Source organism: Schistocerca gregaria, chromosome 1 (assembly GCF_023897955.1).
Source record: "Schistocerca gregaria isolate iqSchGreg1 chromosome 1, iqSchGreg1.2, whole genome shotgun sequence".
NCBI lineage: Eukaryota > Metazoa > Arthropoda > Insecta > Orthoptera > Acrididae > Schistocerca > Schistocerca gregaria.
In genome coordinates, this window is record NC_064920.1 from 111927067 (window position 1) to 111999155 (window position 72089).

At 40.9% G+C, this 72089-nt stretch overlaps 1 protein-coding gene and 1 long non-coding RNA gene across 2 annotated transcripts; one reads left to right on the plus strand and one right to left on the minus strand.

The window, feature by feature from the left end:
- The first annotated feature begins 15150 nt into the window (after positions 1-15150).
- Positions 15151-47189, plus strand: LOC126279107 (uncharacterized). The gene is made up of 3 exons (XM_049979689.1): positions 15151-15513; positions 45918-46482; positions 46726-47189. The coding sequence occupies exons 2-3, from the start codon at positions 46048-46050 to the stop codon at positions 47158-47160; spliced, it is 870 nt and encodes a 289-aa protein (XP_049835646.1). The 5' UTR covers positions 15151-15513; positions 45918-46047; the 3' UTR covers positions 47161-47189.
- A 3711-nt stretch (positions 47190-50900) lies between these two features.
- LOC126334707 (uncharacterized) lies at positions 50901-62906 on the minus strand. The gene is made up of 3 exons (XR_007564772.1): positions 62697-62906; positions 51535-51713; positions 50901-51408 (listed from the first exon to the last, which is right to left on the minus strand). It is a non-coding gene; the product is annotated as an uncharacterized LOC126334707 (long non-coding RNA).
- Positions 62907-72089: the final 9183 nt, after the last annotated feature.

Sequence of the window (72089 nt, forward strand, 5' to 3'; positions counted from 1 at the left end):
CACACTGCCCTCCAATGCTAAATTTGTGATCTCCTGATGCCTCAGGACATGTCCTACCAACCGATCCCTTCTTCTAGTCAAGTTGTGCCACAAACTTCTCTTCTCCCCAATCCTATTCAATACCTCCTCATTAGTTATGTGATCTACCCACCTTATATTCAGCATTCTTCTGTAGCACCACATTTCAAAAGCTTCTATTCTCTTCTTGTCCAAACTATTTATTGTTCATGTTTCACTTCCACTCCATACAAATACTTTCAGATACGACTTCCTGACACTTACATCTATACTCGATGTTAACAAATTTCTCTTCTTGAGAAACGCTTTCCTTGCCATTACCAGTCTACATTTTATATCCTCTCTACTTCAACCATCGTCTGGCTATTTGGGGAGAAAAATAACTAACTCCTTTACTACTTTAATTCCCTCAGCATCACCCGACTTAATTAGATTAGGAAATGAGACACTTAGACTACATTCCATTATCCTCATTTTGCTTTTGTTGATGTCCATCTTATACCCTCATTTCAAGACACTGTCCATTCCGTTCAACTGCTCTTCCAAGTCCTTTGCTGTCTCTGACAGAATTACAATGTCATCGGTGAACCTCAAAGTTTTTATTTCTTCTCCATGGATTTTAATACCTACTCCAAATTTTTCTTTTGTTTCCTTTACTGCTTGATCAATATACAGATTGAATAACATCGTGGAGAGGCTACAACCCTGTCTCACTCCATTACCAACCACTGCTTCCCTTTCATTTCCCCTCGACTCTTATAACTGCCATCTGGTTTCTGTACAAATTGTAAACAGCCTTTTGCTCCCAGTATTTTACTGCTGCCACCTTTAGAATTTGAAAGAGAGTATTCCAGTCAACATTGTCAAAAGCTTTCTCTGATAAGTCTACAAATGCTAGAAACGTAGGTTTGCCTTTCCCTAATCTACCTTCTAAGATACGTCGCAGGGTCAGTATTGCCTCCCGTGTTTCAACATTTGTACGGAATCCAATCTGATCTTCCCCGAGGTCGGCTTCTACTAGTTTTTCCATTCGTCTGTAAAGAATTAGCGTTAGTTTAATAAGCCACAGCTGCAAAATACTGATAGTTCGGTAATTTTCACAGTTGTCAACACCTGCTTTCTTTGGGATTGGAATTATTATATTCTTCTTGAAGTCTGAGGGTATTTCGCTTGTCTCGTACATCTTGCTCACCAGATGGTAGAGTTTTGTCAGGACTGGCTCTCCCAAGGCCGTCAGTAGTTCTAATGGAATGTTGTCTACTCCCAGGGCCGTTTCGACTGAGGTCTTTCGGTGCTCTGTCAGGCTCTTCACGCAGTATCGTATCTCTCATTTCATCTTCATCTTCATCTACATCCTCTTCCATTTCCATAATATTGTCGTCAAGTACATCGCCCTTGTATAGACCCTCTATATACTCCTTCCACCTTTCTGCTTTCCCCTCTTTGCTTAGAACCGGGTTTCCATCTGAGCTCTTGATGTTCATACAAGTGGTTCTCTTATCTCCAAAGGTCTCTTTAATTTTCCTGTAGGCAGTATCTATCTTACCCCTAGTGAGATAAGCCTCTACATCCTTACATTTGTCCTCTAGCCATCCCTGCTTAGCCATTTTGCACTTCCTGTCGATCTCATTTTTGAGACGTTTGTATTCCTTTTTGCCTGCTTCATTTACTGCATTTTTATATTATCTCCTTTCATCAATTAAATTCAATATGTCTTCTGTTACCCAAGGATTTCTACTGGCCCTTGTCTTTTTACCTACTTGATTCTCTGTTGCCCTCACTACTTCATCCCTCAGAGCTACCAATTCTTCTTCTACTGTATTTCTTTCCCCCATTCCTGTTAATTGCTTCCTTGTGCTCTCCTTGGGACCTGGATAAACTGACTAAACCGAAGGTTGTACAGAGTTTCATCTCCTTAAATTCCCACATTTTTGCAATTTCTTCAGTTTTAATCTACAGTTCATAACCAATAGATTGTGGTCAGGGTCCACATCTGCCCCTGGAAATGTCCTACAATTTAAAACCTGGTTCCTAAATCTCTGTCCTACCATTATATAATCCATCTGATACCCTTTAGTATCTGCAGGATTCTTCCATGTGTACAACCTTCTTTTATGATTCTTGAACCAAGTGTTAGCTATAATTAAGTTATGCTCTGTGCAAAATTCTACCAGACGGCTTCCTCTTTCATTTCTTAGCCCCAATCCTTATTCACCTAATATGTTTCCTTCTCTCCCTTTTTCTACTGTCGAATTCCAGTCACCCATGACTATCAAATTTTCGTCTCCCTTCACTACCTGAATAATTTCTTTTATCTCATCATACATTTCTTCAATTTCTTTGTCATCTGCAGAGCTAGTTGGCATATAAACCTGTACTTCATGTCTATCTTGGCCACAATAATGCGTTCACTATGCTGTTTGTAGTAGCTTACCCGCACTCGTATTTTTTTTATTCATTATTAAACCTACTCCTGCATTACCCCTATTTGATTTTGTATTTATAACCCTGTATTCACCTGACCATAAGTCTGGTTCCTCCTGCCACCGAACTTCACTAATTCCCACTATATCTAACTTTAACCTATCCATTTCCCTTTTTAAATTTTCTAACCTACCTGCCCGATTAAGGGATCTGACATTCTATCCTCCGATCCGTAGAATGCCAGTTATCTTTATCTTGATAACGACGTCCTCCTGAGTAGTCCCCGCCTGGATATCCGAATGGGGGACTATTTTACCTCCGGAATATTTTACGCAAGAGAACGCCATCATCATTTAACCATACAGTAAAGCTGCATGCCCTCGGGAAAAATTATGGCTGTAGTTTCCCCTTGCTTTCACCCGTTTGCAGTACCACAACAGCAAGGCCATTTTGGTTAATGTTACAAGGCCAGATCAGTCAATCATCCAGACTGTTGCCCTTGAAATTACTGAAAAGCCTGCTGCCCCTCTTCAGGAACCACACGTTTGTCTGGGCTCTCAACAGATACCCCTCCGTTGTGGTTGAACCTACGGTACGGCTATCTGTATCGTTGAGGCACGCAAGCCTCCCCACCAATGGTAAGGTCCATGGTTCATGGGGGGGGGGGGGGAGGGGGGGGAGATACATATACCAATTCAAAATCATTGATAATTGAGAAATTAAGTAAACAGATTTGTAGTCTGCTACACAGGAACACATAAATGTAACCATGTTATAAAACACAGAGGTAATTCAGTTTTAGTGCTCTGTTGTAAATGGGATATAGGAGTATGTGTTTATCCAGATTGTAGTTGTTTTATCACTCTTTGTAGATGAATATTCATCATTGCAACCAACTTAATTTGAACAGTGTTGGAAGCCATTGGCTGAGCAGTCAGTCAGATTTAGCACGTGAGCAAACTGTCGAGTGCAAGCAATATAGTTTCTTGTTGTGGAGTTCCCACCGACTCTCCCCCCCTCCCCTCTCCCTCCCTCCCACAGTGTTGAACACTGTGAGGGGAGATGCATAAAGTGCGGTGGTGATGAGAAAACATGGACACAGCTATCATGCCCACAAGGTGCTTTGTCTGCTGCAGAGTTGGCACTGGCATGCAGTGTTTGCCACATGATGTACATGTGCAAGTCGTGAACATGTGCTGGAGTGCAGTGAGGGTGGCTGAAGCATAAGTGCATGGTGGTGTTGGAGAGGTCACCAGGGCTGGATGGCGTCATTGAGGGTGTGTGATCCAGGAGTGTCAGTATCCTCACCATCACGGTTCCCCACCTATCAGTGGAAAAGTGGGAGGTGAGAGTGGTGGTATTGACATTGTGCAGTACCTTATCTGTTTTCTTCAAGTGACAGATGACAGAGCTGTCTGCAGTCTGGCAGTCTGGATGCTGTGCTGCCCACTGATGAGGGAGTTATTGTTAATCAACTTGATGTTAAGATCTTCAGGAAGAAAACTGTAGACATCAATGTACAACTGGAACATCGGGGGTATGTCACCAATAGTGGGTGGGAGTAGTTTCTAGCTGAGTTCACGCCAGTTTGAGATGACTTACACAAACTATCACAGGTTTCCAATGTAACAAAATTTCAAACTGTGGTCACCTGTCGAAGTACCTTATGGGGACCTGAGTGTGGAGATTGCAAGGATGGTTGGACTGTGGCATTGCATAATATATGAAACTTGCAGTGCTTTAGAAGTTTATGGAGGAATACTTTACACAGTGTGAGGAAGAGTAGGGAGGTATGCGGAACTGGACAGTGTGACATTTCACTCACAAAACCAAAATGGGCAGATCATTATGCATAGTCAATGATTGTTGGAACACAATGTCTGCAGGCAGGGAGAGTATTTCACCATAACAATTTTCACTGAGCAAAGCTCTGTGATTGCATTTGTGGGCTGTACAGTGGACAGCACAATAAGCATGCCACCCCTGAATTTCAACATGTAGGCCGCACCTGACTATATGCATTCCAACCTAGAAGAGTTGTGCTGCAGGTCCTCAAAAACCTCTGCACCACAGGCGTTTGGCTATACACAATGGGTACCACAATAGACTACTGTAGAACACTGCTCTTTATGGGAGTCTGTCATACAACAAATATTAGATAACACATTATTAGAGATGAGACAGTCCTTAATGCTTGTAAACTAAAGTTCATTACAATTAGTGACACTCATTAAATGACCTGATGAGTTGTTCTTTGTGATCTGAATTTGAGCCCACTGATAACCAAACAAAGCTTGCGTGTCTGAACTTGGCATAAAAAGACGTAAAATATCACTCTCAATCAAAGTTTTCACCAGTATCAGTTTACAAGATCAAATGACTGAACCTGGAAATAAATGACAATACATTTAGCACTTCACTGGGAACCTCATAAAGCTTATATTGTCCCTGAGAAGTACCAACAAAAAGTATGTAATGAAGTGCAATGCACAAATGTGAACTGCCATAAAGTAAAGTTGTGGTGATAGATGGGGAGTAGAACCCAGTACTGATATGAATTGTTAACTAATCACAGTCAGATGTCAGATATTAAATATGTTCACCAATAGCATAATATTGGAACCTGAAATGACAATACAAATGATTTTTCCATCGCAGGGTAAATCACAGTAGTAAATCGCAGAAATGTTCATCAACAACATCTCTTTGTCTTCCTGAATGTGGTGATTAAACTGTCTCAAAATGATCGTACTTCAAATGATGCAACTTGACTTACTCAACAGCACACACTCCATGCAGGGCATAGGTGTTTTGAACTGCCTCCACTGCTTTCACCCTTTCTTCAAATACAAACAGAACACAATTTCACAAATGTTAGACTTCTCTCTGTTTTAGACTCCATGTACTAATGCATAAACAGCACTCCTCATAATGTCAAAAATGAGAAATATTCAAGTTATCATGACACAAGCCATACTACAAACTCGAACAAAATAAGACTGTAGTTAAATACACTTATAATACTATGTTTCAGCATGCTCTGTGGTGATTCCATGTGGCATGTTGCTATATCATATACAACATTACATAATGTTATACTTGCTAATTTATGTGCAGAAAAGTCTGCTGGGGATCATAGACTCTATGCCCAATGCATTTCAATCACTTGGGCAGACAATTGTCTGTATGAAGCAGCTGCTAGTTGATGGTGCTGAAACTGATCTGACCATGACAGACACCCATGAGCCCTTTCACAGACATGTTTCCACAATTTTTTTTCATTATTGACTGGTTAGAAGGTCAGAGACAGTTCCATTCATTTTCTGTCAGGCTGATGCACTTAGCCTACAGATCAAGTATGGTTTAAAAAAGAAAGAAAAGGGATGGGTTTGATAGCACGGCTTTGTGTTTACGCTGCATAACATTGACTACTAGACCACCTAGAGGTTATTTACAACAGCAGCTTAAGTGGAAGACAACATTTCTCATACTGTGTGCTGCATACCCCATTATGACAAAAACATGATGCTAATACATGTTAAATTCGGTAGTTGGTTGGATTGAGGCTAGCTTGTAATGGCTAAGGTGTGGGTTCAATTCCCATTGGGGAAACCAGTTTTTAACAGCCACAAACAAGCCCTTTTCACCTACAGTAACGCCAAGTAAAGAACACAAGACTGTGCCATGCTTCCAATTCAACATTAAACATGTTCATTCACTACGGACTTGAACAGAGTTGAATTAGACTTGGCTGTCAAAGGCGGAAGTTGCTACTTTCAGAAACGCTGTCTCTAGTGACCTTTTTACACTAGTAATATTATTTTAGTTCATGAAACCATTTTCATGTATGGTCATAGGATGTTCTTTCTTATTTTAAATGACATTTGGCCTTGTAAACTGATACCATTACATATTTTTATGCCTAGTCGAATATTGATTAAACACACAAGCTTAGTTTGGTTAACAGTGGGTTCAAATTCAGATCATGAGAAAAATTCATCATGTCATTTAATGCGTGCAATAAGACTTGTGAAGTGTCACTTATTGTAATGAAGTTTCATTTATAAGTGTTAAGGACTCTCTCATCTCTAAAACGGGTTTTCTAATATTTGTTGTATTGTGGTATTACTTTACATGTGGACTGACTGCCATAAAGAGCAGTCAGTGTTCTCTAGTGGTTTCTTGTGGTAACGATCGTGTACAGTCAAATGAATGTACCCCACAGGGTTTCAGCACTTAATGTAGCTGTGTCAACTATGTGGTTACATTCAGCAGTGCCCACTTTTCTTGTTGTCAAGTGAACATACTGCCAGGGGTACCTGTGGTAGTGTTTCTGTTCAGAGTTTTCCATGGCACATGAGAACTGTCTTTAAGGTGCAGTATGACTTTATAATGACAGCATGCATCCCCCTAAGGGTAACTGGCTGGCCATAAATTGTCAGGTGCTAACCATGCTTGTAGAGTTCCAGGTAGAGGGCAGATCCAAACTGCTACCTTGGTTGGTTATTACAGACATGGGGCAAAAGAAGTGTAAAATCCATGTGTTAATAAAATGTTTTGGCATTGGACTCAGATCGGATAGAAGCAGAACCACTTAAGGATATTAAGACTGTTGAGTTACTTGGTCGATCATTGTCAGGGTGTACTGACATCTGGCAGAAGTGGGTAATGGCCCTGTGATTGAGGTGTAGATGCTGAAAATGTCCTTTTGGAACTTCAAAGCAACGTAGAGGTGGCTGAGCATGATGTGAAATCCAGCTCCTTTGACACAAAATGCACGTATGAGTCCAAAGCTTAGACTGCTTTGTACGGCTTAATGTGAAGAAGAATTGTCACACCAGACATGTAGTTGGACTTATGCTGGGGTGTACCATGTTATATAACTGGTCAGAGATGAGGGGTTGAAAAGATTGGAGAACAAGAGCGTATGTCCATTTTTGCAAGACACCACAGGGGATCAGACAGGTCATGCCCAGATTAGGTCGAAGTTCAATCTGTAGGTTCATGAGGGTATTGCAAAGAAGAGCCTTTTACTGCTGGTTGTGCTACTGCGCTTCTGCAAACTGTTCATATCAAAGTTGGATGACACAGTGCTGATGTGAGAGGAGTAATCTGCCACAGTGTTTTCTCCATCTTTCAGACATTGGATGTTGGTGATTAACTGTACAATGTAATCTAAGTGTTGAAACTGTCCAAAACTTGTCCAAGAACACTCACCCCTGACAGAGTCAGCAAGTGGATGGTGGTCCATGTAAATAACCAGATGGCATCTTTAATGTCTGTCCTGTGGTGGCAGCAGTTGTATCATCTCTATGTGCTGTGGTGTAGGGAAAATGCCTCAGACATTTACTATGTCATTGAGGAAAAATATTTTGTTTTGTTAGTATTGGCATTTTTCTTTGTTTATCACAACTGTATTGTCAGAGAGCATGTCAAAAACTTGTTTGACATGCGTATTGTGGGAGCCTTCATTTGGTGAGAAATTAGGATATTACTAAGATATGAATAACAGGATGGGAACGTGAACCACACACCGTCAATAAAGTACTGCCATGTTTGCATTTATGTTTATGTCTTATAGACTTACAAATGCTGCTCAAACAAACCAGAAGTGGTGGTAATAGCCATTTTGTGAACATTCCTGGCACATAGGAATTTGCGGAAATGCTTTCTTGCAGATCACAGATGCATCTGCCAGATACTGAGTGAAGGACTGTCCAATATACTATGAAGATTGAGAGGTATGTAATCGCCAAACAACCTGATAGAAGTGTCTTTTTTGGAAGCCAGTTTGATGAGTGAAGCCCAGGAAATGTTGGGGCCTGTGCAATGCCAGCTTGTTGGAGCTCAGACTACAGCTGGATTTACTCGGGGTCACTAAGGCAGCAGTAGCTATGTGGTCTGTGCACCAGAGGGCTGAGCATAATGATAATATTATGAACCATTCCATTTTTAATCGGACACTGTACAAACTGGTCTTGTGGGGAAAAGCATGACAACATATCTGAGGGAGAATGAGCAAACATTGCAGTATTGACCTTTGTGTCAGCAGATGATGGTGGGGGTGTAGGCCTATCTGTAGGTGACAGATGAGCTTCAGGGTCAGCTAGGTGTGGAGAGACAGAGGGTACATGAGGAAGAACTCCATGTGATCCTACCTGCTACATCAATGCCTCTGACCAATTCTCAACTTCATGAATTTTGTGTTGTATACCATTGTTTTCGAGTTGAAGATGGATGTTCATCATGAGAGTGTCAAAACAGAGCTACTGTACTTTCTGAATGTGGTCAATGGTGTGAAGGCAGTTCCGAAGATACGGGTGACCGTTCGGTGTCGCTGTAAGTGGCAGAAGCTGTTGTATGAAGTGAGTGGCTCCATTGTGCCAGACCACTGAGGAGGCATGGCCGACAACATGTGTGACACGGTGGCTGCTAGCAATGTGAGTCAAAATGCCACTGTATTGATTAGGAACCAAACTGAAGTGTCGAAGGAAGTCTCCACCAAGCACTGGCTCACCAGCATTTGCAACAATGAATGTGCAGGCCCAAACATTGCCAAAAAAAGAGGTCCAGTGTGCAGGTCTGAGATCCATAGACTCGGATTATCAAGTTGTTTGCTGCGTGAAGCTGGATAGCTGAGCAGGCAACTGTTGGGGATGAAGAAGAGGGTGGTAAAGTACTGACTTCTGAGCCAGAGTCGACAATGAAGCATTGGCCACTGTACTGTTAAGAATGAAGAGTCTGTTGATATGATGACAGCAAGGTGGGAGAGAACCAGCATCTTCGTTCCTTGGATCCGGATGGCTTAGATGGCCTGCAAAGTTTGCTCTCAACTGTTGTCTACCATGTGACTTTCTAAACCAGATGCACAGTTTACAGAAGGTGTTCCAGAGTAATTGGCACCAGCAGAAGTTCTGTGTGATGTGGGTGTGGTATGGTTAGTGGATGGGTAGCGGATTGTTGTCTTAGGTCATTGCTTTCATTGGGTCCAGTGTTGACAGGGTCAGCAGGAGTCAGCTGAGATCAGCTCAGCTTGTGGTAAGTGCAAGGTTGGTTGTAGTCCCGCTTTGGACACAAGTCACATCTGATGCCACTGTTGTCATTGTTATTCCTACATTGTCGATGCTGAATGATGCAAAATATTCTGTTTGCAAGTTCAAGTCAAACAATAATGGCTCTTGCTCGTGGGTGACCATGGCCAGTTGCACTTTTGTGGGTAGCATGACAGCCCATCATGTCCATAGATCGATTTACACCTGATGTCTGACTATATTCTGAGTGCATAACCTTTGATTCTTCATCATAAATGACATGGTGTATCACTTCCTCCAAAGGGTGGGTGAAGTAGCAGAGGAGAACTGTTTTAGCAGCCTGGTGAGGGTGCGGTGAGAATGATATCACTGATTGTATCCAAGTGTTCACCCAAGTGTCTAAGCAGTGTGATGAATTTCATGCTGTTACTGATGATGTCATTTGCAGTGGAAATGCTATCCACAATGGCAAAGCACTGGCTTATCGTAAGCTACCACCTTCTAAGCCGCATCAGCTGAGTCCCCTGTCCAGTAGATTTGGATCTGTATGTGGTATGAATTAATGCACAGTATTTAATTCGGAAGATAATGCAGCCATGAGATCCAGAGTGAATGATTTTGTGGGCAGCATGGATGATACCTGGGATAAAGCGAGCAAATGCAAATCAGACTGTTTGGATTGAACAGCTTGGAAGCAGCTCTATTTGTGAGTTGTATAGAATCCATTGCATTATCATGGAGTAGGCTGACCAATGCACTCCAGTGTTCAACAGTACTGTTCACTACTGGAGTATTATTGTGAAGAGTGTCATTACAACTTTTAATAGCTTGGGATGTGTGGAAGGTGTTATCTATGTAGTTTAAGGACTACTGCCTGAAATCATGTTCTCTTTTTGCTGTCCATTTCATGCAGATAGCATTGTAGTTGTGCAAGAACCATAGATGTCATACATCCTACATGCCATTTATTGCCCAATTCAGGACAACACAACTAGAATCTGTATAAGCACATGCTTTATTCTTACTAACTGTAACTCAACTTGATAGAATGGAGATACATACTGATACAACATTATATAGGCTCATTTGTAACACAATTTAGTCTACATCCTACTACAGTCATATTGAAGGAAATGTGTTTAGGTACTGTGATAGGAAAGTTCTATTCTCAGAAGTTGTGAAAATATGTGACTGCTCAATTTCAAACTACTCCCTAGATGAGGAAGTCCAAAGAGCAAATAAGTATGAGGAGATATACAATACAATACAATACATCAAGTGAGTGTATTATTCACAGGACCAATAAATAGACCACTGTACAGGGTTACATAATGATATAGGACAAGTCAAATAATTTGCAATAAAGTGTAACAGAAAAACTGTTGTATGGTTTTCAGTATATAGAAATATAACTCTAACATATGGGACTAACAATTCACAAATAAATTTTACACGCACACATTTCATACTTTCGGCCTTGATTATACAGACACAAACATATATGTGATAGATCACATATAATACACAGATAAATCTACATGTACACATTTCTTATTTTGGCCTTAATTGTATAAACTATTTAAATTTTTCTCATATTTACATTGTAGATAAAAATTCATCAACACTATAGTAGCAATTCTGTAGCAAGTAGTCACTCACTGCAGTTTTGAATTTATGCATGCCAGTTATTGCAAGCAGGAAAAACTGTAAAACAAAAAGGACCCTTGCCTTAATTTTTTTAGGTAGTTATAATGTTGTATGTGAAAACTGCGTATTTAAATCTTGGTTATTCCTTATGTTGTATGAATGGATATTTTGGTTTTTTGGAGCAATCTTGCTACTTTCATCTACGATTTTCCTTATAAACATTATTGTTTCTATGATATATAGGCATGGTAATGGAAGAATATGAAGCTTTTTAAATGACAGTTTGCATGAAGATTGAGGTGCTGAGCCTTCCATGGCTCTTGTAACCCTTTTTGGGCAATAAAACAGCTTTTGCTGGGTGGTGAATTTCCCCAGCAAATTAAACCATATCTTAGTAGTGATTCTGCTTGGGCATAGTACACATCTTTTATGGCTTGCATTGATGTGCATCCAGCAAGAATTTTTATACTGTAACAAATTATATTTAATTTACTATGTAGGTATTGTGTGTGTTTCTGCCATCTTAGGTCATCTTGAAATTGTAAATAGGCAAAAGACTTAGCACCAAATTTTTGGGAGTTTGGATCCAACAGTACTATGGTTGCCGTTAAAGGCTGTTTATTAACAAACACTATGCATCTACACACAGGTCAGAATAAACAAAAAATGTCCCTAGATATAACTGTCACCGTAATTAACATTACTAGACTCAATACCAAAGATTTAAAAAAAGAAACTGTAATGAATGTTTAAGACTGTCTACATATAAATACATATCTTTTACTAAACAGTTATTCACACAGAGAAAGATTTAACTTAGAGAAGAGATTAGCATACATTACAAAATATAAAATTAGTGACTGTATAGCTATGGGAATGACAGACTCCATTAATGGTTGTGATTATAATGGAAAGGAAGATTAAAGAATCTGACATTGAAGGAAGGAGGCCACAGGCCTACCAAAAACTTCAGATTTTATTTTGGTTCAGTTAGGGACAAATGATCTTTTTGAAGCCATGGGGGTACAAGGAAAATAGTAATTAAAGGGCCCACCCTAGTAGAATAAGTTATTATCCCCTAATTTTGATCAGTTATGAGGAGCAGAGAGCAGTTATTAGATGGAATTGATGTTTATTGATATGGCATAGGTTCCATAAGATTATGTAGTGACAAAAAGTAAGATGATGATTTATTCAAGAGAAAAATCACCAAGTTTTTCTGACATTGTAATAATTTATTTGTCTGCACACATACATCACATCTATATCTGTACAAACTTCATAAATTGAGCAAATCAATAATACATTGGTCGACCTCTGGCCTTTCTATGAGCAGTTTTTCATCAATGCCAAGCTGAATGAGTTGCTGGATGTCCTTCTGAGGAATCTCATGCCAAATCCTGTCCAGTTAGTGCATTAGAACATCAAAATCCTGAACTGGTTGACCTTGCTTGCCAATGTAGGCTTTACCAAGCACGAAGACAAATAGCAGAGGCTTCACCATGTGCCACTGGATATTATCTTGCTGAAATGTAAGTCCAGGAAGGCTTGCCACAAAGGGCAACAACACTGAGCATAGGATATTGTGGACGTGCTGTTGTGCTGTAAGGGTGTCATAGATGACAACCAGGGAGTCCCACTATGAAAAGAAATAGCACCCTAGACCATCTATTGTAGTTGTCATGCTGTATGGCAAATTTTCAGCCTGGAATCTCATTGACTGTAGTAGAATTATCACTGAAGACTGAATTGAGCCCCACTGACCAGCAAGTGGGATTAATCACTGAAGGTAAGTCCCACTTGCTGGTCAGTAGGGCTCAATTCAAAGCTGTATCTACAGACATCCGTGGTATACCAATCTGACTGTTGCCTGCCATATGGCTTAACAACCACGAGTTATCTGGAGTGCTATTTCTTTTCATAGCAGTATCCTCTGTTTGTCATCTGTGGCACAGTGGTATGTCAACAATATTCTATGAACCATTTTGTTGCCCTTCATTGCAAGCCATCCTGGACTTTCACCTTGGGCAGATATTATCTTGCTGAAATGTGAGTTTCTATTGCTTCTCTTTATGTTTACCAAAACCAACGTTGACCAGCAAGGCTGCTGGATCTCTCCCCAACAGAGAATATATGGATCATTTTGGTCAAGACCATTCAACCAGCTCATGATTTTGATGACCTAATGTTCCAATTGGAGAGATTTTGGCTTGATATCCCTCAGGATGATGTCTAACAACTCTACCAATCAGTATCAAGCTAAATAACTACTTGGATAAGGGCCAGAGGTGGACCAATGCATTATTGACTTGCTCCATTTGTGAAGCTCTCTCTGTCTCTGGAATTAATCATCCAATTTTTATTAAATTATGGTCACTTGTTTTTCTGTACATGTACACCAGATCTACTGATTTCCATTCCATTCGGATAATTAATTCATGATTCACTTTTTTTTGTCTTGAAGTCTATTTAGCCCTATCAGAATAGAAATTTTTCTGGAGGAAAGAAAGTTTTACTTTATGTGATAATGGTCTTTGTGTTTTTTTAATGTTTTGGATGCAAGGATTTATACAAAAATATGTAACCATTTTCAAAACATTACAAAATATTGTCTATTGTAATAAAGTATAAGTTATTTTAGTCCATAAAATGAAGTCAAGTGTACAAATAATAAAATGATCATTCAATAATTACCATGTAAAATAACAATAACAACATTCAGTTATACAGTGAAGTATAGCAAACGAGCCATATCTCTGTATTCTGATGGCCATGAGCTGCTGCATGTTGCTACATTGACTTGCTGATGTTTTCAGAGTGATACCGAACAGTTGGTAGCATTTGCATGAGATGATGGGAAAAAACACTGATGTTGCAGCTAAGACACAATAAAAGTTAATGTACACAGTTGTAGCCATAGGGTCTAAAAGATGTTTCAGTTTCCAAGAGACCAAAGGTTCAGATGTTGGGTAGTTGAGAGTTAGATCCAGTAAGAGTTGAATACCAGGCAAAGTACACAACTATATCCAAACAGTTGTGAGAGATCAGGGCTAATTTTTGGGCTCTCAGTGCTGTGAAGCTGGGGTAAACCATTTTGTAGGATTGACGACCACAACTATCCTCAGATTCCCAGTGAAGAACAGCCAGGAGTGGGCTTCCTTGTAGGTGGCAAGGGAATCTTTGGGATATTATTTTCTTTCTTTCTTTGGCACTGACCACCTCTTTTTCTGTAATCCCTCTAACTTTAGAGATATTGGTATTTATGACAGTTAATATAGTGGAGAGTGGGAGATAGAGATACCTTTTTAATCTCATTGGTACACATTAGATAATTTTTTGAAGATAAGAGACTGTTAACAGGTAAAGCGTATGTGAACAGAAGTAAATAAGAATGCATTTATAAATGTAATTAGATTACTGGCAGTTCTTTTTGATGATATGGTTGGGAATTACAGGAGGCTGAATTAAATTAAACTAAAATTAGAATTATTTAAGTTATTTATCCAAGGGTAATTTAGCACAATCAGAGCTTTAAAATAAGTTCATTAAGTCATGTGATCTGTTGTACGCTAATAGATAAAAGTAGTTTCATCTTCTCACAATACCATGTAGTGTTATAAATAAGGAAATTACAATGTTGTTTTGAATTATAATTGACAATTTACATTTGTTTAAAATTTAACAATATTTATCAAAGGTTAGTTAACAGCTACTTTTCAATAAATTAAGATGAGGAAGAGGCTTTGTAATGGGTTAAAGAAATATCTGATATCTTGTAGTTGTCAACACAATAGTTTTGTTGTCCTTACTTATTGGAACAGCTGCTGGATTTGTAATGATATGAGGTGAGTGTTCATCATTTACTGTTATAATTTTACCTATGTGTGAGTGTTTAAAATATGTTTTAGAGCACAAAAGCAGAAGTGATGAACTGTGTTAATGATTCGAGCGACACTATAAATAGTTGAGGGTGGCAATGAGAAAAATCTCTTTGCGTGACTGTATCAAAAATATGATACAACAGCTTGTGCCGAGGATGGGATAGCAGCTGTTTCTTTTTATATATCTAGTACTTTAGTGTGCGAACTTTTGATTCAGGATGGACACTACTGCTGAGATACGTGTGTCATTTTGTGTGTGGCATCTAAATTCCTCACAGGTATGGCTTCTTCATCACTAGATAGTTCTTTAACCTGTGTTATTCAGTTACAGAGTGAGCAGATCCAGCAGTTGCTGCAAGCCTTGATGCAGCAGAATCAACAAGTAGTACAGTAGCCTCAGCCATTGCCTCCATCAGCCGTTTCACCATTCCGAAGTTTCAACAAACAGCACGAGGACTGGTCAAAATAATTAGCTCAACTGATGAATCATACTGAGCCACACCAATTACAAGGTATGAAGGGTGAAGCATTTTTTTCTTTCCATAACGGGCACAGAAGTTTACAGGCAATAGTGAAATTATTCTGCTTGTTGTCAGGAAACAGATTTGAAACTTTAGTCAGAAAGTTAACCATTTACTCTGATGAACAAACATGCATGGCTGCTGCAACATTTAAATTTTTCTGGCTTCAGTGGGGACAGGTCAAACTCATAGACTATGGATCACTGAATTATAAGGTTTAATTAGGCACTGTATGACTGTCCACAATGAAACACAAATATTTCAAGTTATAGAGCCATGCAGCATGACATCATTGCAAATTTTTGACAATGGAATTTGCACTGCCATTCTGAAACAACCTAATCCTTACTTAGTTATGGTGATACAGTTATGTGAGGCTAAGGACAGTTATGATTTAGCTAAATGTGAGATGTAAATGTCAAATATTAATGAACTGCATAGCGACAGTGTTAGTAGTTCTGTAGAGCATTACCAGTCCCGTGACCGGCCAGCCCAAGTGACACAGTACCATGCTGCACTGTCAGAATGCAGGTAGACAGAAAAACATAGCAACTAAAGTACTTTGATATAAGTGGGCTTAGTGCCCAAGTCATAATGCTATTTTTTTTCAATACAAAAGGTCATGTTCAGTCAGTAGATAGCAAATTCCCAAGCAACATACCGTTGAACCAGTTCCAATCATTAATGTTGTCACAGCACAGCCATTCATGGAACTGTGTGACACTGTGGCTGTAGCAAATGTTGTGAAAGGTCACCCCCCTCCCCCCCCCCCCCCAAAAAAAAACCACTTGGCAAGCAACAGTTGGGTCATTTTCAAGAGCCAAACAAGTCATGCTGACACAAACGCAAGTCTACTACTATATATTTGCCCACTTCACCTATCATGTATTGTAGTGGCTCATAGCAACAGGCAGGAAGTGATAGATGTTAAGTCCAATAGCGCTCAGAGCCATTTTAACTGAGGTCATCAGTCCTCTAGACTTACTTAAACCTAACTAACCCAAGGACATCACACATATCCATGCCCAAGGCAAGACTCGAGCCTGCAACCTTAGCAGCAGTGTGGTTCTGGACTGAAGCACCTAGAACCGCTTGGCCACAGCGGACAACAATAGTTCTCTCTTAGAGGTGAAATGTAGTCAGGACAATGTGTTTGATAGTAGGTAAGAAAAATGTCAAAGTAAGAAATTGCAACTGGACACAAGTGTTTCAGTTATGCTCCTGAAAAAACTTGCATATAAACAGTTAGGTTCATCAATACTGAGTCCAGCTATGCATGTTCTGTCAGCTTGTAACAGACAGGAAATTCCATTTACAGGAACTTTCAGTATGCCAGCTACTTTTCAAAGTGTTACAGAGACAGTTATATTCACTGTGCTTTCCAGCAAATCTTCGCAGAATATTTTTGGCTTAGAGCTTGCAGCTTGTCACAAACTTGTGGATTGACAATCCAAAAATGTCAGATCGTCTCTGAGTGACAAATTTATTGTACTTTTTAGATTCTTCTAAGTTGTGCAAACAATTTTTTAGCTCATGTGTCACTCAGAGACAATGCACAATCAAAGTTTTGTTCAATAGGCAAGTGCTCATTGCCATTAGGGGACAGGGCACTGAACATTTATGGCAGTGGCAAGCTGATGGGGTCATCAAGCCAATCTGTGCTAGGCAGTGCTCTTCATCATTAGTCATCCTTTGCAAACCTTCAGGACATTTTTGGCTGTGTGTTGTTTTTAAGTTGGCTGTGAACTCTCAGATAATGACTGCCCCATTCAGAGGAACTGATGAACCAATTAGGCAAGGGTCGTTATTTTTCTAAGACAACCTTGGTGGACGCTTACATCCAATCTTGGATGACTACTCAAAGAAATCTTTAGTGTCAATAACCAATCTCAATTTATTTGAATTTCAATGCCTGCCCTTCGGTTGTGCCTCAGCACTGGCAATTTTTCAAGGCTTTTTAGAACAAATGACTGCCAAGTTGCCTTCTTGCTCAAATTACCTGGATGACTTTATTGTGTTTGGCTAAAGGTTCCGCTACAGAATGTCCAATCTCAAGGACTTTTTTCAGGTACTGTTATTGGCAGCTCTCAAGTTTCGCAAAGACAAGTGCTCTTTTTTCCAAACAGAAATGAGATACACACATACAAGAGTTCCAGAACCTGTACAGAAAATTGGAAATGAGATCAACATAAACATCATTTCTGCCCTTTTTATTGCTCATGAAAACCACCATACAGTGAGATCTTCAGAGCTGGTGGTCCAGATTGCTGAACACACTGGTTCCTCTAATACCCAGTAGCACATGATCTCGCATTGATGCATGCCTGCATTCATCATGGCATACTATCCCACAAGTTCAACAAGGGACTGTTGGTCCAGATTGTCCCATTCCTCAATGGCTATTTGGCGTAGATCCCTCAAAGCGGTTGGTGTGTCACGTCATCCATAAACAGCCCTATTCAATCTATCCCAGACATATTTGATAGGGTTCACGTCTAGAGAACATGCTGGCCACTCTAGTCGAGTGATGTCATTATCGTGAAGGAAGTCATTCACAAGATGTGCATGATGGGGGCACGAATTGCCATCCATGAAGATGAATGACCAATAGTGCAACCATATCAACAGCATATCGGCAAGGCAGAGGATGGCATTCACGTAACATACAGCCATTACGGCTCCTTCCATGACCAGCAGCGGTACGCCAATCCCACATAATGCCACCCCAAAACAGCAGGGAACTTCCACCTTTCTGCACTCACTGGACTGTGGGGGCAACCCAGTCAGGCTGAATGCCTTACACACAAATACATCCCTTCAACCAGACAATCGTCGGAGACATGTGACGCTCATGGGAGAAGAGAGGGTGATGCCATTCCTGAGTGGTCCATTTGGGTGTTGTTGGGCACATCTGTGCCATGCTGCATGGTGTCATTGTTGCAAAGATAGACTGCACCATGGACATTGGGAGTTAAGTTGTACATAATGCAGCCTATTGTGCACAGTTTGAGTCCCCCGCCTGTCCCCCCCCCCCCCCCCCCCCATTTTTTACCAACTCAACCTCTTCTGTCTTGACAATGGTGCACCTGCTTTCCTTTCCGACTCCTCGCACACCTATTCCCATTTGGACCTATCATTTTGCACTGCCCAGCTTGCCCATCGTCTTGAGTGGTCCGTTCATTCTGACGCCTACTCGAGCAACCATTTCCCATATGCTCTCCATCTGCTGACTCCTACCCCATCCACATGCATGCTCGAATGGCATCTTACTAAGGCTGACTGGCAGCTTTTCTCCTCCCTGGCAACCTTCACAGAACAAGATTTCCTCAGTTGTGATGACCTGGTGCCGCTGTTATCGTGGATCCTGTTGCTATCTCCAACACCTTGGGCCGCCATTTTGTGGAAGTTTTGAGCTCTTCCCACTATCACCCTGCCTTTATTCATAGGAAATGAGTGGAGGAGGCTAGGGCAGTACCCTTCTCTTCTCCAAATCGTGAGTGCTACAATGCTGCCTTCACTATGAGTGAGTTAGATCATGCTCTCAGTTCATCCCGGTCCTCCACCCCAGGGCCAGACACTATCCACATTCAGATGTTGCAGCACTTCTCTCTTGCAGGTAAGCACTTTCTGCTTAACACATACAACCACAACTAGGCTGAGGTCACATTTCCTGGACGCTGGCGTGAAGTCACCGGGCTTAGGTATGGGTATGACTGTAAGGACAGAAACTTTCCTTCTAGCTACTGCCCCAGCTCTCTTACCAGTTGCATTCGCAAGGTGATGGAAAGTGTGCATTCAAGATTCAAGCCATGATACCAGCTGCGCATGAATCACAGTGTGGATTTCAAGCATCGCGTTCTGCACTTGACGATCTCGTTACTTTGTCCATTCATGTCATGAATGGTTTTCTGCAGAAATCCCAGACCGTGGCCATGTTTTTTTATTTGGAGAAGGCCTATGACACCTGCTGGAGAACTGGTTTCCTCCATACTCTTTACACGTGGGGCTTCCATGGGCGCCTGCCCTGTTTTCTTCAGGCATTTTTTTCAAGACCGAGTTTTCAAGGTGCGTGTGGGTTCTGCTTTGTCACACACCTTTATTCAGGCAAATGGTGTGCCTCAGGTTCTGTCCTGAGCATCTTCCTCATTGCTATCGACACTAACCCTATCATGGTCGGTCTCCCACTGGGTGTCTCTGGCTCCATTTTTGTCGATGATTTTGCCATCTATTGCAGTTCTCCATGGACCTGTTTCACTGAGTGGCGTCTTCAGCACTATCTTGATCACCTTCACTCCTGGAGCATCGCCAATAGCTTTTGCTTTTCCACTGACAAAACCATCTGTGTGAATTTCTAGCAGTGCAAATGGTTCTCCCACCATCTCTACATCTTGGGCCTGTTACCCTTCTGTTCATTGACACTACGAATTTCCTGGGGCTCATGCTTGATAGGAAACTCTCTTGGTCCTCCCATGTCTCTTGCCTGCAGTACACAGTCCCTCAATGTCCTACATGTCCTCAATGGTACTTCTTGGGGTGCTGATCAAACCACCCTTCTCTGTTTGTACTGGTCCCTTGTCCGTTCGAAACTCGGCTACGGGTGCTTGGTGTTCAGACGGTGTAAATGGGATGGACATGCAGATGCAGAAACAGTTTGGCCATGGGTGCCTTTTACACCAGCCCGGTTGAGAGTCTGTATGCTGAAGCTGCTGAACTACCAATGTCCTACAGCCGTGACTTTCTTTCTCCTCAACGGGTATGCATGGCGTTTGTCTGCCTTGCCTGGCCACCCTTCATCAATAGTACCTTTGTATACACTGATGGCTCTCAGACTGACCATGGGGTTTGGCATGCATTCATCATTGGCACCCGTGTCTTTCAATACTGGCTTCCGGCCCATTCCTCAGTATTTACAGCTGAGCTTTTTGCCTTGTATCAGGCCACGGAGTACATCCAGTGACACAGTCTTTCCAATTGTGTCCTCTGCTCTGACTCACACAGCACCCTCCAAAGTCTCTGTGTGCTGTACACTGCTCGTCCCTTAGTGCAGCGGGTCCAGGAAAACTGTCATCTGCTCACTCTTGGTGGAGCCAGTGTCATGTTTCTGTGGGTCCCTGGTCATGTCGGTCTGTGAAGAAATGAGGCTGCTGATGCTGCTACCAAGGCTGCAGTCCTTTTACCTCAGCCCGCGAATACCTCTATTCCAAATAGATTTCGGGCTTGCAGCCGGTCGTCGTAAACTTCTTCGCACGATATTTCGGCTGGACAACTGCCAGCCATCTTCAGTTGAGCCGAACAAGGACTGACGAAGACGTTCTCCATTCCGTCTTATATAGTGCGCTGATAATACTGCCGCGCATGCGTTGCAGTTGCGGAGACAGAAGAACCACACCGCCCAGCAACAGCGCCCTCGCTGGTGGAACTGCGAAACTCAGGTGCCGTCGGTATTATCGCTGGCCGCAGGTATCGATGTCTTCTGGCGTCTTCGTCTCGAGATAATTTCTGTGATGACGGGATTCCATGCATTATTCAGTTGGTAACCACTGTCCCGGTTCAATAAATTTTCAGCACTGCGTATTTCAGTGGATTCTTTAATAATGGAGTCCCAAAAAGTTGTTGCTGTGGCCAAAATCGAAGTTTTGTCGTACTCCATTGAATGTCCGTTAGAAATACAATGTTCCGCAACTGCAGATTTACTGGGTTGCAGTAGACGGGTGCAACGTTGATGTTCTGTACAACGCTCTTCCACAGTACGTGTTGTCTGTCCTATATAGGCCATACCACATTGGCACGGTATTTTGTAAATTCCCGCCTTCCGCAACAACAGATCATCCTTCACCGAACCCAGCAAATCTGAAATCTTAGAAGGCGGAGGAAAAACAACTTTCACATGAAAAGTATTTAGAATCCTTGCTATTTTAAAAGAGATATTACCAACGAAGGGAAGAAACGCTAGAGACTTGGCTGGCGCACTCTCTTCTTTATCCACTTCTCGGTTCCTGGCTCTAGTTGCGAAGGCCCTGTTAATTTGCTGGGTCGAGTAACCATTGTCCCTGAACACCGTTCTTAAATGTGCAAGTTCCTTAGGCAAATTTTCTGTATCTGACACCGTGTGTGCCCTGTGCACAAGGGTTTTAAGTACACTCATGGTTTGGGATGGGTGATGGCAACTGGAAGAATGCAGGTACAAATCAGTATGAGTCGGCTTACGGTAAACAGAGTGTCCCAACGAGCCGTCACTCTTCCGTTTAACCAGAACATCCAGGAATGGAAGGACACCATCTTTCTCTAGTTCCATGGTAAATCGAATTTTCTGATGGATGGAGTTAAGATGATGAAAAAACTCCATTAACTTTTCTTCTCCGTGGGGCCAGACTATGTTTTCTGGAGGTACGTCAATGATACTTTCAGTTGGTTTACAAACCGCTGATTCAAGTGCTCTCTCTTCAAAATCCTCCATGAAAAGGTTAGCCACCAGAGGGGACAGAGGGCTGCCCATGGTGACATCGTCAGACTGTTCAAAAAATTCCTGGTTAAACATAAAATAAGTTGAGGAAAGAGCATGTCGAAACAAAGCAGTGATGTCCCATTCAAACTGTTGACCAATTAGAAACAAGGAATCCCCAATAGGTACTTTTGTGAAAAGGGAAACTACATCAAAACTCACTAGAAGATCCGAACTACTTAAGTGGAGAGACCCCACTCTATCGATAAAATCAACAGAGTTCCGTATATGATGTGAACATTTGCCCACAAATGGTCTCAGCAAGGAAGCTAGATGTTTGGCTAAATCATACGTGGGTGCATCAATATTACTCACTATAGGTCGTAAAGGCAGACCTTCTTTATGCACTTTAGGAAGACATAAAGTCTCGGTGGTACGCTGCCACGTACTGTGGAAGAGTGTTGTACAGAACATCAACGTTGCACCCGTCTACTGCAACCCAGTAAATCTGCAGTTGCGGAACATTGTATTTCTAACGGACATTCAATGGAGTACGACAAAACTTCGATTTTGGCCACAGCAACAACTTTTTGGGACTCCATTATTAAAGAATCCACTGAAATACGCAGTGCTGAAAATTTATTGAACCGGGACAGTGGTTACCAACTGAATAATGCATGGAATCCCGTCATCACAGAAATTATCTCGAGACGAAGACGCCAGAAGACATCGATACCTGTGGCCAGCGACAATACCGACGGCACCTGAGTTTCGCAGTTCCACCAGCGAGGGCGCTGTTGCTGGGCGGTGTGGTTCTTCTGTCTCCGCGACTGCAATGCATGCGCGGCAGTACTATCAGCGCACTATATAAGACGGAACGGAGAACGTCTTCGTCAGTCCTCGTTCGGCTCACCTGAAGATGGCTGGCAGTTGTCCAGCCGAAATATCGTGCGAAGAAGTTTATGACGACCGGCTGCAAGCCCGAAATCTATTTGAACAATTGATTCGCCGGGAAAATTTCAAATTTTACACCTCTATTCCCTCTGATGATCTCTGCATTGCTGTCTGTCAGGAGGCAGTGTCCCTTTGGCATCGTCAATGGTTCTCCCTTCACGGAAATAAGCTTCAGCATATTAAGCCTCTCCCAGCACCTTGGACAACCTCCTCTCTGCCCTCCAGCTGGGAAGAGATTATTTTAACTTGGCTAAAACGGCAGTGCCCAATACGCACCCACCATCATTTGCTCAGTGGTGCTGCCCCATCACTTTGTACGCATTGAGCCCAAATTTTAACTGTCCACCACTACCTGCTGGAATGCTCTTTGTTTACTAATTTACATTCCATCTTGGGTTTGCCATCTGATTTATCAGCTGTTTTAGCAAATGACGCATGGGCTGTCGCCCGAGTTTTACTTCTTATCTGCTGAAGCAATACGGTAAAGGCCATTTAATTTTTAATTTTGGATATCCATTTTTGTATGGTGTTCTTTTTTAGTCCTTTTCCCACATGCCTTGTTTAGATGTCTCCTATTCTTTCCATTGGGACTGACACATAGTCATTTCCATTGTCACTGTGTTTGCGTTCTATAGTTTTGACTTGGGCGCATATGAGAGCAGTTGTTTTTTGCGCCCTAAAACATAACAAAACAAAACAAAGTTTGAGTTGCTGCATGAAAAGCATTATTCAAAATGATGGCATTGCTCTCAGGGTTCCTCCGAACCATAATCTGTGGGTAGTGGTCATCCACTGCAGTAGTAGCAGCCAGAGCAAGGCATGTCATCAACAGTTCCTGTCTCCCTGTATCTCTTCAATGTCCAAACAACATTGCTTTGTACCAGGAAGGGCTCTCAATGAGGGAAGTGTCCAGGCGTCTTGGAGTGAACCAAAGCAACAATTCAGAGGTGATTGAACCGCAGTATTGACCATCGAGGTGTGGATGAACTACAGACAACATGAGCCGTGTGCCTCATTCCTGGTGGAATGACTGGAACTGATCAGCTGTCAGTCACCCTCTGTCTAATAGGCACTGCTCATGCATGGTTGTTTACATCTTTGGTCCTATTTAGTGACATCTCTGAACAGTCAATGGGACTGTGTTTTTGATATAATATCCACAGTCAATGTCTGTCCTCAGGAGTTCTGGGAACCAGGGTGATACAAACCTTTTTTTAATTTGTGTATTTGGGAGAAGTCATTTATGTGCAGGAATGCACCCCACCCCCACTCATTTGTGGCCCATCAAAGATTTGCCAGCTCCCAAAAATCTAAATGAACTGCAAGCAGTGTTACACAAACTAAGCTACTGCTTCAAATTTATTCCTCACACCTCTCAGATTGCAGCTTGCTTCAGAGGTTACCATGTAAGGATGTTACATTTGCATGAACCAAGGAATGTCAGTTGGCTTTTGATCAACTGAAACTGATGCTACTTAACAACGCATGCCTCATACATTTTGATCTGGTTAAACCAGTGGTCTTAGAATGATGCCTAGGTCAATAAAAGAAGCATCACCCACTGTCACATAATGTCTGATTGCCAATGCTTCTTTTTCAATATGAGCATAATTTGCCTGAGCCTTAGAAGTTTGGAGGCAAATGTTACTGGATCATTTATCGTATAGCCAACTTTCGTCATTACCTCTGTGGAAGGAAGTTCTACTTGGTCATGGATCATAAGCCATTCACTTCACTCTTCCACCCAACCAAACCTGTTCCACTGCACATGGTTCAGAAATTGCAGCGATGGGCTTTACTGCTGTTGAACTGCAACTATGAAATCTTGCATCACCCTACAGCTCAGCATTCCAGTGCTGATGTGTTGTCTAGGACAAGTATGACCAGTTCAACTCCTCTGAAGCATTGTTTTAGCAGACAGATGCTCTGGATGCTTCTGCAGTTCACAATTTTCCCATGGACTTTCGTCTCGGAGCACAGGTGCCAGATGTGTGCGTGTAATTCAGCACAATGCTTAAATTTGCATTCACAAGGTGGCCAAGGGGAGTGAAAGGCATTGTTCAGCAAGAAGTATGTTGATACTTTACTCACCGCCAAGCCTTGTAAGCACAACATGGTGTTTTACTGTTACACACTGAGAATGATCAGACCCGGGTCATCATTCCGTGCACCTATCAGTGGGATGTTTTAAGGTTGTTGCATTAGGAACACTGGGGTATTGTGAGGACAAAGCAACTTGCTTTACACCACATTCTTGATCAGGTATGGTCACCCAGATTGAAGACATGACGTCATGCTGCGCCGCTTGCATAGAGTGACTGGCAGCTCCACCTCATCGCTTTTCTGTCTGCCTGTGCCACAGAAATTCATTGAATTGCATCCACATTGAAGGCACCAACTACAGTAAGCTATCATGTGCTCCAGAAAGGTCCAGCAAAATCAGTCATTTCCCTTTGTGGTTCTGATGAGCTCTACATCTTCGGCCAGTACTATCAGAACACTTACTTCAATTTTTTGCATCAAGGGCTTGCCAGGAATGTTAGTGTCTGATAATGGACCACAGTTCATCTCACAGGAATTTGAACAATACTGCATGGCGAATGGTATTGAACATGTGATCACAGCATTGTCCCAACTACAATCAAATGGTGAAGCTGAAAGTTTCATGTGAACATTCAAGACACAGATGAATAAGTTCTGTGGAACTCACTCATGGGAGCAGGCTTTGGAGCTGTTCCTGTCCAGCTACAAACATGATGCCTCATGATAAACTTTTCCTGGCTGAACTTCTGCACAGCTGCTGGTATCATACCATGCTTCATATATTGCACCCATCAGTGATGAGTAACATTTGATACATGGATTCCCATTTTCAGATCCAGGATGCAGTAATCTTCAGGACCTTCTGGGCTGGGCAGCAATGGAAGCAGGGGAGTGTTTCACATGTCCTTGATCACAACATGTTCTTGTTTCCTTCCCCTTCCCCATGTGTCATTCCTGCGGTTTGCCAGTCGTTCCCATGATGGTTCAGGGCAAATGCTGGGTTGTGGATGGAAGTCTGTCACTGGCTTCAGACCTGGTTCCCATCCCATCTGCTGTGACTGCACCCAGTAGCCCCCTAGCTCTTGGTTCACACCACATCCCTATGTGACCATGGCCAGGAGATTTAGAGGAAGGGGGGGAGGGGGGGGAGGGGGGGAAGGAATGTGGCATCACAAGCACAAGCACCAGGGCAGCACTAAAGGGGTTGATAGTTGACAATCCACTCCAGAGATGGCATGTAGTGCAGCAATTGTCACGCCAAGAAGTTGCAGCAGTGGCACTGCCTGAGATTTGAAACTGCCCCCTCTGCTGTGGCACCAGTGCATACCACGTCAGTTTGACTAATGAGAAGACTACCTTCTACTAGAATATTCGATGAAGATGGACTGGTGTATTTCAGACTGCATTGTCTGCTTCTAGTGAGTTGACACAAGTAGAACAAGAACAGTTTATTAACCAACCTCAGCTTCTGAAATAGTAGTTGAACTTCAGTATCTGCTGCCTGAGACGATTTGTACAAAGTTGAGCATTCATCAATAAGTATGAGACACTGATAATGATTAGCGACCAGAACACAGTTTTCTCCTAATTCTCCTCTGATAGTGTTTCCCTCAGTGCACTATAAATAGTTGAGGGTGGCAATAAGTCAAATCTCTTTGTGTGACTGTATCAAAAGTATGATAGTACAGCACAACAGCTAGTACACTCTGATGGAAGTGAGTGTTTGAGTATGTGCAAATCTTCCAAATAAACACAGCAGAGGATAGTGCAGTGCACTGGTGGTGTAGACAGTCGGTTTGTGGTTGTATTGAGTGTTAATGATTCAGTTTTCAATGTTTTTGATTGGAAATGAACTAGAGAATTTCAGAACAAAACTATATTTTGATTGTGCAGTGTGGATCATCCATGAATGGTCAAGATCATTCCCGTGCTGTAACCATCGATGTAGGCATGTCATAACATTATCATTACTTTCTATATCTAAAAACAAAGATGATGTAACTTACCAAACGAAAGCATTGGTATGTTGATAGAGACACTAACAAACACAAACACTAACACACACACAAAATTCAAGCTTTTGCAACCCACAGTTGCTTCATCAGGAAAGAGGGAAGGAGAGGGAAAGATGAAAGGATGTGGGTTTTAAGGGAGAGGGTAAGGAGTCATTCCAATCCTGGAAGCGGAAAGACTTACCTTGGGGGAAAAAGGGACAGGTATACACTCTGGCGCGCGCACGCACACACACACACACACACACACACACACACACACACACACACACACACAAACACACAAACACACACACACACACGTACAGACACAAGCAGATATATGTAAAGGCAAACAGTTTGGGCGGAGATGTCAGTCGAGGCAGAAGTACAGAGGCAAAGATGTTGTTGAATGACAAGTGAGGTATGAGCGATGGCAACTTGAAATTAGCGGAGGTTGAGGCCTGGTGGCTAACAGGAAGAGGGGATATATTGAAGGGCAAGTTCCCATCTCTGGAGTTCTGATAGGTTGGTGTTAGTGGAAAGTATCCAGATAACCCGGACGGTGTAACACTGTTGGTAATGAGTATCTCCCTGTGGCTAAACATGCCTTGGTGCACGGCCAGCACATCTTGGCACAAACACTGTTTGCCTGTGTCCATTCATGCAAATGGACAGTTTGTTGCTGGTCATTCCCACATAGAAAAATTCACAGTGTAGGCAGGTCAGTTGATCAAAGGCAGAGCCACGTGTGAAAGCACCTACGAGATTTACCATATACACATTCCAGGTTACAGGACTGGAGTAGGTGGTGGTGGTGGTGGAAGGGTACATGGGACAGGTTTTACACCGGGGGCAGTTACAAGGGTAGGAGCCAGAGGGTAGGGAAGGTGGTTTGGGGATTTCATAGGGATGACCCAAGAGGTTACGAAGATTGGGTGGATGGCGGAGTCGGGAGGATTTCACGAAGGATGGATCTCATTTCAGGGCAGGATTTGAGGAAGTCATATCCCTGCTGGAGAGCCACATTCAGAGTCTGATCCAGTCCCGGGAAGTATCCTGTCACAAGTGGGGCACTTTTGGGGTTCTTCTGTGGGAGGTTCTGGATTTGAGGGGATGAGAAAGTGGCTCTGGTTATTAGCTTTTGCATCCCACAACTACCCTCCCGACCTGGTACAGAAGCAGTTTTCAGGTTGTTGGTGTAATGGTTCAGGGATTCAGGACTGGAGCAGATTCGTTTGCCACGAAGACCTAGGCTGTAGGGAAGGTACCGTTTGATATGGAATGAGTGTCAGCTGTCATAATGGAGGTACTGTTGCTTGTTGGTAGGTTTGATGTGGGCGGATGTGTGAAGCTGGCCATTGGACAGATGGAGGTCAATGTCAAGGAAAGTGGCATGGGATTTGGAGTAGGACCAGTTGAATCTGATGGAACCAAAGGAGTTGAGGTTGGAGAGGAAATTCTGGAGTTCTTCTTCACTGTGAGTTCAGATCATGAAGATGTCATCAATAAATCTGTACCAAACTTTGGGTTGGCAGGCCTGGGTAACCAAGAAGGCTTCTTCTAAGCCAGGGCTTCCCAACGTGTGGTCCACAGACCCCTTGGAGGTCCGCCGGCTCTTTCTATGGGGTCTGCGGCCACCTTTCACCAAATTATGTAAAATAATGAGTAACTTTGATTTTCACATTTTTATTCAATAATTTCAGTTAATGTGTTCTTGACTCATTAGGAGTCTGCCATGGATTTTCGACTGAAGAAGGGGTCCGCCAGCTGAAAAGGTTGGGAAGCCCTGCTCTAAGTGGCCCATAATAGGCTGCCGTGTGAGGGGTCCATCCTGGTACCCATCACTGTTCCCTTTAATTGTTGGTATGTCTGGCCTTCGAAAGTGAAGAAGTTGTGAGTCAGGATTTGTTGAAGGATGGGAGACTGCATGTAATGGGTTGAAGGTGTTGATCTAAGACACCAACCACTTTCTCAAACATCTAGAATCCTTAATCGATCGGTTTCTGGAGGTAACAATCATTGTAACCATTGATGCCACTTCACTATAGACAAATATTCTGCACATCCAGGGCCTTGCTGCAATGGAGCACTTCCTTTCACGCTGATCACCAGCCACCCTACCTAAAACCTCTTTCCTCATTACCTAAGCCAGCTTCATCCTGACACAATTTCTTCACTTTTCGAAGGCCAAACATAACAACAATTAAAGGAAACAGCCATGGGTACCAGGATTACCCCCACGTACTCCAACCTATTTATGGGTTGCTTAGATTGCTGCAGATTGTGCACTTGTGAACATGGGAGCAGCCAGACATAGGTGTACAGTGTGCTTAAAAAAAAAATGTATTTTTATTTATTTATTTATTTAAGAATGTTTGGATTTGGGAGAGAGGAAGCTGTCAAGAAATGCAAACTGCATGGAAATGAAAGAATTGTGACTCATATTTTTGCATAGAGTGTTTTTTCATAAAGCACAGTGCATGCAGGTGTTACAGAAACAAAGCACAATGACCCAAATTTTTCAATTTCATTGTTCTTGCAATTAGAGTTGAGGAATGTAAATAAAACTGTATGTGATTTGCAATCTACTGTGTAAGTAATATGTCAAACTAAACAATAAATAAATAATAAATCGAATAGGACTGAGCCATGTGAGTTGTATATTTTTTCTTTTTAACTCACAAAATCACATGTCAATAACTACTCGTGAGCTCTTGAATACCATAGGCCATCAACATGATTTGTTACTGGGGCCATACCCTACTGTAACACCGAGTCACAGCACACTCCTGTGAGTTACAACTACACCACGAAGCTTTAAATGGAAAAATGTCCATGAGTTGTATTTACTTCATGTGGCTCTAAGAGAACACTTCCTGTGAGTTATATTTAACTCACATGGCAGTCAGTGTGTTAAATAACTTAATATATTACAGTTTTATATAGAAAATATATTTAATATATTCACTACATAGTTAACCCAAGCATTAGATATGGTCTCCAGCCCCAAAGGCAAAATTATCATTTGTGGAGATCTAAACATTAACATGATGAACCCAGATATGTTGTACAATAATTTTCTGAACATTATGTATGCCTATGGTGTATCACCATTAATTATCACTGCCACTAGGATAACCAGACATTCAGCTTCAAGTATTGACCATATGCTAACAGACATAGAGAAAGATAGATGTGACGTTGTCGTAGATGACCTTGGCATCGCAGACCATTCCAGTCAGTTATTAAAATTGGGTATAGAATTAGAGAAAACCCTACTGTACTTGTGTATTTTAGTGTTATTATCTAAGTCAAAAAGAGCTCTATTTGCTGCACTACTTAACAGTGAAACATGGGAGGAAGTGTACAGAGAACCTACTATAAATGGAAAGTTTTCAAAGTTTCTGTCAGTATTTAAATTCAGGTTTGAAGAAGTGTTCCCTAAAGTTCTAAGAATCACTAAATCATGCAACAACAACAGCTGGGTAACCAATGGGATAAGGAAATCTGCTGAAATGCTCAAGCACCTCAGCTCAATGAAAAACTACCGTAATGATTCAGCATTTCATAACTATTATCATAGATACAGAAAGATCCATAGAAAAGTATTGTTAGTGGCTAAAAGGTACCAAAATGACAAATTTATAGAAAAAGCCAGTAATAAAATCAAAGCAGCATGGAAAATCACCAAACAAGAAACTAATAGGAAAAAATTAAAGCCAGTAAACATACAGTTTCAGCACAATGATACCAAAATAAATGATCCCAAAAAACTAGCAAACTTTGCCAATCAATATTTCAGTAACATAGCTACCAGACTGCTTTGTTTTGTTGAACTTCTGTTGCAATCACAAACTCTTAACAAAATAGCACACACAATGATGCTACGACCAACAACAACAGAAGAAGTATCCAATGTTGTGAGTAACCTAAAATGTAAAAATTCAGCAGGCATAGATGAAATACCTGTGTGATGTAGTCTATGCAGTCCTTCAGTAAGCAAAGACCCATTAGTGCACATCATCAATGAATCCTTCTCCATGGGTTGCTTCCCAGAAATACTAAAGCATGCAAAAATCCTACCTATATATAAGAAAGGTGACCCAGAAATCATAGAAAACTACAGACCAATCTCATTACTGTCATCCTTTTCAAAAGTCATAGAGACCATAATGAAAAACAGGCTCATGGGGTACTTAACAAAGTTCAATCTTCTGAGTAAAGAGCAATTTGGTTTCCGGGCTGGCAAAAGCACAAATTCAGCTGTAGCTCACTTCTCAAATGTTATCCTCGAAGCACTAGACAAAGGAGACCACATAACAGGGATCTTCCTTGATTTGACCAAAGCATTTGACACGGTAGACCACACAATTTTGCTAAACAAACTAAATGCACTAGGAGTAAGAGGAGTAACAAACATGTGGTTTCATTCATACCTGCAAAACAGGGTCCAACAGGTGGAGATCACTCAAACCAACTCCAATCACACCTTTTCACACCTTTCAAACCCAGAATACATCAACATAGGAGTCCCCCAAGGAAGTGTGCTGGGCCCAATCCTCTTTTTAATATACATAAACGATTTTCCACAAAGTGTCAAACATGGTGAATCAGTACTGTTTGCTGATGACAGTAACATCCTAATCAAAGCTGAGTCGCCAAGTGCACTCAATGAAAAAGCTGAGGAAACACTTAAGCATGTATGCCAATGGATAGAGACTAATAAATTAACCCTAAATGTAAAAAAAACCAACAGTATTAGCTTCCACTTAAACAGAAAACCGAACAGTAGCAAGCTAAAAGTTAATAACGAGCATATAGAATGTGTACCATCAACAAAATTTTTAGGCATGCATGTCGACTCTCAACTAAATTGGACCAAGCACACTGCGGTACTTGGAAAGCAAATAGCTTCCTAAGTGCATAGCATGCTGATTATAAATTCAGTGTGTAGTAGCCGGTGTACTAGAACTGCATATTTTGCGTATGTCCACTCTATAATTAGTTATGGCATAACCTTCTGGGGATCAACAGAGCAGAACAGACAAACAATATTTAAGTTGCAAAAACGGGCCGTACGAATCTTAACAAAAAGTAGCAGTAGATCCCATTGTACAGAGTTATTTAAATCTTTGCAAAATGTATTCACACGGAACTGTCAATATACCCAGACAGTAATATACATAAAAATACACATTGACCAGTTCCCGATAAACAGTTCCATACATGCACATGACACCAGACACAGACAACACTTACACCTCTATAGGAAAAACAAATCAAAAACTCAAAATAGCATGTTATATAATGGAATTAAATTATACAATAAACTTCCACAAGGGATCAAAGACATAAGCAAAATAGATAACCTGAGGAAATCGCTAAAAAAATATCTCTCGGAAAAGTGCTTTTATACTGTCAATGATTACTTGAGATGATGTGAATGCATAGAAATATGTAAAAATTAGCAACTGTGTCATTAAGTGGTTTAAAAATGCATCTTGTTATAATATTCATGAATTCCGATTGTGACAATTATAAATTTGTGTACCTATTGTATATACTCAATGATGATGTAAATAAAATAGAAAGAAACTTCCACATGGGAAAAATATATTAAAAACAAAGATTCCAAGACTTACCAAGCGGGAAAGCGCCGGCAGACAGGCACAATGAACAAAACACACAAACACACACACACAGAATTACTAGCTTTCGCAACCGATGGTTGCTTCTTCAGGAAGGAGAGGGAAAGACGAAAGGATGTGGGTTTAAAGGGAGAGGGTAAGGAGTCATTCCAATCCCGGGAGCGGAAAGACTTCCCTTAGGGGGAAAAAAAGACAGGTGTACACTCGCCCGCACACACACACACACGCACAGATATCCATCCGCACATACACTTGCTGCTTGTGGCTGTGTATGTGCGGATGGATATCTGTGCGCGCGCGTGTGTGTGTGTGTGTGTGTGTGTGTGTGTGTGTGTGTGTGTGTGTGTGTGTGTGTGTGTGTGTGTGTGCGCGCGAGTGTACACCTGTCCTTTTTTTCCCCCTAAGGGAAGTCTTTCCGCTCCCGGGATTGGAATGACTCCTTACCCTCTCCCTTAAAACCCACATCCTTTCGTCTTTCCCTCTCCTTCCTGAAGAAGCAACCATCGGTTGCGAAAGCTAGTAATTCTGTGTGTGTGTGTGTGTTTGTGTGTTTTGTTCATTGTGCCTGTCTGCCCTCGCTTTCCCGCTTGGTAAGTCTTGGAATCTTTGTTTTTAATATATTGTATATACTCATGTTGACAACATCCATACAATCCTGATTGTCTACGGATGGATAAATAAATAAATAAAATAAATAAATAAAAATAAATAAAAATACAGTTTTATATAGAAAATATATTTGATATATAAAATACATCAATTTTACCTTTACATAAAGAAGCTGTCTACATATAATAAGGCAAATAGTATAGTGTTTAAAGTATCCTGTACACAAGCATTAATGTACTATTTGTTGTTGGGGAGGAGGAGCCTCAGAATAAAAGTTCTTTGAGCTTTCTCCTCCCAAGTGACACCTTATGGGGATCGAGATATTACGTACAGTAATATTGAACCCAACATTAAGTGTTCACTCATTTATAATGAATTAACTTTATTTTGATCAAGTCAGTGCAAACACATCCGCTCGAATACAGAGTTTGGAATACACTGAGAACGAACTTCTTTGAAAACTGTTGAACGCAAAGATGAGGTGGTCAACTCTTGCAGTTGATAACAGCCACAACCTTATTACTAGAGTCTTAGTATGTGGTGTCACTGCTTGTGATTGTGTTTGTTTGTTGTATTATTGTTAATGCCTGGTGTGTTGTTGTGACTGTGTTATGACATGCAGTGCCAAGTGTTGTTGGCTTGAGTCCCTTATGTGTTGATCCCTTCTGAGTCATGTTCAGTTAGTGTGCCGGTTCCTTCTGTGGTTTCAGACACTGTAGTCATGCTTGTGGCCTCCCATGTGGTTTGTTGTTGTGTTTGTGCTTGTCTATGCATGAAGAATGGAAGCACCAAATCCCATACAGAACAAGGCAGTGTGTTTTATACAATATCAGCTATATTATTTATTGTGTTTTGGTCATCAAGATTATGTACTATTCTGGTGATGTAATTGTTATTCTGTATAGGTCTCACATGTGCTAGTGTGTTGCATAGCAGTGTGACATGTTCTGGTATACCAGTTTCTTCGCAAATGCATATTTGATTGTTTGTTGGGCCATTTCCTACCAGCCATGGGCCATACCCAGTACACTTAAACCACATGGAACTGTCTCCCAGCTTAGAGTGATATGTTTTAGTTGTAATCTTTCCATACATCAGGAAAGAAAGAGTGTACTCAGTGACCCATGTTGGTTGCCTCCCACTCTCTCTCTCTGCCATATTTGAATCTGCCATTGTTTAATTTGTGTTTTGTTAATAATATTGGTTCCTGTAATCTCAGTGACTTTATCGAGCTTGTCTCTTTTAAGCCAGTAAAGTGCAGCTCTATAATGTGTTATTATGTCTATGGGACAGGTCCCCATCATAACACAAAGTGCCTCTAGTGATGTGGTGTTGAAGGTTCCACTCATTCTCATGAGTACACTACGTTGACCCTTGCAGTTGTCTTGTTAGGCTGTTTGTTCAATCTTTGAGTCCAAGCACTTGTGGCAAAGCAAGTGATGTGTTCAGACATCACAATGTATTAGCTCCTTATCATCTTGATAGGTAATTTTTAGTGAGTTGTGTTGAAAACTATGCACAGACTAACAAGACTCGAGGCTTTGTCAATTGTCAATTTGATATGAACTTTGAAAGTCTGTTTTTAATCAAAATGCAGTCCTAGATAATATAGGGCTTGCTTCCTCTGTATACAGAGGAACCCAATTTCAAAATTAGACAATACTAGCAGTGTCCCCCTGAGCATCCCCCTGAGCAGCACTAGTTTTAGTTAGTTTTTTTTTCTTTGCAGAAATTATTCATTTTCTGAAGCAGTTGCATGCCTTTTGTCTCTAGTGCTGCCCTTGAGGTGGCTGACACAATTATGAGCAGGTCATCTGTGTTCGCTACCACACCTTTCCCCCCCTGTTGTCACCACCCAAGATGTTCAGCAAGGGCTCAATTGCGATATCCTAAAATATTGGTCTGCACATTGAGCCCTGTGGACATTCCTTTGTCATTCTCTTGACAACCTTGCATGTACCAGCCCTCTAAAATAGCCTCCTCAGCTACTGCAGAGAGGTGTAGAGGGAGGCTGATAGCTGTATTTCCCTTAAGTTGGCAAAGAGGTATGGCTAGCAGCAGGTTGTCAAAAGCCCAAACTATGCTGATTAGTATAGTGGCCATGTATGTGTTACTGTCTGTGCTTGTTTGATGGTCCTTCTATTGACCTAGTTTCCCTGGAGCTAAATTGGTGGGGCATTAGGTTGAGGAGTCATCTGTGCTACTTTCCTGTACCTTGGCGAGAGTTGTCAAGAGGCAGATCAGTCAGTGTGTTTTGGGATCTTGATTTTACTATATTACCACTTTAGTAGTTTTCCAGAGGTTTGAAATTCTGCCTGTCAGTAGTGCCTCGTTGAACATGTTCATAACAAAAGGTGTAATATTTGATTACTATTTGTATTAATGTTTCCGAAAGTACTTTGAAAAGTACTGGCCCAGACAGAGGACAATTAGTGCTTGAACCATATCATTGTCACAAGAAGAAGTCATGACAGCAATCAGAAGGCTTAAAAACTGTCATCAATGCAAAATCCCCCTTGTGGACATCAGGTAGAACTGATATCAGTTAGACAAAATAAAGGACATTGCACAATATGTAGAAAGAAAAAGACTGTTCATTCTAAGAAAGGGTATATACCACATGAGTATTGAGTATATAGGTGACAATGAGCCATAAGCCCTGTCTGAACACATTATCACAGCAGAAATAATAGACACAGCATACCTGGGTGATCTGCATTACTTTGAGGTTTTTATTAACCACTATTATTGCGACTTTTGCGTTTGGTGTTCCTGCTATTGTGATGTAATGTAAAGAGAGCCATGGAATCTTTCCACCTTGCAGAGAGGGTTCCTGAATGCAGGCGATGTCTGCTATTGTTTCATCTAAGAGCCTACCTAGTTCATGTTTACTAAGGTGTTACTATGGCAATTTAGTTGTATTACCTTCAGAAGGGGAATCTAGTGAATGAAAAACACTTCGGTGTGGTTTCCCTAAAATCCAGAAGCACATGCCACTGTGTCCTCACAGAGTCCTTGCAAGTCCTTGTATGGTTTCCCTAGGTTTAGGCCCTCTCCCCTTCGTGCACATGTCTCACCGAAAACCTTACATAATTCTTTGGGGTTTTGTTAGGATGAACCTAAGGGTTGAAAATCTCCCGTCAGTTTGTTCAGTAGTTGGAAGGAGATTTTATCGCTATTTTCATGCTTAGTTCATATTATGCAGGGAAGAACTGTTTGAAACATATCCTTGTTTTCTAAACTGCTAAGCTGTAGATTTGCTTCTAAAGTTTTCATAGATTATTTGATGAATGGTATTGAGCTTTGGGTTCTTGGTTGTATCTGGTTGGTGTTCTTGACTGTTCATTTGTTGTTTCAATTTCTACTAATTTGGTAGTGTAGCATGTTTTCCCTGCAATATGGCTTCTGGTAGTGTGGAGTTGTGTGTGTTTTTGCTGAGCATTTCCCCTGACAGTGAATTCTTGTTGTTGATCTCTGCTGGGGGCTTGTTCATGAAAGCTGACTGTTGTGTGTCTGTTTCTGGGTCGTTGTGTCTGGTTTTGTGCCAGTGCAGGATATGTCTTTCAGTTCAGCTACCTTACTGTTTTGTTTTTCACAGGTACTGTGTGTGCTATCCCTGTAAGCAAAATTAACTGGAGTGATATAGGGTCTACATTTGGTTGTATCATTTGCCACTTGTTGTGCAGGTAGTGTGCAATTGTCTTTCTTTGTGTTTGCCTGTGGTGTTGCATTTCTTGTGAACTCTGTGATATCTTCATTCTCAGGATTTTCAAGGATGTTGTTACATTTCTCTGTACTGTCTTATGAGTTGATGAACTGGAAGATGAAATACTACAAAAGGAGTCCAACCTAGAAGATGGCCCAATTAAACATGTGATGTTTTAGGTGGCTGACCACTTCATATTTGATTTCATCCTGCATGCACATTTCATCTATATAGTCAGTAACACTGAAGTACTTAAACTGTATTGTCCCCCAGGACTGAGCCACTACATTGGTATTAATATCTGCATTTGGGGGTTTAATAAACCCATGTGTTGCAACCAGGCAACAGACAACAGGCAACGGCTTGCTGCCAGCCTCTTTTTACCTTTGCCTGTCTGTTATTAGTTACATCTGTTCCTGTGGTTGTTAGGAGGGTGGATTTCCACCAGTTTTGGTGGCACTCATTAATGGACATTGTCCAGTACCTCATACTCAGTGCACACTATTTGTCTTTTGTAGATCTGCTTAGAAGTATGACAGGAAATGTGGTAAGGCAGGTAGGTCACACTGTTTCTGTGTTTGCATGGGATACAGCCTACAGGATTCTCCTCCCTGCTTTCTGACTTTTTGTGTCACAGTTTCATACATTCACATATACTGGGTCCTTGTCACAGTGGTTCGATGGGTGACTGAAGCTCCAACAGGTAACACATTTTTGTACAGTAATGAAGTCATTGATATACAAAGATTCAAACTAAATAAAAAACCCTTTCTTTTTGGAGCACTTCTAAAATATTGTTTACTGTCCTATCACCTGTCGGCCTTGTTTTAAATTTTATTTTAATCTCACTATTGAACTAGTCTTTAGTAATGTGTTCACTCAGATTTATTTCATATATCTCTTCTAAGAATTCCTGGTCAGTTAAATATGTTGAGACATGGTGCACTGCCAGCAGGGATATAAACTTCTTGGGTCCTTCACACATAATGCCCGTAAGCTGTGCTTTTTTTTCTATTATCTTTTTCTTGTCCACTCACAGTTCTGTTTCAGTTATTACAGTGTTTGCTGCTGACTTTATTGATTTTATTTTTAATTTATCTTTCTTGGGGTTAATTGTTTTAGTGATGGTTTCTCTAATGGGTGTGGCGTCTTGGTTGGTTTCTAATTTAAAGAAAAGTATGCTGGACTACTTAGCTTTTGTTTGTTGAATACATTCTTGCACTTTGTGGCTACCGGTTCAACTGCAAAACCTAAAAGCAACCACTGAATGGGGTTTGTGAATAGATGCACTTCAGCACCAGTTCTGTGAGACAATAAAAGATGTGATGATGGAATCAGAGTTAGCGGGCAGTCTTGCGTTAGTGTTCAAATTAGGTCATGCAGTATTCATACAAGGCTTGTATGACACCAATTTCAAGACAATAGTAAGGGCTAGAGGTGAGTCAATAACTCTCTCCGAAGCAGTAGATATTGCATCAACAGAAGAAAGCGCGATTGAGTCTGCACGAGAGAAACCAATGGAAAGGAGAGCTCAGAAAATAGATCATCATCATCATGACTGATTATGCCTTTCAGCGTTCAGTCTGGAGCATAGCCACCTTATAAAATTCCTCCATGATCCCCTATTCAGTGCTAACATTGGTGCCTCTTCTGATGTTAAACCTATTACTTCAAAATCATTCTTAACCAAATCCAGGTACCTTCTCCTTGGTCTGCCCCGACTCCTCCTACCCTCTACTGCTGCACCCATGAGTCTCTTGGGTAATCTTGCTTCTCCCATGCATGTAACATGACCCCACCATCTAAGCCTGTTCTCCCTGACTGCTACATCTATAGAGTTCATTCCCAGTTTTTCTTTGATTTCCTCATTGTGGACACCCTCCTGCCATTGTTCCCATCTACTAGTACCTGCAGTCATCCTAACTACTTTCATATCCGTAACCTCAACCTTGTCGATAAGGTAACCTGAATCCACCCAGCGTTCACTCCCATACAACAAAGTTGGTCGAAAGTTCGAACGGTGCACAGATAACTTAGTCTTGGTACTGACTTCCTTCTTGCAGAAGAGAGTAGATCGTAGCTGAGCCCTCACTGCATTAGCTTTGCTACACCTCGCTTCCAGTTCTTTCACTATGTTGCCATCCTATGAGAATATGCATCCTGAGTACTTGAAACTGTCCACCTGTTCTAACTTGTTCCTCCTATTTGGCACTCAATCCGTTTATATCTCTTTCCCACTGACATCACTTTTGTTTTGGAGATGCTAATCTCCATACCATAGTCCTTACATTTCTGATCTAGCTCTGAAATATTACTTTGCAAACTTTCAATCGAATCTGCCATCACAACTAAGTCATCCGCGTATGCAAGACTGCTTATTTTGTGTTTACATATCTTAATCTCACCCAGCCAGTCTATTGTTTTCAACATATGATCCATAAATAATATGAACAACAGTGGAGACAGGTTGCAGCCTTGTCTTACCCCTGAAACTACTCTGAACCATGAACTCAATTTACCGTCAACTCTAACTGCTGCCTGACTATCCATGTAAAGACCTTTAATTGCTTGCAAAAGTTTATGCTTTATAGATCTAGAAAAGGCATATGACTGGGTTCCTGGGAGGAAGTTATTGTCTGCCTTCTATTCCAAAATCCCGTAGAACAGATACAAAACCCTGTTCCACTCATATCACTTCTCCATTGTTTGCCACAAGCTAAAGATCTGGTCCTGACAACCTCTAAGAGGCCTAAACCCACACTGACTTTCATCCAATTGGTCCTCAACTAATACTCGCACTTTCCTTTCAACAATACCTGAGAAGATTTTACCCACAACACTGATTAAAGAGATACCTCGGTAGTTGTTCAATCTTTAAGCATGGAAACAGAAAAGATTGTGTGTGATTACTGCTTTTGTCCAGTTTTATCAAATACAGTGGAACGTCGGGTCTTAAATGGCTACACAGGATAATTGAAATGGCCTGGGAGTCGGGACAGGTTCCACGAGTTCCGACTTAATTTCGTCCACCCCAGCTACTTTATTGCACTGCAATCTATTGACCATTTTCTCCACTTCCTCAAATGTGATCCTATTTCCATCATCATTCCTCTCCCATTCTACCTCGAAATCTGAAACATCGCTGATCATATTTCCACCTACATTGAGCAACTCTTCAAAATATTCCCTCCATCTGCCCAAGGCATCCACAGGATTCACCAGCAGTTTTCCTGACCTGTCCAAAATACTTGTCATTCCCTTCTTACCTCCCTTTCGAAGATTGCTAATTACACTCCAGAATGATTTTCCAGCAGCCTGACCCATAGTCTCCAACCTGTTTCCAAAGTCTTCCCAAGATTTGTTCTTGGATGCTGCAATTATCTGTTTGGCTTTGTTTCTTTCTTCAACATAACTTTCTCTGTCTACCTGAGATCTAGTATGTAGCCATTTTTGATACTCCTTCTTTTTCCTTTTACAGACTGCCTTGACTGTGTCATTCCACCAAGCTGTTTGTCTTGGAACAGTAGTGTGCTTCATCCTACTTTTACATTCTTTAGCCACTTCTAGTACTGTGTCCCTGTACCTTGTCCATTCCTTTTCCAGTGACTGTAACTGACTACATTCAACTAACTGGTACCTTTCTGAGATTGCTGTTATGTACTTGTGCCTGATTTCCTTATCCTGAATTTTCTCCACTCTTATCCTCCTACATATGGACCTGACCTCCTGCACTTTTGGCCTCACAATCCCAATTTCACTGCAGATTAAATAATGATCAGTGTCATCAAAGAATCCCCTGAATACACGTGTGTCCCTCACAGCCTTCCTGAATTCCTGATCTGTTATTACATAGTCAATGACAGATCTGGTTCCCCTGCCTTCCCAAGTATACCGGTGAATGTTCTTATGTTTAAAAAAGGAGTTTGTGATTACTAAGCCCGTACTGGCACAGAAATCCAAGAGTTGTTTCCCGTTCCTGTTGGCCTTCATATCCTCTTCAAATTTACCCATAACCTTTTCATACCCTTCTGTTCGATTTCCAATCCTGGCATTAAAATCACCCATGAGCAGAACACTGTCCTTGTCCTTTACTCTAACAACTACATCACTGAGTGCCTCATAAAAACTATCCATCTTATCTTGATCTGTCCCTTCACAATGTGAATATACTGACGCAATAAGGTATGCAAACGAACGACTGATGTGGATAGATTTGACAGTGTCTAGCAAGAAAATTAGGATTGTAACTACGCTGGGTTCCATTTCTTTCCTGATGTAAAGCCCTACTCCCCATTGTGATATTCCTGCTTGGACTCCTGACAGGTAGACCTTGTATTCTCCTACTTCCTCTTCTTTCTCACCCCTTACCCGAATGTCACTAACAGCTAAAACGTCCAGCCCCATCTTACTTGCAGCTTCCGCCAGCTCTACCTTCTTCCCAGAGTAGCCCCCATTGATATTAATAGCTCCCCATTTTATTACCATTTGTTTGCCAAGTCGTATCTTAGGAGTCCCTGGTTTGTCAGTTAGAGGTGGGACTCCATCACCTCCAAAGGTCCGAGAAATTTTGCTCTGATTGTTGCCAGCATCATATTTAAAGTACCAGGGAAGCAGGTTGCTTGCCTTACTTGCCCCGAGTCCCATTGGGTTTTACCTCTACCAAATCCACAGGTTAGTCCCTCAACTGTTAGTCTTTGCTGTATGAGCACGGTAGTCTTTGCTGTATGAGCACAAAGGTGACCACGATTCAGAATATGTCCGAGATGCCCAGCCTTATTCCTAAGTAACTGGTATCCCGACTATCGAGACCACTTACTTGGCCAATCATACGTTGCCTGTGGTTCATGAACTAGGACATGACTATAGGAACCCACACCATGTCATAAAATTCAAAAGTGTTTTAATTGTGGAAAACTGGGGCACATAGCAAAGAAGTGTTCTGATAATAAGAGGCTATGCAGTGTAGGCATGGTACCAGTACAGATGAAACCGTGAAAAGAACAAAAGGGCGACAAAGAAAGATTTGCAGAAAAGCAGGAAGAAGGTAAGGTTTATGGGGACCATTATGACCCAATGACAAATATTGTGTGTTTTAAGTGTAATAAAAAAGGTCATTACACTTGAAACTGTAGGAATTGGCCCGTAATATGAAAGAAATATTGCGCACAGGGAAACTAAGAGGAGATGCAATGAGGCAGTCGCATTGCGACCTTTCTGGCAAGGTATAGAAGGTAGACTGCACTAACAGAAATGAGTATATTACAGTAAGATGTGAAAAGGTCGTACGGAATCCAATGAGGCTTTTGATAGATAGTGGGGCACAAATAAGTCCGTTGGAAAAGAACAGTGTACGGGCATCAGAAAAGTGTGATCCTACTCAGAGTATTAGAATTAAAGGTATTAGTAAAGATGTTGTTATACCAGAAGGTGCCCTAGAAATTGAGTTACAGATTGAAGACAGAATTGTACAATACCAATTCCAAGTAATAGGAGCAGAAGTGGATCTGCCATTAGATGGATCTTTAGGTAGAGATTTTTTTTTTTTTGCAAAGCATAAGGCAATTAAATCGTTTCCCACAAATCATAACATATCTTGTATCATAATCTATAAGTTGCAAATGGCACAAGAGTTGCATCGAGTAGTAGTTGTTAAGAGAGTGTTAGGAGGCCCCACTAGAAACGTGAAGAGTATCATGGGTGCTAACGGGATAGAGACACCGTGAGATGTTTATCCGTTTATTGTTGGAACCATGAAACGAGGTCAAGATGTGTCGAAGGAAGGAGTAAGTACTTTAACATTTTCCTCATACGCGGCTCCTACCACTGTCAGACATAAGCCTATCGCGGTAAGAAAAGCAACATATGGGAAAAATGTTAGAAAGAAGTCTATGGCAGTAAGAGCCGGACATAAGAAAAATGTCAGTAAGAGGTTGATGAGTCCCACAAAGGAAAGGTGCAATCATAGCTGCCTAGAAGGAGAAGATTTTGTAAAGGCAAGAAATGAAAATTGTAATGGTTCAGTTTTGGTAAAAGCTGAGTTAGTAAAGGTAGAGCCTGACAAAAGGTCTAGCCGCAGTTATGCAGAGGTGTTGCAGAACACAGATTTGAAGGTCGATTTAGCTGCAGTTGAAGCTGCAGAATTTAAAAAAAAACTGTTATGATAGTAGGCTTACCATGAGACATGGAGGATGTACAATGATACAAAAGTGTACATTAATTGTAGGCCCTAGACAAGAAAAGATAATAAAAGTACGAAAAAGTTTATTGGATGCATTGGAAGTGATCATTCCAAGACAAGAATTACAGGCAGGTTTAATTGTTCCAAATGCATTAGTTGCTGTAAGGGAAGGGAAGTGTATAAGAAGTGTCTTAAACACTAATGAAAAGGAAGCTGAGTTAGCTCCTCAGCTAACAATACAGGATCATCTACCTCTGGTGGAAGAAGCGACAGTAAGACAAGTACAAAAAGTACTTCAGATAGGAAATCCAGAGTGAGTAAATTAAAAGTAGTACTGCGTGTAAATCACTTAAATAGTGAAGAGGAGAAAGCTATAATAGAGATATGTTTAGCTTACAATGATGTGTTCCAATTGCTAGGAGATAAGTTATACAGAAGCTGTTAAGCATGAAATTCCGCTAAGTTAATTCCAGAAGCCAAGGGAAAGTATTGCAGGCCGAAATTGATAAGATGTTACAAGATGACATTGTAGTACCCAGTAAAAGTGCCTGGTGTTCAGTGCCCAAAAAGATGGACGCCAGTGGAAAGCAAAAATGGCATGTAGTAGCAGACTACAGACGATTAAATGAATTAACAGTTAATAATGTATTTCCCTTACCAAGGATAGATGAAATTTTAGGCGGATTGGGTAAAGCAAAGTATTTTTCCACTCTGGATCTAGCCAAAGGCTATTATCAAGTGGTATTAGATGAACAAGACCAAGGAAAGACTGCTTTTAGCACTCCCTATGGCCATTATGAGCATAAAAGGATGGCTCATGGGATTGAAAACGGCTCCAAATACTTTTCAAAAGTTAATGAATATGGTCTTAATGGGATCTCAAGGTGAGAAGGTATTCATTTATTTGGACAATGTGATAATTTTTGGTTCGTCATTAGAAGAACATAATCACAGGCTAGAAGAGGTTTTTGAGAGACTCAGATGGTATAATTAAAATGTGTGAAAAGAAGTTACATTTCTGGGACATGCACTTGCAGCTGGTGGACTGAAGCCAGACCCTTGGATACTGTTGCACAGCTTCAGCCTTACAAGGCCAGCAAACACAACTCAGTTGAAAGCATTTCTTGGATTAAGTGGCTATTATCAGCAATTTTTGGACAATTACAGATAGTTTCCTTTTTCAGCAATTCGTACAATGGCTTTGCTGTCTTACTATAAGTGGGGAAATGAGCAAGAAGAGGCATTTCAACAGCTGAAAAAAAAACTGTTGAAGCCTCCTATTTTACAATACCCTGATTTTAGTAGCGACTTTATTGCCACCACAGACACGAGTCAGACCTCGCTTGGAGCAGTGTTATCATAAGGTAAGTTAGGAAGTGATTTACCTGTTGCATATGCATCGAGAACTTTGAATAAAGTGGAGAAAAATTATAGTACAATCGAAAGGGAAATGTTAGCCATATGTTGGGCAGTGAAACATTTTCGTCCATACCTGTTTGGACGTAAGTTTACTGTCTGTACGGATCATAAACCACTGTTGTGGATAAGTTGTGTATCAGATCCTTCATCCCAATTGTTAAAATTTAGGCTCAAACTCGAAGAGTATGACTATCAGATTGTATAGAAAAGTGGCAAAAGAAATCTGGTAGCAGACGCGCTATCACAAATACGAAACATTGAGACAACAAACCAGAATGTAGAGATGAATGTAATTGAACAAGTAGTAAATGATAGGAGAAGCCATAGATGAAAGTAAAGCCCATGAACAATCAAAAAGTCTGACTTGATACTAACTCCAGAAGAGAAATTGAAAATTCTTAAACAGTACCATCCCTCACCAATTGGGGGACATCAAGGAATTGGTAGGACATATGAAAGAATTAAACCATATTGTACATGGGATGGTATGAAAGCAGATATTGAGCAGTACATTTGCAAGTGCAAAAGCTGCCAAAGAAATAAGTTAACACAAAGTAAAACTAAGATGCCTATGGAAATAACATGTAATTGAGTGTTGTGATGTTGACATAGCTGGTCCACTCACACTAACAGATCAAGGCCATAAGCACATACTTACATTCCAAGATGCATTAACAAAATTTCTAGTAGCGGAACCAATTCAGCAACAAGACACAAAATAATTTTCTCTAGCAACTGTTTCTAAGATATGGTATACCATCAACATTACCAAGTGATATGGGAAGCAATTTTATGAGTGAAACAATGCGAAGAGTGTGCAGATTATTACATATAGAATATATCCACACTACCAGTTACCATCTGCAAGCCAATGGAGCATTAGAGAGAACACATTGGACTTTGCATATGGAACCCAAGTGTCCCAATTCGTTTGATTTCTATTTACATAGTGTCTCAATGTCTCTGTCAGTGTTTGTATTTAACACTACTCCACATAGTGCCACAGGTTATACCCCGCATGAGCTGTTCTTTGGAAGAGTATGCAACATTCCAGGTGTATTACAAAAAATGCCCACAGATGTAATTTACAATTATGATGATTATGTTATTGAACTGAAAGAAAGATTATGAAATATGCATCAGAGCGCACGAGAATTAATGACACAAACGAAGGTTAAAAATAAGGGGTACTATGACAAAACAGAAATTCCATGGAAGTTTGAGATAGGAGACAAGGTGCTTCTATTTGATGAAAGTGTACGAAGAGGCTGCTCGAAGAAGTTAGATAGTCAATGGCAAGGCCCATATCTTGTAACTGATCCTAATGTAGTAATTCGGTTAAGAGAGAACAAGTACCTAAAAGTGCACACAAATAGATTAAAAGAGTTCTTTTAAATTGCAGGAAAATGGCAACGTTCATGAAGATAGGATGACCAATCCTAATTACGGGATTTGCATTGGTAAGGACACAACCGGATCTACAGGTTACCAAATTCCAGTCATCCCCAGGTTTATATTATGATAAGAAAGGTATGGTCAGTTTAGCTTACAATTCTCCAGGTAACACTATATACTTAAATTTTGGTTTTAGATCTTCTAGATTAGAGTCCACTGAATCCTTTACAGCTCTTGCTGATGAGTTTTGCCAGCAAAAACTCTTGCATTTTATCATGCTTATATTCAATTGTAATACTGCAAAACAGGTGCTACAATGGCATGTACGTAAGATAACAAACTCACGAGGTCTAATTGAGCAATTAGCACATCACAGGCACAGGATTAGAAAATGTGGAATATTAAACTTTGTTGGTGAAATAAGTAAAGTGCTTTTTGGAACACTAGATGAAGATGACACATCTTATTTTAAAAGCGATATCAACCTGCTTGAAGGAGAACAGAAGGAATTACTTAGGTTGTCAAAAGAACAGGCAATATTACATAGTTTCAACCATATGGTAAACTCAATAGCAAGAAATGAATTCTCATACTGCAACACCCGCTGATTCAATTTCAATATCCAGTGTGTAATTATCTTTTCAACAGATCGACAATCAAGAAAAATTGCTATTTCGGTGACACTAAATGAGCAACTTATACAGTTAATATCAATATTCAATTAACTAGAGCAAGAGTATGATTTATTGATAAAAGCTATTGTCAATGTTCAGAAGGGAATATTAGTTCAAGATATTTTACAACTTGTATAGGATTTATTAAGTGTGATTCTAATTAAAGATGAGATTAAAGATAAGCAATTCCCAGTAGCTCTAATTGAAGACATGGGGCACCAGTTAATGAAGGTGATTGTTTTAGATGTATTAGTTGCTGGTAATATATTAAGTTATGTACTAAACATTCCATTAGTCGATAAAAGTGTGTTTCACATGTACAAGCTCTGGCCATTACCAGTCGAGGTTGATAGAAATACACGGTTGTTTACGTATATAGCACCAGAGAAGGAATTTTTATTAATGGACGATGCTAAAAGACAGTATGTAAAATTAAGCAATGAACAGTTGGTTTGTAAAAAGATTGAACCTGATCATAGTATATGTAAAGAGACCTTTGTCTTACTTTCCACCTATGATCATGAAGTTTGTGAAGCTAGAATGCTGCAACCAATAATTAAAATTCCTGCTGATTGAATTCAAAAGTACATAATATTGAATGAAAGTGTCTGGACACAAATTAGGTGCTTCAAAAAGCCATTCATTTTCTCTAAGGACGAGGGATTCACAATATTATGTAACGAGCAAACACCGTCAGACATAATTATATGAGGAATCGGTAAACTGACATTTTAGAGCAAGTGTAAAGGTTATGGAACTTGGATATTAATTCAATCTGAACATATTATTAGATCTATTAATGACATTGTGCCAAATTTAAATATGAATATAGACTGTTGTATGGTAAAAGATGAAAAACATAACATATCTAACAACTGGTGTAATAGGTAACTACAGAGGTAAGTCTAACTTATGTCCTGCTGCTGTCAAATCATCTGTCAGACGAATTGGAAAATGAGATATTGTATCAACAAAGAAACGCTTTTAAATTGTTTACAGTTAATAGTATACATATCTGGAGTTACAAAATACCACAATCAACATGACTATACCTGTACCAAATTATCTGTAGATATTGTAATTGTTATCGAAGTTGTTTCAAATTCCTATTCAAAAGTTTGGACGATGATTGTTGTAGAAGAATATGCATAAGAAATAAAATTGTGAACCAATATGTAGACAAAGAGATAGTTCGTTATCTGCATAGTGGTAATACTAATAAAGAAGGGGAAAGGATTATGTTTGAACAAGTATCAAGTAGATACATTGAAAATCCCAGTGATATAGTTTTATGGGAACGCAGTCATGTTCCAGAGAGATCTATTGATATAGAGCAAAGAAAACCTTTGTTGGGCTTAGATAAATACATTAAACGTTAATGAAAATATTTACAATAATATACAGGATACATGTGTTTTCAAATTATTTGAGGGCTCTTAGATAATATATGAGTGTGAAACGTATTGTTCATTTGTTCAAGCAGAAGTTGAAGTAATTGTATAGGTTAGTTGCAATAAAGGAAAATTGTATTGAGATATACAATTTGATATCGCATTTTTATAAATCTTTCATATTATTGTAACGTTCTCAGATGAGTATGAAGTGTATTGTTCATTTGTTGAAACAAAGGTTGAAATAATTGTAAAGTCAATTGTAAGCAAAGAAAACTGTATTGATGTATGGAAGATTTATAAATAAAGCATTACAAGTTTATAAGGCACTGGGAGCTCTTGAAAATTTTGCACTCTCGGGAATTGAGATTGCAAAATTTTCCCCATAGGGGGGAGGTGTCAAGAATAAATTATGAATAGGTGTATGTTAAGCTGTCTGTGAAGTTACAGTCCTGTAACACAGCAGTAGGAGCCGGTATTATACGCATTAAAGTGCTTCGACAGATGGAAAGCCTCCACACAAGCTTAGTACACAACGGATAGAGCCGGCATGGCGTAGCGCCTGGTAACAGGAAACTTCCACTCATAGCGGCTACGTGACAGACTCGGGGATTGGAAGGCAGCCAGAGCAATGGAAGATTCCCCAAGCATCATAGTAAAATCACAGGAGACTATATAAACAGCAGCTTAACAGCCTGTTGAGAATTTCGCTAGTATTCTGCCTCCGACATGGTCACTGCGCTACTCTGCCTCAGGGGCAGGACAGACTCTCGCGGCATCTAGTTGCACAGAGTAGTAGTTACACCTGCCACAGTTTGGTTCAGGTGTCAGAGTAAACATTACTCAAGCTTATGAGGCACTAACTCTCTCTCTTCTTCATTAGAAGCTTATTCACAATCACACCGAGTTCCCTGGTTTCAAAGTTATTCCAGATTTACAGATTCTGCTCCAGAACTATGAGCTGGACGAGCCCACTCCGCCTCAGCCAGGTTAGTGTCTGGTTTCCTGTGAGCGAATCAGGAAGAGGGAGCTAATTAGACACGACAAAGTTAACAACCTGAACTGAAAGAATCATGCCATACAACAGTACTAACATCCATCCTTTTATCAAAACAAAATATCATAAGCAAAGAAAAGAAGAAAGATTTGTGTGCCTTGCTAAAGTTTTTGAAATTCCAGATGATACAAATGAGTTTTAGAAAGATGTCCTGGATGAATAATGTACTGATGCAAGGTGGTCAACTTGGCACATGCAGTACTTTTTGTGTTACTCATTTCATACTTCACATAGTATTGATAATAATGATACACAATGATCAGTGAGAACATTGTAACCGCCAAAAGTGGACATACTGGCTATTAGGTAGGTGGAGATAACAGTGGTGACGTGTCATGGCATAGAAGCAATGAGACCTTGGTAGGTCATTGGATGAAGCTGGCACCACATCTGCTCACACAAGTCACATAATTCCTATAATTTCCATGGAAGGCAGTGATGTGCTCTGATGCCACATTCAATCACATCCCAGATGTGTTTGATCAGTGCAGATCCGGAGAACTGGGTGGCCGACACATCAATTGGAACTGACAGTCTGTTCCTCAAACCATCTCATCACACTACTGGTCTTATGACATGGAGAACTATATGATAATTATGTTTCCTAAGGGTAATGGCACTTTTCAACAATAAAGGAGTATATGTGGGCTGCAATGTGTACGATACTCCTTGGTCATCATGGTGCTTACATGAGCTCCTCTGGACCCATGGATGAATGTTATCCACAGCATAATGGAGCCACTGCCAGCTTGTATCCATCCTGCAGTACAAGTGCCAAGGAGCTTCTCCCCTGGAAGACAAAATAAAGGTGCCCTCCCATTGGCAAGATGAAGTAGGCATCAGCATTCATCAGACCATGTAATGCTCTGCCACTGCGCCAGTGTCCAGTGCCAGTGCCAGTGCCAGTGCCAGTGGTCACTTACACTATGACATCACCAACTATGACTGAAATGGGCTAGTATTGGCTCATGCATGGGTTGTTGGTTGCCGAGGCGCATCATTAATGCAAGGTAGAGTACAAGTGCATCTGAATAGGAGTGCTCATGCACTGTGTAAAGTCTGATGTTAGCTCTGCCACAGTTCAGTGCCTAACCTGTTGGATGTTGTAAGAAGAGCTGACTGGGCAGCTACCCCTCATTACAGATGTTTTACCAATGTCACAAAGCCTGGGCATGGTTGACCACATGTTGAAGGCACTGACCACAGCATTCCTGAAACACCCAAAAAGTTCTGTGCTCTTTCCAATACGCTTGTGCTGAGCCTGCAAATCATCGTAATCTGTCCTTGGCCAAACTCAGTGAGCATGCTCACTGTATGTAGAAAGGGAAAGCTGCGTGATCTATCTGTTTGATGCTACACACACTTTGCATGTGTCTGACAGTCATTCCTCACCAGGTGATGCTGCTATTGCCTGGATATGTTTATACCAATAGTGAGGTCAGTGGTCATTACTGATCAGCCAGACAGTTAACAATTATGTCAAAATAGTTTTTGTTGCTGTTATTGTATTATGCCTTTGTATTTCTATTATTGTTGTTTATGGCTTTACTGAGAATATAAACTAGAAATTAAAAAATGCTAAAATATGCATTTCATAATGATGCCGGCACATCATAAACACTATAGCATGTAAAAAATTAGTTGTGGAAAAAAATAGATGGAATTAATGAAGACAATATAACTGATTCCAACAATAATTATAAACTTTTGAAAAAATTGGAAAAATCACACTTTAGTATACTGTTATAAAAATTAAATTCTAATGTATTTCATTACAATGCTTTATTAATGTAACTGACATCTAGTAGTCATGTAAAAATTCAACTGCTCAAACATATCTATCTAGATAATTATGAAAAAACTAATTTCATAAAAACAGTCTCTGTTTTTTCAAAACTTGATAAATGCAACAGTCATATGCCATATTGAAAATAAATTTTTCTTCTACATTATAAACTTTGCACATCTCTCTAAAATTTTGAATTACAGAAAATGCAGCTGCTTACGACACTATTCATGTAAATGAGTGAATTCATAGTCTTGGTGTGCACTTGTGGTTAGTTTAGGTGATTACATTCAATCTGATGAACATTACAAAATTTGGAACAGATATTACAGACTTCATACTAAGTGATTATTTTCAAGTCAGTGCCTCTGATCAAGTCACAAAATTATTTTTGGGGGGCCAAGAATAATTTTCTTAGGACTGCGTTTCCATCTACATGTTCGACACTCCAAACCAAAGTTATCTGTCAAATGTAGTACCTATTTGCAGATGACACCAGTGTATTGATTGAAGATGGAAACAGAAAGGCTCTTAGACTGAAATCTTTTCATTTGTGACTTCAGCATACAGAGTGGTTTGGGAGCAATAACCTAAAAAAAAAACTGCCATTATACAATTCCACACACAACAATTTTAAAAATCCATTAAAACCAAATATTTCTTTGGAAAACCAAAAAATTAAGTGTCACTGGAACAAAATTGCTTTGTTTACTTACAAAACAATCTGAAATAGAATTTAAGAATGTGATGTGCTGTTCCATATAATTCTCGTTGCATAGGTCATTTTAGAGAGCTTGGAATTCCCACAAGTGCTGAAGGAGAGTGGTGGCACGCATACTTTCCCTTGTGAGTTCTGACATCATATTCTTGGGAAATTCTCCTCACAGCATAACAACTTTCATGAAACAAAAAAAGATTGCATGATTTTCAGCTATTTGCATTTTTCATTATCCTCACAAACTACGACTGGCTGGCGACTAGCCTCTACCGCTTGACTCGCTGAAATTTCAATCACAATGTCATTTCAGTCAGAGTATAGGTCAGTAGTGGTACAAAACAAAAATTAAGGTATGTTTCTTCAACTTTATTTATGTTTTGATTTCACTATGTCATCCAATGAACTAACATTTGTGGACTCACTACTTTGGATAATCTCATGAAACATGCTTCGGTGGAGAAGCAAGTGTTGTTTGTCTATATCTGTTCAAACATTCATTCAATATTTTATCTTTCTATGAATCAATTTCTTCTTGGCGATAACAATTTGATTTACAAAACATGAATGATTGAGTTTTGAACCATGATTCATAATACAATCTTCTATATTTGTCACATACTTCATCAATTCATCTGTAGAAACATTTAGTGGAGTCATCATATTTCTTTTCTTCTACTTTTCTTCTACAGGGTAATTTTGGGGAATCAACATACATATCTTGACATTTTGAAGTTACTTCACCCCAGAATGATTCAAAATTGTTTCTCATAAATTTAATAGAGAAGGCCAATAAGATGATATCCACTCTTGTAACTTCTAAGTCTAGGGATTTCCTCTGGTCACATTGATACCACAAACATAGCACTACAAACAGTTTTACCAAAAGTGGTAACATGAAAAAGAAATCATATGTCTGCATATTAATCAAAAAGCCATTTGCTTTGGCCCCAGTGTCTGAATTGTCATTTCTTGAAACATCGAGAAAAAATTCCTGAAGTTCCGTATAGTTGGACAAAACTGAAGACATTGTCTTACAAGTTGGTCCGTAAGATACTGGGCAGATTGGTTTCAAATTTGTAGAGGCATCTGCCTTCAGGTGAGCAAAAAGATCTAATCTTTTAGGCAAATCTCTCACAAAATGTATTAAGTCCTTCATAACATTCAATGCATTTTGACATTCTGGAACTGCTTTCACAGTGTCTTGTAGTGTTAGATTTAAACAGTGTGCAAGGCAGTGCACAAACACAGCTCTCCATTTCCATAAACTTTGTCTGGACACCATTATATAAGCCGGCCATGTTAGCTGAACTGTCAAAGCCTTGGCCCCTACAATTAGATGTAGGCAAATCAAATCGTCTTAAAATGTTGATAATAATACAAAGTACCGCACCTAAGGCTCTGTTTGATATAGAGTATAGCCCTAAAAAATATTCTTCTATCTCTAGCGAAACATCAACAAATCTTATACAGATACTAAATTGCTCTTTGGTGACTATGTCTGTTGTTTCATCTGCTATTATTACACAAATACAGGATATCAAGAGTGCAGAATATTTTGCATGACTTATAAATGGACATCCCATGATGTGCAAAATGAAATTTTGGTCATTTTAAGTTTCCCACTATAGCCATATTAAAAGTAGCTGGTCATCTTCACACTGACAATTTATTACACCTTCAAAGTTACTTGTTTCATCAGTATGCCCACGTATTGCAAGCCGCTGCACTGCTAAATACTGGAGGGAAGATATGATTTTTAGTAAACAAGCTCGGTTTCTTTCGTTTGTGTCAGTTTTTCTTTGGAAATCTGGCTAAATACGTTGACATTCGATTTTAAAGGTTTGAATTTCAGTACAGCCTTTCTGTGCAGCCCAATGCTTCATGCACTTTCAACTTTGATTTTTCAGACTGGAAGAAAGGGGTAGAAGTTTCCATGAAAGTTTTTTCCATTTTGTGAGAAAACTGAAAACGATTTTCTTCAAACATTTGTCTGCAAATTTTGCAAAAAATTATATCTTTTACCTTATTGTAGTCGATCCATGCAAATTGCTGTTTTCAAGAGGGCTGATAACAGCATTGTTTTTTTCTGGGAACAGTGTTTTTTGTCAACACCACAGTTCCATCACTATCTGTGTCTTTGTTGTCACACACAGCGATGGTGGAGATAGACCCAGTGTTAGTGGTGCTAACACTTGCCACATTGTCACATTTCTTCCTAATTATAAACTTGTTAATCTTTCGTTCCTTACTGTCCAGTTTAAAATAGTCTTACTGTGACACAGTTCAGTTGTCCAACTGACTACTGGTGATGCCCAGTTCTGGAATATTTACATTTGTTGCCAACATTAGCTGTGGCCTTGTATCAGAATAATTCATCGAATATAAAGAGATATTACAATTCTACCCTTGAGTGACGTTTACAAATTTTCTATCTTCATACTCGCAGAATCCATGTGCAAAATAGTTTCATAAAATAGCTATGCCATGAGTGTGCCAATTAGCCTAACAACCACCAGAGAGAGCACTACAAAGAATAATTAGGCAAAGACAATCTCGGAAGCTTTTTTTCTGAGCTTGGTTTTGAAGAACTGTAATCTGATTATTGAGATTTATGACAGAAGATAACTGATACGAACTGTACGATTAAAAGGGAAATATATATATTGCTCCTTCATACAAAGGTGTGTATTTGACATTTGAGAATTAATGATATTCATCGATATATTGCGTAGTTGTTAATCAGAAGGGAACTTCCGAAAGACTGGATACAAATCTGAATTTAACCTTCCAAAGAAGTAATGGAGCTCTTGGATTATTAAACTTCATGAAAGCCAAATATCCGCTTGATCTGAGGTTTCCCGACTGCCTCATATTTTTGGGAGCATTGTATAATCATTGTATTTGTACAGACTAGCAGACTGACGCAAAGCATGAGCCTGCAGAGAAGAAGAAACATCGCCTGATTTCATTATAACAAGTAAAATTTCTGAATCATTTTGAGTGACTTAGCTATGACTGTGTTCCCTATCATGAATGACTGATTGCTCGAACGAATTGAGAACTACATAGATAGGAGGAAAAATTACAGCCTGTGTAACAGTACTGTGCGCCTAACAAGAAGTAGCCATGTAACAATAGTGTTGATTATTGTTAAGACTGATTCTAGGGAGGGGGCGGGGGAGGGGGGGGGGGGGGGGTGGCGAACCATGCCATCACCCAGGGTGGCAGATTTTTGTTTGGGCATGGCAAATCCGTCTTGCGTAAATGGAGGAATGTGAGAATAAATTGGAAATACAAATTATTTATAAAATCAAGGGTCTTATTGAAAATTATCTATGGTACAGAAACAGTGTGCTCCGATTTACGAAAGAAATGTGTCCTCCAACAAAAATTGCTTAAAATGTATTGCACTGTAAACATATCACTGACTGTTGTGAATATGTCTTTAATATCAAGGCAGCAAAGAGATGAATGAGTGTGATAAGTGAAAATAAGGTGTCATGTTTGAAATATATTGTGGGACAAGTTGACTATGTCGTAAAAGGGTATGGGGGGGGGGGGGGCGCTTGATATTTTCACACAGAGCAACAAAATCCCTGGAGCCGGTGCGGATTTGTGCGGTGTTGTACCTACTGATTGTCAATACAATTTACAAAAATGAATGAAGGGTCTTTAACATTACCTAGTTCTTCTAGCGATCACCATCAAATTCAGTGTGACTATTACTCATTAGTTTTTTTTTTACAAGCTGCCAGTAGGTTGCTGTGGGAAGAAGTGGAGCTCATCCTAGCAGCCAAAGTGCTGCGAGCTCATGGTGAGCTTTCTTTCCCTGCATACCTCCGTACAGTAAAAGTGTGCGAATAGTACAGATGCAGGAGACAAACCCAGTCATGACAGTTTGTCACATGCAGAGGTTGGAGGAGTAGTGGAAAGAAAATACCGATTGTACGAGCTATTGCATATTCATCATGCACAAACATTATGCAAAATTGTATGTGCAAGTCTTAACAACTTTTCCAGAAAAGGATGAGGAAGGGGGAGAGAGCAGTGAGAAATGCATGTTTGAATATTGGGGGAGGGGGGGGGGGGGGGGAGTGAGGACCCTACTTTTAACTATTTGGGGGGGGGGGGGGGGCACAAAGTACCTTCCCCCCCTAAGTTGGCGCCACTGGACTTGATGATAAGTCTTCTGCGACATTTAAACAACAGGGAACTGCTGTGATGTTGCTAAGCCACAGCTGTAGAACTGTTTACCTGGACTGAATTTAATAACACTTTAAGTATATATGACCCAAAATGGCCACAAACAGTAGGTCAGATGACATCAAAGTGTTTAGGCTTCAAGATTTGGTGTGGAGCACATTATCGACAATAGCTTGCTTCTGTCATCAAAATTTCAGGCAGTTTCTGATGGAGCTACCGAGCACATCTGTGCATGTTTATTGGGTAGTCTATGAAGTGACTGAGTGTAGACAACAGTAGTAGACTAATGCCATTAAGCAACCAAGTTAAGCATCCTTACTTCCCAGAGTAATAAACAAAAGCAACACTCAATGATAGCTCTTTTACATACTTTTGGACAAAAATTGACAGGACAATTTTCGTGAGATCTGCTAGTGGAAGTGAAGTACTTTTGATTGTTGGAGGATGTTCACCACTGAGTGATGTGAATTGGAGAAAATAAATGTACATGTAATTCAATCTGAAAGCCCAGAGTTTTGCATTCATTATCACTGAAAGTAGTTACAAGCTGCAAAATTTGTTTGGAGAGTTTGACTGCAGACATATGGTGTTACTGAGGAAGAAGGGACTAGAATAAAGAAAGCATACCTTTGTGATAAGGAATCTATGTCTACAAAAAAAGAAGCCTTGGGTTTAATGTCCTGTTGACATTACGATCATTGCTAACAACACATTAATAGCACAAATTTTTCAGACAGTATATTCCTAGACAGTTTAATAACTGCCTCTTTGTTAAGCTTTTTTAAAGGAGAGAAAGCAATGCAAGGCCACAATAATGAAGTGTTGGTCAATTAAACAACAGAAATTATCATGTTGGTATATTTTCAAAATTGCCAAAGCCTTTTATTGAGCAGCTCACAACTTTGTACTACAAAGATTTATGTCATTAATGGCATCCCTATTGCATTGACAGAATTTTACCTCTATTAATGAGACCCTCTGCTCTATGTTATAGAGTATTTTCATGCCTGAGATACAATCTCAGAATGGGGGACTGCCACAGGGATCAGTACTGGGTCCGCTTTTGTTTATAACCTACTTAAATGGTCTTCCAGTAACTCTAAAGGGCAGTTCAGGAGCTGCAATGTTTGCTGATGACACAAGCATGCCAATCAGAGGTCCAAATTCAACCCTAGCAGAAACAGTTCAGTTGATTGCGAGATGTCTGAAATTGTTAGCTGAGAACCATTTGTAGGCCCGTTCATCAAAGACTCACATTATGCAGTTTCAGAATACCAATAATTACCTTTTATCATCAGTAGTAAAAATTAATGGCCACACTTTGAATGAAGCACAATGTGTTAAATTTGTTCGGGCCTTTCTAGATAACAAGTTAAAATGGTGTCAACACATTGATAAGCTAATGAAGCATCTCATTTCAGCATGCCCATAGAAACATCTCCCATTGTGTTGACCTAAAGACAACAGATTAGGCTTATTCTGCATATTTTCACTCCACACTGTCTCATGGAATTAGTTTCTGGGTCAGTACATCTAAAGTAAGTAAAGTTGTTATTCAGCAAAAGCGATCAGTACAAATAATACGTAAAGCAGACAATCATACACCTTACAAACACCTTTTTATGATCTTTGAGTTTTTCTGTTCACTTCCAAACATATTTTCACCTTAATGATTTTTGTTGCTGATGATAGTTTCCACTGTGATACACACTATTTTTGTCTCTCATATTGTGATAAAAATAAATGTTCATGTAGACTTTGCCTCTTTGTCCAGGGTTGAAAATGGAGGAACATACCATGGTGGTAACATATTCAGCAGGATCACATCTAACATAAAATAAGAAATTGAGAACCCCTATTAATTCAAAAGAACATTAAAACCTATCTCATTAACCACTGTTTCTACAAATTATCTGAATACCTCAGTTTAGGGATTGGAAAGTTCTTTTACCTACATGGCAAGTAGCACTATTTGTTACATTGCTCTTGGCTGGTTCATGAGTAAAGGGATCACAATATGGGGCCATCAATCCCTTTTTCCACAGTCAAACAGGTCTCTGGTTAAAAAAATTCCCAAAAGGAAAATGGGAAAGTAAAAGGCATAGAATTAACTGGGAGGCACAATGAAATAGTAAATGAAAGAAAGTAATGAAAAGGAGAGAATGTACACTAAAAGGCAAAGGTAGTGGAAGGTATTAAAATAATATAGCAGATAGCCTGGGCTGGCTGATTGCAAAAATAAAAAAGGATGAGCCAGCCACTCTGCAACACACTAACTCAACCTTTCTGCTACTCTGCCAATGGGTTTGGGAGACAATGCCGCCATGACTGATATAAAGTCCACCGCAGAGAGGCTAAAACTGGGCAGTACAACAAGATGTGGATGACAGTCATGTGAGAACCACAGCAACACCTAGGTAGGTTCTTGCGACGAAGGAGATGACCATGAGTTAGCCAAGTATGGCTGATGTGTTCTTCGTTTCAGTGCTTGTAGCTATGCCAGAAGATGTGGAACACCAGAGCATAGAAGGTGGTGAGGAAATGGCAGACAATGGTTTGCAGAATTGGAATGCACCATGCCAAGAGCAACACCTGGAAGAAGCGAATACAAACAGCGCTACTGCTAGCCTCAGCTGGTCAGATTAGCACCAGATCACAGACGTTAGTTATCTGTGAAATATGTCAACTTGTCTGAACAGTTCATATTGTTGTATAGCATTACAAGAATGCTGCATCCTGTTGTATGTACTGATGAGTGCCAAGTAGCTTTTCAAAAACTTAAGGATGCATTGCTCAGTGCTTGATGCTTAGTTCACTTTGATCCTGAAAAACCAGTTGTATTGTAAGTTGGCGCTTCCTCTTATGGAACTGGTGCAGTGCTTTTTGCACAGAACTGGTGATAAGGACAGACCTATAGCTTTCACATCAGAAGTGTTGTCCAAAGCTCAGTGTAATTATTCACAAATTGAATAAAAAAGCCTTTGGCTATTGTGTATGGTGTCACCAAATTGCAAACTCTTGTGATCCATTACTAAGTAAAATTTTCTGCCAAACAAATTGTGGTGGACTCTTTGTTTAATCTGATGAAACCGGTTTCTGTACGAACTACCCCAAAATTGCAAAGATGGGCTTTGTTGTTGTCTCAATACCTGTATGAGATTTTGTATCATTCAGCAGCTCAACATGGTAATGCGGATGCACTTTCACACCGATTGTCCCTGACATAGACTTTCATGCTAAAGCTGCATCTTGTTGCCACATTGATGCTCAGGATTCTGAATTGCCTCTATCTTTTCTGTTGAACCATAAGAAAATTGCACAGGCCACAGAAGCTGATCCAGTTTTGAACATTTTGCTCAAATGCATTTGCACATCTTGCCTCATTCATTGGCACACTACAGAGTTCATTTTGCTATTCAATCTTTCTGTACAGCAAGGCTATGCCGATGTGCAAAATGTGTGATTCTTGTTCAAAATGACAGTGGACAGTTATGTGTGTTGATCCCTGAAGCTTTGCAAAAAGAAGTGTTGCAGTTACTTCACTAAGGACACTGGGGGATTGTTCGAATGAAACAGTTAGTGCGTCGACATTGTGCACTTGGCAGGGTATGGATGCCCACATAGAACAGATGATGTCAGTGTCACATGTGCAGAAAATCAATCTGCACCACCACAAAAATTCTCTGCTTGGCGTAAGTCACAATTGCCATGGCACTGTGTGCACATAGACTTTACGGGACTTTTTAGGAACACTCGGTTAATTGTGGTTGGCTCATATAGCAAGTTTTCTTTTGCTGTGCCCATGAACTCAACAATGTCACATAGCACAATTCAGGTGTTGTCATAGACATTATTACTCCAGGTAAACCTTCAAGGCAAAAAGTCGGACAGTGGATAGAACAGAGCACTAGTTTGAAACATTTTGTGAACACAGTGGCATACTGCATCTAACTCATGGGATGTGAACTGAGGTCCATAGTCTATCAGCAAAGTGGAATATTTTGTCAGATCATTCAAGCAGCAGGTGGCCAAACTTTGCTCCGCATATCAGGGATCGTTCTTGTCTCTTATCATTCTCACCCATTAGATGGACCATCGCCGGCGAAACTGCTCAGTGGCCACTGCCATTGCACACTGCTCCACCCTCCTCAGCCTCTGGCACCACAGGAAGGCCGCAAGTTTCACTTTGTGCCATGCCTTTTACAGGGTTTCTAGCAGCAGAAAATAATGAGTGCGAGATGAGATAGTTCGATGACATGATGCTTGGATGTATCATCTTTCAGGTCCAGATGGTTTGCAGTGCAGCCATCAAAATCAACTTCACCTCTGAAATATCATCATTTACGTGACAGTCTCTTTGCCCCCAGATTCATCGGTCCAGAGGACATTGTGGCCACAGCAGCCACAGACGATGTCATCATGACACCACAGGATGACCCCATGGAGTCGAGGCCTTTGCGTCCTCTGCCTCCTCTCATACTACTGATGGACCACTTCCTTCATCTGGTTCATGGCAGCAGGAGGTGGACACGTACCCTTCTGGTTGTTTTCTGGGGGACATTTCTGTCAGAGCACAGGCCAGATGGCGGGGTTACAGCTGGAAACTGGAGTGCAGCCATGGCGGGGGATGCAGGAGTGTGCATGCTCTGATGGACTAGAGGCTGTGGCTGCAGGGGACGTCCATACACGATGACGGTTCTTGTAGTGTGAAGATCAGGGTCTGCCTGGAGTCATGGCGGCATCCCTGGTAGTCACCCTTGTGGACTTCCAAAATGCAAATGATTTGATAGACAGGCACCCTGATCTTCTCATCTAGACCCATTTCTTGTAGTGTGAAGACCACCAGTCCAGTTTACCTCCAAAGTCAAATTTAGAGATGAGCTCTCAGAGTTTCACCATTCAAATGAGATTTATACAAGGCGATGGACTCTTGTGCATGCTCTTCAGTTGTGTACTGGAGCAAATTATAAGGGAATGAACTTGCGCATTATCATATGGAACTGGACTGAAGATCAGATACAAGAAAGATAATCTCTGTGTGCTCCACCTTTGCAGGTATCTTGTCTTGTTAGCCAAGAGTATAGAGGACAGTACTTTCTGACTATAGATCCACTACAGCACAGCATTTAAGACTGGTGCACTGATTAGTTCCATGATGAATTATTGTAGCTGACTCTCAAACCACTCTTTTTTGTCACTTATTGGAGGATCCAATATAAATTAGTTAACAATATATACCAATGGAACCAAAATCATAACTCTATAGTTATTGTAAATTTGATAACGTAATTCAGTCTTTAATTAAATTAAGAATATGAAAAATAATTATGCTTTCTGGAAATCAAATCCCATACCCATTCCTGTTTCATTTCTATTTCTAAAAAATTTGAGATCATAATTACACTGGAAACTGCCATTATTGCTATATTTGTAATTATTTCTGAAAACAATTGTAAAAGAAATGACAGCTAGTAGGTTTAGCCTCCATGAATATAATATTGTCTGTCTTTACAATATTGTTGAATTGGGAATGTTATTTTTATATCTTCGTTCTTGCCCACATATTTTGATGTGTAATGTTTTTTTGGCAGGGGTCAGCTGTATGGAAGCTGCACTCATGATCTTTAAGGTGGCAGTGGTATTAGCAAGCTGGAAGGTCTGTGTTATGTTGAAAATGCATTATAGCATTAAAAGTGTTTTGAGAAGAATATAAAATCCTGACTACTTATTATTAACTTAATATATGTAGGTGCAATACCCGGAGAACTCTTCGTAGCTATTGCATAAAGGAATCATCCACTAGTACTATTGTGGCACAAAGAAGAATGAGAAGAATTTACAATTATTCTTGAGAAAGGAGCCAAGTTGACCAAATTTTAATTTAAACCACAAAAGATAATTAACTGGCCTATTCACTCTCACATACATGCCTTATACGGCCAACATATATTTTTCAACAGACACACAGTTAATGCATAGCTTTGAAAAATTATTATTGATGACAATTGTTCCAAGTTTATGAACGATGCTTTCTAGTGAAAGTCTGCAGTCAAGTATTTAGGGAAGTTGATTTCAGCAAATGAAAATGAGAACTTGGCAATAGATACCAGATGTGCCAAGATGGGACGTAAATGTTCTTGCAGTAGTGGTAGACTCTCTCCAAGTGTTGTGTTGGCTGTGGTGGGAGTCAGCATCAACACAAACAAGGAAGGAGTTTTTTGATAAAGAACTCTCCCTGTGTTCACTTACTCTTGCAAGCACACAGACTGTACATGACCTGACTTTCCATAAGTAAAGCAAGTCACGTTCTGCAAAAGGCAATGTCTTTTACATGTGGAAAAGCAGCAGGGACATGATTTCACAGCAGACACACACACACACACACACACACACACACACACACACACACACACACACACATTGACACTTGTTTACTCTGGCCAAAGTGTGGTGGCCTATTTGCACATGGTGGTTGGTTGCAAGGCCATAGCTGTTTGAGGTAGCTCCCATTTGCAGTGTAACACAAAGTGACAGAGCTTTTCACAGCACTATCACACGAGTCCTGATGTTCAATAATTTTTAATGCTTGTTTCAAAGTAGGATCAGAATGTTCAATAATTTGTTCATGAATCCTAGTATCTGGCACATTGGATGTAATGACATCATAAATCATAGTATCATTTTCAATGTATCTGTGGGCAGTACTCTGGTGATACCATCAGTGGGTCACTGATCTTCAGGGTTTGACATGACTATGTCTGTTCTGGCTTTTTCCACAACTGAAAGAACTTGTAATGAGCTCCAGCAACCTGCACCTGATCCTTGTAATACATAATGAGGGTGGAAACTAAATCTTCAAAAACTAGCAACTCTGGCCTACTAGCCAGGAATAAATTCTTTGGAAGGCAGTAGACTCCTGTGTCATATGTTGAGAAGAAATAAAAAGTTTCACAGTACCTTGCACTTGATGAGTAGCACAATGAGTATCAAGCTGAGCAAAGTACTCATTCCCTCCCTCTTGTTGTTCACTGAACGCTCAGAACTGTGCTGGACGCACAGAGGTGGTGCTGTGAATATGGCTGGCTGTTGTGGCAGAATTGATGTAGCAGCAGCTTGCACATGAATGAGCTGCTGGACTGTCATCACCAACTGTGACATTTGTTGTTTCTGAAACTGAATTAACTGCCTTAGATCATAGTCAGCAGCAATTGGAGGTGTACATGCAGGTGGTGTAGGAGGCAGGATAGAAATCACATTAATGAGAGGAGCACTGCAACAAAATAATTTGAAGGAATTAAAATATGTGAATACCATTCTGGCTAGTCTGCAAGAAAGAACACAATTAGTTGCAATGTGCTTCTGAAAGAAAAGAGAGAAATATTAGTGACGCATGCCAGATGTTGTGTCAACTATTGTGAGAGTCAGCACTGATACATACAAGGAAGGAGAGAAGCTGCAATGGCTGGAAGCAGGAATCCAAAATCATCTGTACAAAAATCTTTCATATTAGAAGGACACTTTGTTTGTAGGAAGTGTAAGCAGCACCTCAAGTTAATTTATGTTCATTTTCTTTTAGAAATAATTACTGTTCATTATTACTACTTGCAGAACACAGGCTAAGTATCATTTCCCTAATACACAGTACTGATTCTCTCAGAGTCAGTGTCTGAACTGGGGTGACTAACAAGCTGCCCATTGCTGGAGTTCAGCACTGCCTGTGAACACTTATTTGTCTTCCTGTAGGTGTGGTGCTGCCCACATTTTCCATTGGCAGACAGGTCAGCACTTTCTTGATTCCGTTTCGTGGCACTGTGCTGGTCAGTATGCAGTAAATGCTTTAGGTCTGCACACCAAGAACATCTGCAAGAACCTTAAACTCAAAAATTACAACTCAGTAGGAAGGCCCTTTGTACTATACAATTCTGAATGCCTGTTGATGAACAGGAAGAGTTTACATAGTAAACTAGAGCTCAGGGAATGGAAAACCCTAAGAATAATAGTATGATCAATGAAAGTAGATCTTATCTACAGAACAGACACAATATTGTGCTATATAATCTTCAAGAAGACATATTTACATATATGAGGAGAAGGCAAGTGCTCTCCTATGGACATTTAACCTGCATGAACAGCTGCAGAATCAAAGGGATCTACACCATGACAGATAGTGGAAAGACTCCAAAAATAAATGGATCACCACAGTGAAATCAGATGCGGAGAAGCTTGAAATTTCATTAAAAACCATACAGCCACAGTTACAAGTTCGGCAGATCACTCTGTAAGAGGTATTATTAATGACCTATACCAGGAAAAAGAACACAGGGGCCAGAAGACCAAAGTGGACAGAGGTGACGAAGCTTGCTCACTGCCAGAAAATGAAAGATCTGTGGGCTAAGAAGAAACAGAAGCCTGCATAAAGAGTCAAAATGAGCCCTGTCGTCCTATATAGGTCCACATGAATACAAGAAGAAGAAGAAGAAGATCTGCCAACACAACAGTCACCATTTATCTGCTATTAGTAGTTGGCTCTTCATCATCAAGTAAATATTCAACACTGTGTTACTAGAGGAGGTCGAAATGCACACATTTTGGTTCACACAGACTGGCGTGAGGAGGGAAGAACTATACTGACGTTAGGTCTGGAACATGAAAAGGAATTTAATTATGCCCGCTTTCTGAATTCTGTTGGATACTTAACTTTTATCCATTAATGATGAACGTCACTCTTGACGGTAAATGATTCACAATTCTATCTTTTAGTAACTGAATATGGCGCCTTGCTAGGTCGTAGCAAATGACGTAGCTGAAGGCTGTGCTGAACTGTTGTCTCAGCAAATGAGAGCCATCGCTAGCAAAGTCGGCTGTACAACTGGGCGAGTGCTAGGAAGTCTCTCTAGACCTGCCGTGTGGCGGCACTCGGTCTGCAATCACTGATAGTGGCGACACGAGGGTCCGACGTATACTACCGGACCGCGGCCGATTTAAAGGCTACCACCTAGCAAGTGTGGTGTCTGGCGGTGACACCACAATTTAGACAATTGTAGACTTTGGTGCAAAAATGGCTGAGATACATTTTTTTTGCAGTTTTCTTAATAAATAGGATATGGTAATTTTGAACTTCTGAATATTGGTACAGTTAATGGATATGACATCAAAAAAGTTTCAAAATTCCATGAAAACATCACCTTAAGAAAGTATCATGAAAATTTTGACAATTTGCCGTGAATAGTAGTTACAGTTAGTGCTTTCAGTACCTGAAACAGCTAATGAACAAGTAGTCCTTTTCTAAGCTGCCTAAAGCCCACCTTAGAGCACACCTAATGCAAAAGAACCAACCGGTTTGCTCGATTTGTCTGGTGTAGAGGAAGTGTGTAATGTTCAGATTTATCCTAGAGTACAGGGTCAAAATTTAGTCTTCTAATAGGTATACTCATACAAATGGTCATTAGAGCAAGGGCTGTCCAAAACACTTGACCACTTACCTCTGTGACCAACTGCACCTGAGTGTACGGTACCAAAATTCCAAAAAGCTCCATGCAAATATGTGTTTTTTCATGGGCCATATCTATCATGTACAGACGGGCTACATTATCCGCTAGGTCCTTATATATACAGTGTATAATGGGTGTAAGCACACATATTTTTATATGTGGTACCTTAATGGGCACACAAATCAGTGTGTTGGTTGTTTTTTTCCTGCAAACACGTCTCATGATTTACTACCCAATTCTTTCTGCAGCGCTGTAACTATGTCACTTAATGGTCTACACCTGTCAGTATAGGCTAACCGTTTTGCCTCTATGCATCCCAACTTCAACAGCTGACCTGCCACCCAGAGGAAAATAAAAAGTAATGGCTTCCTCTTGCCAAATGTACCTGGAGGCATTAACCATCCTAAAAATATATGACTTGTAGACCTGAGTTTCTCCTGGCGTATACAACTTTCAAATAAAATCCAGGAATTCAGCCAGGTAACATTTTCAGCAACCGCCATTTCCAAGGCAAACTGCAACGGATAGGCGGCGTACATGCAGATTTAAAACCTCGGTTCTCTGTCTGTGTGTGTTATCTTTCCTGCTTCAGTCTGACAGATGGAGTTGCGATGGGTAGTCCGTTGTCTCCTGTGATTGCAAATTTGTTTATGGAAGACTTCGAGGAACGTGCATTGGAGTCGGCGCCTTTGAAATCCGCCTGTTTCTTTAGCTACCTTGACAATACCTTCGTTGTGTGGCCTCATGGTAGGGAGAATTTGAATGTCTTTCTAGAACCTCTGAACTCGATCCACCCGAACATTCGTTTTGCGATGGAGGTGGAAGAGGATGGTTGCCTTCCCTCTCTTGACGTGTTGGTTAGGAGGAAGGATGATGGATCATTGGGACATCGTACCTTGGTATACAGGGCACATGTCGTTTCTGACGCTGAGACTTTGCCAGCTGAGCTGTCCCATCTTGAAGTTACATTTCGTCAAAATGGTTATAGTGATAGACAGATTGAACGTGCGTTGCGCTATCGACCAACTGTACATTGGGTGGTTGATGATAATTCTGAGACAACACTTAAGTCTACTGCCTATTTGCCTTATGTAGGAAACACGTCAAACAAGATCGGTAGTATTTTACGGAAATACGATGTGAAATGTGTTTTCCAACCTCCATCTACAATTAGAGCACTTTTGAGTTCCGTTAAGGATGATCTTGGACTACGTAAGGCGGGTATATATCGTATTCCTTGTAGCTGCGGCATGGCATATATTGGTCAAACTATCAGGACCTTGGAGGACCGATGTACTGAGCATTAATGGCACACACGAGTACAGCCGCCAAATAGACCTGCTACTGCCGAACATTGTTTGGATACTCGTCACCCCATGTTATATAATATCACTGAGATATTGGCATGCACTTCCAGCTATAAGGGACAGTGTTATTATGGAGGCAGTTGAAATTAAATTAGCGAGAAACCTCATTAACAGTGATGGAGGTTTCTGTTTAAACTATGTTTTTTGACAAGGGAGAGAGCCGGATTCCAAACAGAGGAACAGAGTCAATGCACCTCATATGCGAATTCATAGTCTCACTATCGATAGCTCTGACTTGGTCATCTTTGGTGGACTAGTCTTCAGTGTGTGTGTTATCTTTCCTACTTCAGTCTGAGAACCAAGGTTTTAAATCTGCATGTACGCCGCCTGTCCATTGCAGTTTCCTTTGAAAATGACGGGGTGTTCTCCCGCCGAAACATCGGCGGTCGCTGAAAGTGTTACCTGGCTGAATTCCCGGAAGTTATTTGAGAAAAATAAGACTTGCAGTAGTTATTAGCCTGCAAATTATGTAAATACTGATGCATTGTTGTTCAATACACTGTCCTTAGTCACTAATAGAAATATCGGAATTTATATCCATCACACCTATATTTTGTGAAAATCAATGGTCTTACAATGCTCCCTTGTGATATCTCCAAAGTTACTTTTACGAAACCATATATCACTTCATAGCAACTGACAAAAAGTCATTGAAGAAAATGAAACTGGATTCATGATTTCCTGTCAGAAAGGTCACAATCACACAGCTGAGATGGTCGTCATAGGCAAGCAATTTGATCAGAAGTAGCTTGTGGGGAATTGTGTCTGCAAATCTAAAAATATGGAATCAATTTGATATCCCTAATGGCTATTGTATTTTCCAGTATGATAATTTTTCATATCACAAAGTTAGATTCATGCTACAGTGGCTTTAGGAGGGCGATAGTAATCTCACTTTGTCTTTTCCATCAGCTTCAGATCAGAGAAATTTGATGGCAGACTATATAGAGCTTAGGCAGTTCTCATACATTATGGGCCAGTGGTCTGTGGGCATGGAGTTGACATCCAGTAACATCGCAGAAAACACCTGGCACCACATAAGTATGAAAACATAGCAATGACTTGTCGAATCCATGCACGAAGAAACATTGCTTTGGTATATCCCAAAATTGAACTATGAGGATATTAAGCTGGTGATCATGATATTTTTAGTCATCAGTGCGTCACCAGATCCACATAAATGAGCAAGGAGTAAATTACGGGGTATAAATATCTGCATACCGTGAAGTAAAATTAAAGTCAAACGGCATGATTGGCCAGGAGACCTGATGGGGCAGGCTTAACCACCTAATTGGGAAGGTTTTTCTTATCCTTCGTGACAGAAAGGTATCAGTGTGCATGAAGTGTTAGATTTGTGTTTTAAATGAATCTCATATCACACAATGCAGACATGACACCACACTACACAAAAATCCATTACAGTCATCTACATGATTTAAAGAAGGGAATGCTGTGTGTAGCTCCATACGTAACAATAAGGAGGGGTGGACTACAGAGTGGTGTGACAACTGTAATAAGAGGAAAGCTGGTCAGGAGCAGAAATAATTAGTAGCAAGTTAACACAACAAACGTAAGATTTACGGCACACAGTTTTAATCTTCCAGGAAGTTTCGTATCAGCGCACACTCCACTGCAGAATGAAAATCTCATTCTGGAAACATCCCCCAGGCTGTGGCTAAGCCATGACTCCGCAATACGCTTTCTTTCAGGAGTGTTAGTTCTGCTAGGTTCACAGGAGAGCTGTAAAGTTTGAAAGGTACGAGACGAGGTACTGGCAGAAGTAAGGCTGTGAGGATGGGGCGTTAGTCATGCTTGGGTAGCTCAGATGGTAGAGCACTTGCCTGCGTAAGAGGCAAACGTCCCGAGCTCGAGTCTCGGTCCGGCATACAGTTTTAATCTGCCAGGAAGTTTCATATCAGAGCAGACTCTACTGCAGAGTGAAAATCTCATTCTGATAAGATTTACTTAACATGTATTTCTCCAAGCATACAATGACAGTTGGACTCCATTTCTTGCTGCGCTACTTCTGCTATCACAATGTCCACAGGGAAATGTCTTTCTGTACTAAAGCATGAATGATGATAACGGAACTATGACGAGGTGGCATATGCATAGCATCATGTTTTGAAGTGGCTCTGAGCATAAGGGGGCTGAGTTACTGCCACTGTCAGTTCTATATTACAGTGGCATAGGGTGCTTCAAGTGCAGAGCAGCTGGAGGTGCAGCTCAGTAATCACACCTGATTGAGTCCACAAAATACCGTGTGACCGCTGTCGGCAATGCAACTGCAGATTTCCGTTGGTGCTATGACGCCTTGGGATGGTACTGATAAGTGATCCTACATCATCCACCACCTCCTCCTCCTCCTCCCCCCCCCCCCCCCCCCAAACCTTCTCACCATCGTCATGCAGTGGAGATAAGCAAACAACAAGAGGCAAGTGGGCTAGATGCAAGTGGCAGTGAGGAGACGGGATCGAAAACAGGATGATGTCGAGCTCCTCCCCCCCCCCCTCCCCCGCACCCTGACAAGTGCACTGAGCCTGTCTGGGAATACCAGCAAAAACACCGGGCAGAAGCAGCACAGCAATATCCAGAGGCAGAGCAGCAAATAAGATGGAGTCATTTTGATGACTACAGAAGGACATGAGGTGTCACGTGGGACAACTGCTGGGAGGAGAGGCCCACCGCCACATGACAGTGGCAGTCGAGACAGCAATAAATCTGAAAGGACATTGATTTCCGATGGTGCTGGGCCCACGGGCTGGATGCTGCGAGGGCTGCTGCATCCAGGCAGGTACAAACTGTAAAAGGTCGAAGTCTGCGGCAGGATCACGCAATTCACATGAACGGATTTTACTCTGGTGGCATTCCAGAATACTTTCGGTTCCCACAGGAGAAACGAAGAATGTGCATTATGTTGTACAATGGTGCCTCGTTCCCAGAGCCTCTGTCCACCATACAATCTGTAAAACACTGAATCGTTCCTGTGATACTTCGCCTGGCTGGGAGGAGTGGGTACCACTTCTCATGGTGGGTGCACCGACTGAAGCAAGGTGTGGCTGCGCCGTCCATGTAACAACTGTGCCGGCGATGGTCTGTTACGTGACTGAGAATGGTAGGAGGGCAAGAATAGCAACAAAGCCTGATCGCATGTATGAGAGGCACAAAGTTTGTCCATCTGTTGCTTAAATGTCTGTACAAAACGTCTGTCTTCGCTGTTGGATTTCAGATGGAATTGTGCACTCATGATGTGCTTACGTTCAGCACTGGCTTGGCTCTGGGAAGTCAACCGTTCAGTTTGTGCATCCAGACCTTCCCAAGTGTAAATGATGTCGCGCCAACTGCTTGAGGCAAACGGTGCCCCAGCGATCTTGGTGTAGCAAACGAATCATGTTTAGACTAGGGAGCCTGAGGTACGACAGCATGTTACCGGTCATTAGCGCTGCGAAGCAAAATGACATCTTTGTGAATTACAGGGTCGCGTCGATGGGCAAAATATCGGCGAATCTGGCTGAACACGGTCAACCAGTGCGGATGTAATGCAACCGAATCTCCCAATCAGGGTCTGATGTTGTGCCTGAGCAATTTTCCAGTTACTAAAAGGAAAGCTATGTAAAGCATATGCGTCTTGCGCATCAGTGTAGCAACAAGAAGCAGGACACTCATAGAATGCGGAATCTTGGCCAATAGGAAGGCGAGAAGAAGCATCTACGTTGGCATGCTTAGAAATTTGCTGATACACAATATTTTATCTGTAATTTGACAAAAGAAGAACCCACCGTTGCATCTTCTGCGCTGTACGACTAACCGAGAGGGCTAAACAAAGAAAGTAAAGGTTTATGGTCAGCCACCATGTAAAATTTTCTGCCAAAAATATACTGGTGAAACTTTTTTTACAAAAATAGAAAAGGTGGCTCTCGCCATTGTCTGTGGTATCACTATTATAATGAGATTTGTTCAACAACCTCTAAGCAAAGGCAGTCGGCCTGTCAACAGTGCTAAATTTAAGCAACAAACCTGCAACGATGCCAGAAGATAAATCGTCTACAGCCAAGACCACAGGTTTGGCTCGATCAAAATGAACAAGGCATCGATCACTAAGCAAAGCGTCCTTCAGTTTCTGGGAAGCGTACTGGTACTCTGCACAGTAAGAATGTTCCTTTTGTTAGCTCGCAAATCGGCGTAAGGGAACTGAGGTCTCTGTGACCTTCCACCCCCATGCAGTGTGCGGGAATTACAGTCCGTTTTAGGGAAACTCAAGTATTGCATCCGATTTATTCCTAACGTCACTGATAGTCCACTCATGCTCGCAGCCACTTATCAACATATTGCTACGCACACACCGCCTGGCAGCGGCTCCGTCATCATTATTGATGCTTTATTAAGTCAGGGTGTACACCCACTGAAATCACATTTGCTTGCTGAGTCGTTGCCACTAATCACACTCTTACTACACACATAAAAAAAGGTTTGCATCACCGCAGTTCTCAGAACTCCTGAAGACAGAGGGACTGTGTGATACAGCATCCTCAGTCAAAGACTGACTACAACTGATCGGCCCATGCCCCCCCCCCCTCCCCCCCTCGGTCTACAGGCGCTGCTCATGCATGGTTGGTTGTTCAGGAGTGTCATTAAACCCGCCCAAAGAAGTAGTCATTCCACCAAGGAGGAGGTACACGGCTCGTGTTGTCTGTAGTTCAACCATACCTATACGATAAATACCACGGTTCGATCGCGTCCGTACTGATACTTTGTGCCAGGAAGGGTTCTCAACAAGGGAAGTGTCCACGGAGTGAACCAAAGCGTTGTTGTTCGAACATGGAGGAGATATAGAGAGACAGGAACTGTCGATGACATGCTTCTGTCAGGCGGCCCAAGGGCTACTATAGCAGTATATGACCGCTACCTACGGATCATGGCTCGGAGGAACCCTGACAGCAACGCCACCATGTTGACGTACTGTGGCTGCACGAAAAGCGTTATTCATGTTACGACTCAAACTGTGCGTAATAGGCTGCATAATAAGCAACTTCACTCCCGACGTCCATGGCGAGGTCCATCTTTGCAACCACGATACCACGCAACGCGGTTGAGATGGGACCAACAAAATGCCAAATGGACCGCTCAGGATTGGCATTACATTCTCTTCACCGATGAGTGTCGCATATGCCTTCAACCAAACAATCATCGGAGACGTGTTTGGAGGCAACCCGATCAGGCTGAACGCCTTAGGCACACTGTACAGCGAGTGCAGCAAGTTGGAGGTTCCCTGCTGTTTTGGGGTGGCATTATCTGGGGCCGACGTACGCCGCTGGTGGTCATGGAAGGCACCGTAACGGCAGTACGATACATGAATGCCGTCCTCCAACCGTTAGTGCAACCATATCGGCAGCGTAATGATGAGGCGTTCGTCCTCATGGACGACAATCCTCGCCCCCATCGTGCAGTCTTCTGAATGACTTCCTTCTGGATAACGACATCGCCCGACTAGA

Coding starts and splice junctions, on each gene's coding strand:
- LOC126279107 (XM_049979689.1), top strand. CDS start 46,048: ATGGTCAGTTTAGCTTACAATTCTCCAGGTAACACTATATACTTAAAT. Junction 46,483..46,725: donor ACCATATGGTAAACTCAATA/GCAAGAAATGAA, acceptor CTTGTATAGGAT/TTATTAAGTGTGATTCTAAT.